General features: G+C 36.0%; 2 protein-coding genes across 2 annotated transcripts; both read right to left on the bottom strand.

Moving 5' to 3' along the window:
* Positions 1–37,507: 37,507 nt before the first annotated feature.
* On the bottom strand, positions 37,508–39,176 carry CXCL10 (C-X-C motif chemokine ligand 10). Its single transcript, XM_044681168.1, has 4 exons — positions 39,029–39,176; positions 38,428–38,554; positions 37,919–38,008; positions 37,508–37,571 (listed from the first exon to the last, which is right to left on the bottom strand). Exons 1-4 carry the CDS (start codon positions 39,174–39,176, stop codon positions 37,508–37,510), a joined length of 429 nt encoding a protein of 142 aa, XP_044537103.1.
* A 9,812-nt stretch (positions 39,177–48,988) lies between these two features.
* Positions 48,989–51,113, bottom strand: CXCL11 (C-X-C motif chemokine ligand 11). Its single transcript, XM_044682406.1, has 4 exons — positions 51,053–51,113; positions 49,490–49,616; positions 49,326–49,398; positions 48,989–49,226 (listed from the first exon to the last, which is right to left on the bottom strand). Exons 1-4 carry the CDS (start codon positions 51,111–51,113, stop codon positions 49,203–49,205), a joined length of 285 nt encoding a protein of 94 aa, XP_044538341.1. The 3' UTR covers positions 48,989–49,202.
* Positions 51,114–72,089: the final 20,976 nt, after the last annotated feature.

The raw sequence follows: 72,089 nt of genomic DNA, 5'->3' as shown, positions 1-72,089 counted from the left end.
CTTTCCAGTTCACATGAAATTCCGCCAGTTCATCATTCCTTTTAGCACCATAGTATTCCATCACCATTAGATACCACAGTTTGTTTAGCCATTCCTCAATCGAAGGGCATCTCCTCATTTTCCAATTTTTTTGCCACCACAAAGAGCGAAACTATAAATATTTTTGTACAAGTATTTTTCCTTGTCATCTCTTTGGGGTACAAACCCAGCAGTGGTATGACTGGATCAAAGGATAGGCATTCTTTTAAAGCCCTTTGGGCATAGTTCCAAATTGCCTTCCAGAATGGTTGGATTAATTCACAACTCCACCAGCAGTGTATTAGTGTCCCAATTTTGCCACATCCCCTCAACATTTATCACTTTCTTTTGCTGCCATATTGGCCAATGGCAGTCCCTATTAAACATCCCCCAAGGCATCAGTTTATTCATGTCCACTGCCGCCAAGGGGACTCTGTTATCTCAAAGTTGGAGCCCTAAATTTAGCCCTGAGTCCTACTTGGCTAGAAGCAGGATCTGTTGATAGGAATCAGCATGTCTCTCTGTGTAGCAGAAGTTCTTAACTTGTGTATGTGTGTGTTTGTGTGTGTATATTGGGTCCAGTATTATGTTAGTAGGGGCAGCTGGGTGGCTCAGTGGATTGAGAGCCAGGCCTAGAGACTGGAGGTCCTAGGTTCAAGTCCGGCCTCAGACACTTCCAGCTGTGTGACCTTGGGCAAGTCACTTGACCCCTATCGCCCATCCTTACCACTCCTGGACTAAGGACGGTCCCTAGCCCAGATGAAAAAGGAGGAGGGTTGGGCGTGGGGCTAGCAACCCCACCCTGTAAAAACTACATCTGCTAAAGAAACTGCAACCTAAAGTAGGGGCAGCTGGGCTAGCTCAGTGGATTGAGAGCCAGGCCTAGAGACGAAAGGTCCTAGGTTCAAGTCCGGGCTCAGACACTTCCCAGCTGGGTGACCCTGAGCGACCCATTGCCTACTGGTTGTGGCCCTATGCTCCTAGAATGGAGTCCCAGGATAAAAAAAAAATTTATGTTAGTAGAGCTTTAATAGACAGCTTTCTGTGGGGAAAAAAATTATTGTTGTATAGTTGATTAGTCATGTCTGATTCTTCATGACCCCTGAGAGTCACAACCCCCTCAGAGGACTTTAAGTCCTCTCCATCACTCTGTCCACTGTTTCACCTAGCTGCCTCAGGGGAAACAAATAAATACATTACTGTTGTTGAATGCTTTCAGTCCTGTGGACTTTTCATGACCTCATTTGGGATTTTCTTGGCAGATACTGGAATGATTTGCCATTTCCTTCTCCAGCTCATTTTATAGATGAGGAAACTGAGGCAAACAGGATTAAGTGACTTGCCCAGGGTCACACAGTAGTTGTCTGAGGTCAGATTTTTTTTTTAGTCTTCTGACTTAAAGACCTGAGACTATCCACTGCACACACATAGCTGCCCCTCTCCATCTCTGTTTCTTGGTCTCTCTATACATACGTAAATGTTTGACTTAGTTTTATGTTTAATCTGTATTATTAACATTGTTCTTCACTACTTCCTTAAGTCTAAATAATCATAAAAACAAATCAAGTCCTGATTTGTAGTGTTTATTGGCTTCTGAGACATAAATAAACCCTGGTTGGAGCTGTCTCCAACACATTTGTAGAATGGTGAGGTCTGTACATCCCTTTTCAAAATTTTCTTTAAAATATAAATAGTAAGAAATGCTAGAATTCAGCTAGATTTTAAGGAAAATAAAGATAATTTTTTCCATCTAAGTTCATGTAGCCCCTGACTTCAAGTTAAGAGCCCCTGCCAGAAATAATGTAAGCTGATACAATAGTGTTGTATTCCTCCCATTGCTAAGCACAAATAGATAGAAATTGTCGATTCATTCAATTTGGTTTTAAAAAATCAATTGGAAAGCATTCCTGCCAGAAGAGTAGCTTATACAACATGTACGTTTAAAAAGGGTAGAGAGTTAAGAGAAAATGAGAGAATGGAGGACTCTGGGAAAACTGACAAGGGAGAAACCAGTAACTGATTGGAGAAGGAAAGATACATTAAGGCAGTAGATCAGATCAGATCCTTGGAGTAAGATAAGGAATCTGAAAATCAAGACTGAAATCAGCATTACATTCTAGTTATGATGGAAGAAGAGGAGGCAGTGACTTGGTGCAAATGATTTGAAGAAGAAATAAAATGTTATGGTGAGGGAACAGTTTGCCTGGAATATAGAGTGCATGAAGGAAAGTAATGTGAATAAATCTGGAAAAGTAGCCTTAGAGGCAGATCCTGAAGGGTTATAAGAGAGAGTCTGCATTTTGTTCAGATGCAAGTTGCTGTCACTAGAGCTTCTTGAACACATTAATGATGTGGTCAGACTCATGCTTTTGTAATATCCACAGCTATGTGGAGGATAGATTGAAGAGGGGAGATTCCTTTCCTACTAATTCCCTAATATGTAAGTTATTCCATCCCCCAGGATATAGGAGAATACTCGAGGGATAGAGAAAGGTAAAATGAAATAGACATAGTTTGATAGGTATGGCATTGAATAAGTAAATTAATTTAGGTAGGATTGTCATTTTTATTATATTAGCTTGAACTACCCATGAGTAATTATTGTTTTTTCCAATTGTTTAGATATAATTTTATTTGTGTGAAAAGTGTTTTGTAGTTGTGTTTCTATAATTCCTGTGTTTGTCTTGACAGATAGATTCCCAAATATTTTTTATTTTTTAGTAGCTAGAAAGAGTTAATTAGTCATGAGGAAAACCAAGAGACTCTCATTTTCTCACCAAAGTCCTGAGCCAGGTTTCATTATTTCTTTTCTAAATTAAAAAACAAATCAGTGATAACATCTTATTTTTATCCAACAGCTTCTCACAAGAACCAAAAAAACTCTATTATAAAGTACTTTCATTACAACTTGAATTATTGTTAAATTATTAATAGAATAAAGAGGGACATATCCTTATGTTTTGGCCAGTATGGTCATAACATTTTTGTATTTCAACTGAGTTTTTGTTGCCTTAAAGTACAATGCAAGTATTAGTTGTCATTATTTCTCTTTTGGCTCTGCTTTCTTCACTTTTGCATTACTTCGTACCAGTCTTTCCCATGTTTCCTTGAATTGTTCGTTGTCATCATTCCTTGCCATTATAGTCATTTTGATCACAGTTTCAGAAATGATAAAATACAAGGTTGGAAGGGACCTCAGAGGCTACTAAGACAAGTTACTAGCTCTGTGACCCTCGGCAAGTCACTTAACTCCCACTGCCTAGCCCTTACTGCTCTTCTGCCTTGGAACCAATACATAGTATTGATTCTGAGACAGAAAGTAAAGGTTGAAAAAGAAAATGAAGGCGAAACAACTTCTTGTTCAAAGTTCTGGTTTGACTACTTGGCTACATGGTGCTAGAAAGTTGCTTTACTTCTCTGAGATAAAAGTTTTCCTTATTCATAATAGTTTTACCTCTTTAATTCTATCTAATAAGCATTGATTGAGCAGATTAAGATCATATCGCTTTTCTCATCATGTACTCAAGTTCACTAAACCCACTAGATTTTTTCAATTTGAACTAGTCTAGCCAATTTGGACTTTTAAAAGTTTTAAAAACTCCAACATAAGGCATTACATATATCTTGATTACCCTTCTTCTGACTCGATTCGGCCCATTGCTGTCACCTGTCAAGATCTTTTTTTCAATCCCAATTAATTACTTGAAGTATCAAATTATTTGATCTCCTTGCAGTCCAAGGGGATTTCCAAAGTCTTTTCCAGCACTACTATTCAAAAGTGTTGATTCTTTAGGAGTTCAGCTTTCCTAATGAACCAGTTCTCTCAACCTTACACTGCTACTGGAAAAATCATAGCTTTAACTTTTGTTAGCAAAGTGCTGTTTCTGCTTTTTAATATTCTTTCAAGGTTTGTCATAACTTTACTTCCAAAGTTCAAGAGACTTTTGATTTCACAGCTACAGTCACCATCTGCAGTGATCTTTGAGCCCCAGAATAACAATAAGCATGACAATCTAAGTGAAATGGGTAAATATTTACAAAAATATAAATTGCCTAGATGAATAAAATGTAAAATAGAATACTTAAATAATCCCATCTCAGAAAAAGAAACTGAATAAACCATCAATGAACTCCCCCAGGAAAAAATCCCCAGGGCTAGATGGATTCATAAGTGAATTCTATCAAAGATTTAAAGAATGACTAATCTCAATGCTATGCAAACTATATGACAAAATAAGCAAAGGAGTCTTACCAAATTCTTTTTATGACACAAACTTATACCCAAGCCAAGAAGACCAAAAACAGAGAAAGAAAATTATAGACCAATCTCCTTAATAAACATAGATGCATAAATCTTAAATTAAATACTAGCAAAGAGACTACAGCAATATATTACAAGGATTTATGGTTTAACATTAGGAAAACCATCCACATAATTGACCATATCAGTAACCAAACAGAAATCACGTAATCATCTCAATAGATGCAGAAAAGGCCTTTGACAAAATACAACACCCATTCCTGTTGAAAATATTAGAAAGCATAGGAATAAAAGAGCCTTCCCTCGAAATAATAAGTAATATCTATTTAAAACCATCAGCAAGTATCATTTGCAATGGGGACAAATTGGCTGCCTTTCCAGTAAGATCAGGAGTGAGGCAAGGATGCCCATTGTCACTACTATTAATATTACGTACAAGAAATGTTAGCAGTAACAATTGGAGAAGAAAAAGAAATTGAAGGGATTAAAGTAGGCATGAGGAGACTATCACTCTTTTTTTATTTTAAACATTTATTAATATTTATATTTTAGAAAAGTTAACATGGTTACATGATTTATACTCTTACTTTCCCCTTCACCTCCCAACCTCCCCCCTTCCCTGATCAATATGCATTTCCACTGGTTTTAACATGTGTCATTAATCAAGACCTATTTCCAAATTGTTGGTAGTTGCATTGGTGTGGTACTTTCGATCCCCAATCATGTCCTCATCAACCCATGTATTCAAGCAGTTGATTTTCTTCTGTGTTTCCTCTCCTGCTGTTCTTCCTCTGAATGCGGGTAGCTTTCTTTTCCATAAATCCCTCAGAATTGTCCTGGGTCATTGCATTGCTGCTAGTACAGAAGTCCATTACATTCTATTTTACCACAGTATATCAGTCTCTGTGTACAGTGTTCGTCTGGCTCTGCTCCTTTCACTCTGCATCAATTCCTGGAGGTCTTTCCAGTTCACATGGAATTCCTCCAGTTTATTATTCCTTTTAGCACAATAGTATTCCATCACCAGCATATACCACAATTTGTTCAGCCATTCCCCAATTGAAGGGAATGCCCTCATTTTCCAGTTTTTTGCCACCACAAAAAGCGCAGATATAAATATTTTCGTGCAAGTCTGTTTATCTATGATCTCTTTGGAGGTACAACCCCAACAATGACATGGCTGGATCAAAGGGCAGGCACTCTTTTAGAGCCCTTTGAGCATAGATCCAAATTGCCATCCAGAATGGTTGGATCATTTCACAGGTCTACCAGCAATGCATTAATGTCCCAATTTTGCCACATCCCCCCCCCAATTTTGCTCTCCCCTTCTTTCATTTTAGCCATTCTGCTAGGTGTAAGGTGATACCTCAGAGTTGTTTTGATTTGCATTTCTCTAATTATTAGAGATTTAGAACACTTTCTCATGTACTTATTGATAGTTTTGATTTCTTTATCTGAAAATTGCCTATTCATGTCTCTTGCCCATTTATCAATTGGGGAATGGCTTGATTTTTTATACAATTGATTTAACTCCTTATATATTTGAGTATTTAGACCATTGTCAGAGTTTTTTGTTATAAAGATTTTTTCCCAGTTTGTTGTTTCCCTTTTGATCTTGGCTACATTGTTTTGGTTTATACAAAAGCTTTTTAGTTTTATATAATCAAAACAATTTATTTTACATTTTGTAATTTTCTCTAACTCTTGCTTGGTTTTAAAATCTTTCCTTTCCCAGAGATCTGACAAGTATACTATTCTGTGTTCACTTAACTTATTTATAGTTTCCCTCTTTTTATTCAAGTCATTCACCCATTCTGAATTTACCTTGGTGTAGGGTGTGAGATGTTGATCTAAACCTAATCTCTCCCATATTGTTTTCCAAATTTCCCAGCAGTTTTTGTCAAATAGTGGATTTTTGTCCCCAAAGTTGGGCTCTTTGGGTTTATCATATACTGTCTTGCTGACGTTACTTACTCCAAGTCTATTCCACTGATCCTCCCTTCTGTCTCTTAGCCAGTACCATATTGTTTTGATGACTGCTGCTTTATAGTACAGTTTAATATCTGGTACTTCTAGGCCCCCTTCCTTCACATTTTTTTTCATTATTTCCCTTGATATTCTTGATCTTTTGTTATTCCAAATGAACTTTGTTATAGTTTTCCCTAATTCAGTGAAAAAGTTTTTTAGTAGTTTGATAGGTATGGCACTAAATAGGTAAATTAATTTGGGTAGAATGGTCATTTTTATTATTTTAGCTCGTCCTACCCATGAGCACTCAATGTTTTTCCAATTGTTTAGATCTAGTTTTAATCGTTTGGAAAGTGTTTTGTAGTTGTTTTCATATAATTCCTGTGTTTGTTTTGGTAGATAGATTCCTAAGTATTTTATATTATCTAGGGTGATTTTAAATGGTGTTTCTCTTTCTACCTCTTGCTGCTGTGATGTGTTGGAAATATATAGAAATGCTGATGATTTATGTGCATTTATTTTGTATCCTGAAACTTTGTTAAAGTTGTTGATTATTTGTACAAGCTTTTTAGTTGATTCTCTAGGATTTTTTAAGTAGACCATCATATCATCTGCAAAGAGTGATAGCTTAGTCTCCTAATTGCCTATTTTAATACCCTCAATTTCTTTTTCTTCTCTAATTGCTACTGCTAGTGTTTCTAGTACAATGTTAAATAATAGAGGAGATAATGGGCATCCTTGTTTCACTCCTGATCTTATTGGAAAGGCTTCTAATTTATCCCCATTGCATATGATGCTTGTTGATGGTTTTAGGTATATACTGTTTATTATTTTTAGGAAAAGTGCTTCTATTCCTATACTTTTCAGTGTTTTCAATAGGAATGGGTGCTGTATTTTGTCAAAGGCTTTTTCAGCATCTATTGAGATAATCATGTGATTTTTGTTTGTTAGTTTGTTGATATGGTCAATTATGTGAATGGTTTTCCTAATGTTGAACCATCCTTGCATTCCTGGTATAAATCCCACCTCATCATGGTGGATGATCCTCTTGATCACTTGCTGGAGTCTCTTTGCTAGTATTCTATTTAGGATTTTTGCATCTATGTTCATTAGGGAGATTGGTCTGTAGTTTTCTTTCCGTTTTTGATCTACCTGGCTTTGGAATCAGTACCATATTTGTGTCATAAAAAGAATTTGGTAGGACTCCTTCTTTGCTTATTATATCAAATAATTTATGTAGTATTGGGATTAGTTGTTCTTTGAATGTCTGATAGAATTCACTTGTGAATCCATCAGGCCCTGGCAATTTTTTCTTAGGGAGTTCTTTGATGGCTTGTTCAATTTCTTTTTCTGATATGGGATTATTTAGGTATTCTATTTCTTCTGCTGTTAATCTAGGCAATTTATATTTTTGTAAATATTCATCCATATCTCTTAGATTGCTATATTTATTGCCATATAATTGGGCGAAATAGTTTTTAATGATTGCCTTAATTTCCCCTTCATTAGAGGTGAGGTCTCCCTTTTCATCTTTGATACTGTCAATTTGGTTTTCTTCTTTCCTTTTTTTTTATTAGATTGACCAGTACTTTGTCTATTTTATCTGTTTTTTCAAAATACCAGCTTCTAGTCTTATTTATTAATTCAATAGTTCTCTTTCGATTTTATTAAGTTCTCCCTTGATTTTTAGTATTTCTAATTTAGTTTTCATCTGGGGATTTTTAATTTGCTTGCTTTCTAATTTTTTTTTAATTTTTTTTTAAACCCTTGTACTTCGGTGTATTGTCTCATAGGTGGAAGATTGGTAAGGGTGGGCAATGGGGGTCAAGTGACTTGCCCAGGGTCACACAGCTGGGAAGTGGCTGAGGCCAGGTTTGAACCTAGGACCTCCTGTCTCTAGGCCTGACTCTCACTCCACTGAGCTACCCAGCTGTCCCCGCTTTCTAATTTTTTAAGTTGCATACCCAATTCGTTAATCTCTGCCCTACCTAGTTTGTTAATATATGCACTCAAGGATATAAGATTCCCCCTGAGTACTGCCTTGGCTGCATCCCACAGTTTGGTAGGATGTCTCATCATTGTCATTCTCTTCAATGAAATTGTTGATTGTTTCTATGATTTCTTCTTTGACTAGCTGGTTTTGGAGAATCATATTATTTGATTTCCAATTAGTTTTTGATTTGCCTGTCTAGGTGCCCTTACTAATTATTATTTTTATTGCATTATGATCTGAGAAGGTTATATTTATTATTTCTGCTCTTTTGCATTTGTTTGCAATGTTTCTATGCCCTATTACATGGTCAATCTTTGTGAATGTACCATGTGCAGCTGAAAAGAAGGTGTATTCCTTTTTGTCCCTATTTATTTTCTTTTAGTATGGAGTCCAAATTTCTATTAATTTCTGGTTTTTCAGGAAGACCAATGATTTTTAGATTGTCTCTTCTAGACCGGTTTTCTTGATCTATCAGTTTCTCATTGAGATATTTCATGTTTTCCTTCTATTTTATCTGTCTTTTGACTTTGTTTTATTTGTTCTTGCTGTCTTGATAGATCATTGGCTTCTACTTGCCCAATTCTTGTCTTTAGAGACTGGTTTTCTGCTATAAGCTTTATATTTTCCTTTTCAGTTTGATCTGACCTGTTTTCCAGCTGTTTGATTTTGGTCTCCAATTTGCTTATTAATTTTTTTGATTTGGGGGCATCTTTTTCTAATTGCCCAATTCTAGCCTTTAGAGACTGGTTTTCGGCTACAATCTTTTGGTTTTCCTTTTCAATCTGGTCATTTCTGGTCTTTGATTTACTTGCCTCACTTTCCAATTGTGAAATTCTGCCTTTCAAACTGTTATTTTCTTGCCAGATCTCTTCCATCTTTCTCATGATCTCAGATCTGAACTCTTCAAGACCTTGTGACCCATTTTCATTGTTTTGGGAAGGTTTGGATTGTTTGTTCTGGAACAAGCCTCCTGGTGGTCTCCTTGCTCGTTCTTCTGCCTGAAGCTCCTTTAACAGTCTCAGGGAGCTGCTTCCGCTGTCAAGCACCTCTCTGCACTGGGTCCCCACTTACGGTCCTCTCCTGCACTCAGAATCAGCCCCTTCATCTGCGCCCTAGTCCTCGCTTTAATCTGTGCCTCAGCACATGCCTGTGTCAGCCCCTTCGCCTGCGCCTGGGTCAGGGTCTGCGCTCAGGGTCTGCGCTCAGAGTCTGCGAGTTCCTCAGCCTCCTTGCGTGTCCCAAGTCTTGCTGCTCCCAGGAACAAGCCCTGGTGAGCTGCCAATGACCCAATGGGTGCCCCAAACCTGCTCCGACTCCTGTGTGCTGGCTTTGGCGGTGTAGGTGGTGTGGGGTGGGGGAGGGGTTTGCTCTGCTCGTGTTTTCGTGGGAGCTGTTTCACCCCTTTATAGCATGGAAATGCCCCGTTTCCACATACATGCGATGCTGCGTCCTGTTGTGGGGTCCCTTCTTTCCTCTGGATTTGTTTTTATGTCTTTTTGAGGAGTCCTATATGCGTGGGTTAGGAGAAGTCAAGCAGCTGCTTTTTACTTTGCCGCCATCTTAACCCGGAACTCCTCTTATGACTATCACTCTTGACAATTGATATAATGATATACTTAGAGAATCCTAGAAAATCAACTAAAAAGCTAGTGGAAATAATAATTAGCAAAGTTGCAGGATACAAAATAAACCCACATAAATCATGAGCATTTCTATATATTTCCAACAAAACTCAGCAGCAAGAGTTAGAAATAGAAACTCCATTTAAAATCATTCTAGAACAGCATTGGCAAACCTTTTTGAGATCACGTGCCCAAACTGCAACTTCAAGCTACCTGTGATCCCCTCACATTACTCCAAACAGTGGAGGGAGGTAATGTTAACATTAAGCTGCTGGGCAGAGGGGGCATGGGAAAATTCCCTTAGGTGCTGTGGAAAGTGGGAATTGAGCAGTCCCCTCTGGCATGCTGGGGTACACATGCCATGCCTTCACCAACATAGTTCTACACTATATAAAATATTTGGGAATCTATCTGCCAAGACAAACACAGGAATTATATGAACAACAACTACAAACACTTTTCACATAAATAAAACTGGATATAAACAATTGGAAAAAACATTAATTGCTTATGGGTAGGCTGAGCTAATATAATAAAAATGACAGTTGTATCTAAATTAATTTACTTATTCAATGCCATACCTATCAAACTACCAAAAAACTTTTATAGAACTAGAAAACATAATAGTAAAATTCATCTGGAAGAATAAGAGATCAAGAATATCAAGGGAACTAATGGGAAAAAAATGTGATGGATGGTGTCCAAGCAATACCAGATCTTAAACTGTATTATATAAAGCAGCAATCATCAAAATGATCTGGTACTGGCTAAGAGATAGAAGGATGGATCAATGGAATACACTAGGGGTAAATGACCTCAGCAGTCTAGTGTTTGATAAATCCAAAGATCCCAGCTTTTGGGATAAGAACTCACTATCTGACAAAAACTGCTGGGAAAATTGGAAAAGAGTATGGCAAAAATTAGGTTTAGAATCTAAATATTGATCTAAACTTTAGATCAATATCTCATACCCTATACCAAAATAAGTTCAAAAAATGCATATGATTTAAACATAAAGAGTTATAGAAGTAAATTAGGTCGACATAGAATAGTATAACTGTCAGACCTATGGAGAAGAGAAGAATTTAAGACCAAACAAGAGGCAGAGAACATTAATTGATGTAAAATAAATAATGTTGATTATATTAAATTAAAACAATGTACAAACAAAAGCAATGCCACCAAGGTGAGAAGGGAAGCAACAAACTGGGGGAGGGGGGAATTTGTAATGAATTTCTTTGATAAAGGTCTAATTTCTCAAATATATAAAGAACTAAGTCAAATTTGTAAGAAACCAAGTCATTCTGCAATTGACAAATGGTCAAGGGATATGATTAGGCAGTTTTCAGGTGGAAAAAATTAAAACTAACAATAATCATATGAAAAAATGTTCTAAATCCTGATTAGCGAAATGCAAATCAAAACAACTCTAAGATACCATCTTATACCTCTTGGATTGACCAATATGACAGCAAAAGAAAATAATAAATGTTGGAGGGGATGGGGCAAAATTGGGACACTAAAGCATTGTTGGTGGAGTTGTGGATCAATCCAACTATCCTAGGAGGCAATTTGGAATTATGCCCAAATGGCTTTAAAAGAATACATTCCCTTTGATGCAGCAATACAACTACTAGGTTTATATCCCAAAGAGATAAAAAGAATGGGGATGGACACGTTTGTATAAAAATATTTGTAGCTGCACTTTTTGTAGTGGCAAAAAATTGGAAAATGAGGGGATGTCCCTCGATTGGAGAATGGCTGAACAAATTGTGGTATATGATGGCAAGGAATGATGAACTGCTTGATTTCTTTAAGAACTGAAAAGACCTACATGAATTGATACAGAATGAAATAAGCAGAACCAGGAGAACATTATACACAACATTGTTTGATGATCAAATGTGATAGATTTTGCTACTAATAGCAATGCAATGAACCAGGAAAATTCTGAGGGAGAAAAAAATGCTATCTACAGCTAGAGAAAGAACCGTTGGAGTAGAAATGCAAAAGAAATATGATTTATCACTTGTTTATATGGGTACAGAATTTGAGGTTTTCCTTCTAAAAGATTATTACAAAAATGATATGGAAATATGTTTTGAGTGACAATACATGTATAACACAGTGGAATTGTTTGTCAACTCTGGGAGTATTGAGAATGTGAAAAGGAAGGGAGACAACATGAATCATGTAACCATGGGAAAAATTTTTTTTTTAAAAAGAAGATTCTTCTTTACTTTCTGCCACCAAAGTTGGTATTGCCTGCAGATCTGAGATTGTTGATATTTCCCCTTGCAATCTTAATTCCAACTTTGGATTCATCCATCCTAGCATTCAACATGATGTACTTTTGCATATAAGTTAAATAAATAAAGTGACAATATACAGCTTTGCCATACTGTTTTTCCAATCTTAAACCAATCAGTTTGTACTCTAATTATTGCTTCTTTATCCTGCATACAATTTCCTCAGGAGACTAGTAAAATGATTGTACTCCCATCTCTTTGAGGATTTGCCACACAATTTGTTGTGATATACAGGGTCAAAGGTTTTCATGTAGTCAGTGAAGCAGAAGATGTTTTGCTGAAACTCTCCTGAGAATTTGAATTTCTCCATAATTAAACAGATGTTGGTAATTTGATCTGTAGTTATTCTACCTCTTTGAAAACCAGCCTGCATTTCCGGTAATTCTCAGTCCACATATTGCTGAAACCTAGCTTGCAGAATCTGAAGCATAACCTTGCTGGTGTGTGAAATGAATGCAATTGTTCAGTAATTTTGACATTCTTTGGCATTGCTTTTCATTAAGGATTGGAACATAAACTGATCTTTTCCAATCCAGTGACCACTGTTGATTTTTCCAAATTTGCTGTCATATTTAGTGCAATACTTTAACAGCACCATATGTTGGGATTTTGAACAGTTCAGTAGGAATTCTACCACTTACCCCAGCCTTATTGTTAACAATGCTTTCCCTAAGGTCCACTTGACTTCATTCTCTAGAATGTGTAGCTTGTAAGAAAACTCTCTTACAAAGGTAAATCAGAAAGGGAAACCCTGGGATATTTCTGAGGTTAGCCAAAAGTGTTAATTAACTAACCCTCAGAGCACACTAACTGACTCCGCAGGGATCCAATGGCTTTTCTCTTCTGGCTCCCTTCACCCTTACAAACGATTATCTGGCTGCATTTATTTTAACTAAAGTTGGTTTATTAACAAATCTTTAAAGGAAAGGATTAGGATAGAGGGAAGTTAGGATTTGGGTTTTCAGTCTCTGTCAGAGTTTGAGCTGAGCTCGGGCCTCACAGGTTTATGGAAGTTTCCTTTCTTCTAATCTGTACTATGCTAGCTTTTATAAGTTCAAAGTCTTTAGCAAGTAGACAGTGAGAGGAAAAAGATCTCTGACCTTCAGAGCTGGCTTGGCTTGTCTTCTTGGGCTAATGCCCCCCAAAACAGGTGTTACAGGTCAAGTAGCCCTTTCAAATCCTTTTAGTCGATGTTACAATCCACAGGAATCCAGGAAGAGATACAGTTGGGAAAACCCCAGGAATAGAGAGAGTTTCTATCCCCAGAGGCCAAGAGACCACCTTCTAGGCCCGAGGTCCAGGAAAGAGTCCTCCAGAGAGAGCAACTGTCATTCTCCTTTAGTCTTTCTCCCCTCCCCTTCCAACTGCCTTCCTTGTCAGTTTCCTTGCTCCAACCTTCTAGACCCTGTCTGTGCAATTTCCCCACAATATCGTCCCCTTTCACGCAATGAGCTAACCAGCTCAGTGACATGAACTATTTTACTTACCCTTATTTATCCTATGCTATTTGCTAAACTAACACCCCAAAATAATAAAAAGCTTTATCTACACTATGTTATTCTAGATTCCTAACTATCTACCCTTAGCTAAGACATTTTCTAGGAAAGGTTTGGGTTAGGAATTGGGGTTTACAAAATGAACACAGACATAATAACTATTTTTGCAATACAATAACATAATAAAAATCAATAATCACTAATATTTCTATCTTCTAGCTATGCAATCTAATACTAATAAAACAATTTCCTATTTTCTGTCATTATGCAAAACTAATTTAACTATAATATTTCCATTAACACAATTTCCAGCTAATGCTATGTGTAAATGGAATTAACTCTAGCCCATTCATAGTCAAAAATCTACTCATCCTAGGCATAGAAATTACGTCACCCTCACCTTGCTTAGTGAGGAGGGGAGACAAGTTACCCACACATGACAACAAGTAACAAATCAAGAATAAGGGACTGCCCTTTGGGCAGTCCAAATCAATGTAGAGACTGCCATTTGTCCATTTGAATTAGAGGTGGACCCACGGGAAGTGACCAAAGACAGTATCTCTTTAAGTAAGTTAGTTACTTCCTGTGGAGGCAGTTCCCGCTTTGAACTTGGTGCTGAAGGATCTCCTGAGACCACAGAACACTTACACTCTGTATTGTCACGTGGGTAAGTTAGGCTGACTTCCTTGGCCTGACTGGGCCGCTTCCAAACTCTGCCTATCTGGTTGCTGGGCCTTGTGGCTTGCAGCTTCATTTATTTAGCCTTTTAACCTTCTCTCTCTTCCAGGCCTGGCCTCTCCCTTTCTCTTTATTCTTATACTTTTACCTTCCTGATTGTAAATAAACTTATCTCAACCATATGCTGACTTGGGTCTGATTTAATTATGGAATCAATCTGAACTGTTGATTCCTGGCGGCCACGTTTTAAATACATATATCTATAAAATACCTAAATTTTCCCTCTTACAGCTATCACATATAACTTTCTTTAAAGATAGCTATTCTTTTACTCTAGTTTCAAATCTTATGGTTGCCCTATGTGCTAATCTAAACTATGTATTTAGTAACTCTTAAACTAGTTGCTAAACTGTTTCTCTAAGTTATACTAACTTCCCTATCTATTCTGTACATTCTTTGTTTTATACACCATGTACAAGGTATGAAACAGTATTTACAAACCCTTTAACTACTATATGTAAACCTGTTACATGTATTTTTATATATGTACAATTTTTTTACATCATTTATATACACTGTACAACAATTATGTTATTTCTTATACTCTGGTGTTAATCAAGCAGAAAAAATGTTTAGCTTTTCTGTTTGTATAAGACTTTATGCATTGTAACTAAATATTTACACATTTTGCATTTCTTTTCAGTCATGGACTCTCGTTTATTTACACAAAGTCAACAAATAGTTTTGAATTGTGTATGTGTTCTTTTGTATGTACTGTTGCATGAATACTTACATCTTTCTTCTTGACTCCTCTTCATTGTTGCCTGATAGTTCTCTTCATTTCTTCCAATCTATGTGTGTGTTGCATGTTTTTCCCTAATGTGTGAAGTTAATTTTTATTTTTATGCTATCATCATACTATCTTAAGTAATTGTACGGTTTATCATCTGTCCACTTCTTATATATACAAATTTACAAAGTTCAGACAGATTTTACTGTCTCTGTCATCAGTTCAAAGTTTTTTCTTCCGTCGTCTTGCTGCTTTTATTCTTTCTTGTCTTTTCCTCTGGGCTGGGTTTTTCTTAGTTTCTTTCGTTGTTTCCTCCCCTTTGTACGTATTTTTTGATAGTTGTCTATACTTGACTGTAGTCTGTACTTGCCTGATGATCTTTTCTTTTCTTGGAGTTGATTTCTGGAACTATGAGTTATTAGGACTTGTTTCTACTGTTTCTAATTGATGTTCATTCTCCGCACTTTGTTTATCACTTTAAGTTTGACTGTGATTTCATTTGTGGTGTAAGGCTTGTAAAGTTTTGTGTGGGAACAATGGATCCATGAATTCTTTTCTGCTACCTTGATTGATGTCGGAATAGTTAATAAAACTTAAAATGGACCAACCCACTTTGTGTCTGTAGCTGACTTTTTGCTAAAATTTCTTAAATTTACTTTATCTCTTGGTTTGATATTATGTAATGAATAATCCAAAGGTGTAGCTTGTTGGATCATACCCATTTTATGTAGTTCTTTTATTTTTGTTCACAAGGCTTGTATGTATGATGCCAAAATACAATCTCCTCCTAGCATAGAGATATAGGCTTGTTTATAACATTTCCCTTGCCAGATTGGATGACCATACAGCATCTCGAATGGAGAGAGATTTAAGTCTATACTCACGTGTTTTCAGATGGAATAGTGCTATGGGTAAAATCTTGGTCCATTTCAAGTGAATCTCTGAAAAGAGTTTGCTGAAGATTGTCTTAACCTCTCTGTTCAGTCTCTCCATTTGACCTGCACTATGGAAACTAGCTTTTATCCCCAGGTTTTGATATATTTGATTCAGTATAGACTCTGAGAAATGAGAGCCTCTGTCAGATCCTATCCTGGAAGGAATTCCAAATCTAGGAATGATCCCTTTTAACAGCACTTTAATCATGAATGCTGCTGAGTTTTTCTTGGACTGGAAAAACTTCTGGCCATCTGGTCAGTCTGTCCACTATAACTAGGCAGTACTTAAACCCTTTGTCTCTAGACATGTTGATGAAATCCATTTGTATGCACTCAAATGGTGTGTAAGCTAAAGGTAGACTTCCCAAACCTTTGTTTTTGTACTCTCCCGGATTGAATTTCATACAAGTTTTACACTTTTAACAGACTTTAATTGCATATGAGGATATTCCCGGTGCAAGCCAAATTCATCAGACTATATCTATCACTCCTTGGGTCCCATAGTGTCCCTTGCTATATATGCTTTTGCATACATGGTAAAATAGTTTTCTAGGCAAGATAGGTTTGCCTGTCTCTAAAAACCATATGCCTTCTATTTCTTTGGCTCCAAAGTTCTATTTCTATGACTGAATTTCACTGTCCTCGTAGACTTTGTGTAAATTTTCATCCTCTAAGACAGAAAAGTTCAACACATGTACTGGGCCCATTCTCACAGCATATTTGGTGGTGATATCGGCCCTATGGTTTCCTACTGATACAGGATCTTTCCCCAACAAATGAGATTTGCAGTGGACCACTACCACTTCCTTAGGCAATTGTATGGCTTCAAGAAGTTGCATTATTAGGCTTGCATTGGCTATCTATTTCCCTCCACTTTTAATGTATCCTCTATGCTTCCATATCTCTCCAGTGGCATGTATTATTGAAAATCCATACTTGGAATCTGTAAAGATATTCACCTTTTTATCTTTTCCAGTGTGCAGTGCCTTTATCAATGCCACCAATTCTTCCCCTTGAGTGCTTATGTCTTTTGGCAGAGATCCATACCATAGTGTTTCTGACTAACTACTGTTGCTCCCAAAAATCGTTCACCTTGATACATAAAACTGGATACATCTGCGGAAATCTCCATGTCTGGGCTTATCAGTGGTGTATCTTTTAAGTCCATTCTGGTCTTTTTCCACTAAGGATATAGTTTGTTCACAGTCATGAATTGGTTCTCCATTGATTGGCAAATCAGGAAGTAGAGGTGCTGGGTTAAAAATGTTGCAATGTTTCAATATGATGTTCTTATTGCTTAATAATACAGTTTCATACTGTGACAATCTTTGGTGAGTGAAAGCTTGTGAGTTACATTTTTTCAATATTGCTTATGTCTGGTGAGTAGAGTGAACACTAAGTTTGGATCCCAGGATTAAATCTGTAGATTTTTGAATCACTAATGCTGTGGCTGCCACTGTTCGGAGACATGGGATCATGCCTCTGGCAACTGTGTCTAATGTTGAGCTATAGTATGCCACGGGTCTAAAACTGGGTCCTAGGCTTTGCATTAAAACTGCAGAAGCTACCCCTTATGCTTTATGTACAAATAGATGAAAATCTTTGTCATAATCAGGAATTCCAAGTGCTGGTGCTGTTATTATGGATTATTTGAGTTTGGCTACTGCTTCGTGATGTTCAGCTATGAGTCTTAAAGGCTATGTGACTTCTTTTCTAGTTGAGACACTTGGTTATTTGGCTGTAACCAGATAGCCATTGTCTACATTAGTGATTCCCAAAGGGGGCATTACCACCCCCTGGTGGGTGCTGCAGCGATCCAGGGGGATGGTGATGGCCACAAGTGCATTTATCTTTCCTATTAATTGCTATTAAACTTTTTTAAAAATTAATTTCCAGGGGGCTAAGTAATATTTTTTCTGGAAAGGAGGTGGTAGGACAAAAAAGTTTGGGAACCACTGGTCTACATAAATCTGTTACTCCAAGAATTGCTCAAAGTTCCTTTTTTGTTTTTGGCACACTGAGCTTTTGGATATCAGCCACTCTTTTCTTTGAGATTTTTCTTGTTCCTGTTTCTAAAATGAATCCTAAGTATTCCACCTTAGGCATACACCATTGCAGTTTAGCTCTTGATACTTTGTGACCTCTTTTGTGAAGCACTATTAGGAATTTTGTACTGTCTTTAAGGCAAGCTTTCGAATTCAGACTGGCAACTAGGATGTCATCCACGAAGTGTACAATCTTACTTTCTTTAAATACTATGTATTTTAAATCTTGTTTTAAGATTTGGCAGAACAAATTTCCACTTTCATAGAAACCTTGGAGCAGACGGGACCAACAGAACTGATTTCCATTCCAAGTAAAAGCGAAGATCTTTTGGCTTTCCTTGTCAATGCGTATTGAAAAGTAGGCACTACACAGATCTATCACAGTATAATATTTTGAATTGCTTGGAATTTCAGCCAGGATACTAGATGGACTGGGGATGACCAGGTGGCAATTGATGATGAAGTTATTTATTGTCTTAAATCTTGTACAAATCTCCACTGCATATTGCCTTTCTCATCTAATTTTGGTTTCTTTATAGGCATTATGGGTGTGTTGTACTCTGAAATTACTGGTACCAAGATTTTCTGCTGGATCAGACTGTCTGTGATTGGGGTAATTGCATCTATTGTTTCCTTGCTTAATTTGTATTGGAGTATTTAGGAGGTGTTCCTTCCTTCACTTTAACTTTTACTGGTATTGCTGATTTTAAAATCCCTACATCTGTTGAATGTTTTGCCCATACTTCTTGTGGAACTTCTTTGGGGATTTCAAAGATTGCATTTGAGTCATGATCTTTTTTTTCCCACTTGCCCCAGGAAAAGCATTGGATATGTTTCAATGCTTCTTCGGGCAAATGTAGGGAAATCTTTCCAGATGTGTCACATTGTATCATAGCTCCTATTTTACATAAAAAGTCTCTCCCTAGGAGATTTGATGGACATCCAGGTATTAATAGGAATGTGTGTTCTGTAATTGAGGGCCCTAAAGTTACCATTTTTGATTTTAGTTTTGGTACTCTTTCTGTTTTTCCTGTGGCTCCCATAACTTTTACAGAACCTACGATTTTACTTTCCTCAGGTGATGTTTTTAACACTGAGTGTGTAGCACCTGTGTCAATTAATGATGAATATATTTCTTTTCCCACTTTTATCATTACACGTGGCTCAGTAGTGTTCGGTTCTTGAAATACTGGAATCATTGGTGCTTGTAATTCTATTTTCCCCAAATCCTATTCTTGGTCCAGTGTTTGTATGTAAGAATTATTGACAGCCACAGATTCTTGATTTGAGAATTCACTTTGTAATCCATCTGCTTTTTGTATTAGAATTTCTTGAGCATGAAGATTTAAGGATGTTGTGATAATGTCTTTGTTATTTAAAGATTCTATATGTGTTGGCTTAAATTCTTCCACATTAGGATTTAATTTAGATTGTTGTAATATATCAGTGGAATTTCCCTTTTTTGTATCATCACTTTTGTTTGTCTCTTCAGGAGGTCTGCTCATATGAATTTCTGGAGATATTGCTTGGTCCCACCCATTGGTCTTTTGTATTATTACTTTTGATTTGTTTGTTTGTTGCTTTAATTCCCTATGCTTAGTTTGTGAATTGTAGTTTCTTTCCTCTAATAAGTTGTTTTTGGTTTGTGCTGAGAATGCTTTTAAGTATTATTGTTAGAAACTGTTTCTTTGTCTTCTTGGTTTGCTAAATCATTTTTTATTAGCAAGTTTATTACAAGTGTACTCTTTATTGTTACAATAGCTCCATTTCCTTCTCCCCTTATGTCTATTCATTATTTTATAAACCTTACTCCACATTTCCTCAACATCTTTCAGTAATTGTATTTTGTCATTATCCTCTTTCTTAGTTTGGTGTTTTGTTTTTGCACCTAATTCTATGTCATTGCAGTTTTTCCCCAAGTCATTTTCCCCATTTCCTTTCCCATCTTTGCTTTTTGCATTCACCCCTTACATCTGGCATCATAATTGGCTTTGTTAGGCAGCACCCAAGACTCTGTTGGATCAATTTTTCCATGGTTCCTAAATTTGGGGCTTGCAATGAATTCTTATAATTACAATGGCAACATTTTGTATTTGTTTGTGCATTGTTGTTGCTATACTTTGTTTTGCTTTTCCAGGACACCTTTTTGTTGTTAACTTGTACTAATTGTGCCTTTAAATAACAGTCATGAACTACGTGTCCCAATTTTCTGCATAGGAAACATTTGGGTACATTTCTCCTTTGATTGTTTTTTGTGTAATTTCTTGTGGGTCTGTATGTTTTCGGAGAAGCTAGATTTTTTATTTCCTCAATTTTTTTTGTTTAATTGTGCTATTTGCCTCCTTGAGCTTGGTTTTAAGCTTTTTTATTATTTCTTCCTTTTCATTTAAGATTTCTTTATGACCTGTAAATATGTAAGTTGCAGTTTTTCTTAAATCTTCCAGACTTGGTGATTCCCAGTCCGGGCATTAAAGTTTAAAACATGATCTAATAGGTGTGTTACTGCCTTTCACAAATTGTCTCCTTATGTGTTGGAGATTTTGTTCATTTAAATTTTCAAAGCCAAGCATGTCCTCTGCTACTTCTATCACTTTATTGAGGAACTTTGATGGATGTTCCCCACTCTCCTGCCTCAAGTTCTCAAATTGTCCCCAAGTATCTGTTCTTTTTGAAAAATTTTTCATTGCCTCTAATAAATCTTCTCTGGCCGTTCTTAGATAACGTAGATTTGCATTATTAGATAACTCTAAGTCTGTTCCTTCCTATGGCCATGATGTTAAATTTGGATTGTTGCTAGTCTCCTCAATGAATTGTGGCTTTTCTCTTTTTGAAAATAATTCAGAGAGAAGAATTTCAGCATTCTGAAAATTTGAGCCGTAAAGCCCAATTGCTCTTTTGAATTCTTTCAAACATTTTACAGGTTCGTAAAACCATGAAGGCATCCTTTTCTTCAGACTTTCCAAGTCTGCAGCTGTAAACGGTTTATGTGCTTTGATATGGACTATACCAGCATTTGCTTGTAGGCTTATGTGGTCTCTTATTGACAGTACTGGTATTCCTCCTTCAGCCTCATCTGTCTTTTCTTGCTCAGTTACATTGTTATATTTAGTTGTGTCTTGCTGTGTATTAATATCTTTGCCATTTTGTTTTTCCTCAGTTGCCTAACCATTTGTCTGAGTTGTTAACTCCTCCCTCATTGCTAGCATCATCACTGAGATTTTATTGTCCTTTGATTTCTTTCCACAGATGAGATGAGCACATTTTTTCAGGGCATAGTATAATTGAATTAAGGAGAATACATATGTGGGTACAAAGGAAATGAAATGGTCTAAACAATAAAGTAATCTTTAGCCATTTGCAGCTTTCATAGATATTACACAGAAAATAAATATAATCTGGAATCATTTCAAAAAATAAGGTGTAAACCATATAAAAGAAATGTCCCATCAAGGCTAGATAACTCATGGTTAAGAATAATCTGTTTGCCACCTTGTATTTTGAAAAGGCTTTTGTAAAGGAAAAAAAAATGTCTTTATGTCTGGCCCGTTAAGAGCTTCCCTGCCCTTTCAGAATGAGTGGCTTCTTATTGGCTGTCATGTTGCTAGACAGATTAGCTGTACTGATTGGAACTGCTTTCAAGATGGTTACCTTCTACAGTCACACAGGCTTTTTAAAAGTATGTAGGCCCAACTTCCCTGAGACCTCCCACTTTTTTTTTCCCCAAATTAGCTCATAAGGACAATAGTGATAGTGTAAGAGAAAAGAGAAGAGGTTTTATTCTAGAGATGTTATTAAGTTGAATCAACAGGATCTGGCAACTGAATGGAATCAGGTGGTGAGAGAATTAGAAGTTGAAGATGACATCTAGGTTTTGAGCTTGGGTGATGAACAGATGGTGATGCCCTTAACAATAATAGGAAAATTAGGAAGAGGAAGAGACGGGGACAGGAGTGGGGGGAAGCAGGCAGAAGATAATGAGTTTGTTTTTGGATGTGTTGTGTTTTAGATATCTGTGAAATAATCCAATTTGAGATATCTGTTGAATAAATGGAGATTTTGAGCCTTGGACTGCATCCCCCATAAGTCCCTTAGTATTTCCCAAAATTCCCTTTAATCTCTCCTGCACCTCCACATTTGCATGGTCACATTATTTTTTTATAAATTCTATAGTTCCTCCCTCTTGCTCTCTTTTGCTCTGGTGAGCAGGCTGGGTTAGTTTAGCACCTTTTCACTCTAGTATGTTAGTTTACTATTAATAAAACTTTATAAAAATATAACATTTAGTTCTTAGCATATGAATTTTAATCTCTACACTGTCCAATAAGTAGATTGGAAACATGAGACTGAAAGCCAGAACAAAGGTTAGTGCAGTTTAAATAGATCTGAGAATCAAGAAGAAGAGGGTGGCTGACTGTGTCAAAGACTGCAGAGAGGTCTAGAAGGATTAAGAAAAGGCCATTAGATTTGAAACTCATTAGTAACTTTAGAGAGAGCAGTTTTCTTTGAATGATGTAGTTGGAAGACAGATTGCAGGGAAAAGAGAGAGAGGAAAGGAGTTATGGAAACACTGATGGTCTTCTCAAGTAGTTTAGCCATGAAAATGAGGAGATAAAATAGTGGGGATAGACAGATCAAGTTGAGGGGGGTGGCATTTGAGGATAAAGGAGATGTGGACATGTTTTTAGGCAGCAGAGAATCTACTGGAGAAGATGGGATAGATAGGGATCACTTGGTCATATAGAGGGGTTGACCATGGCAAGAAGGTGAGACATGGCTAGGGGAGATAGTAGGGGAAGGCATCTGAATGATAATGAGGAAGGGAGAATAAAGAGCTAGAATTATCTGGCTCTTTTTCCAACAGCTCCTTCAAATATGATCTTTTATCTTTTTTGCTAGCTTGATACATATGAGATAGTACCTTGAGTTTGTTTTAATTTTAATTTCTCAGATTTATGCCTTAAAGATAGGCTTAGTTGAAAACAAGTGACTAATACCAAATACTGGAGTAAGCTATTCTTCCCCCTGCTCCCCCAGTTTTAATTTTTATTTTTTCAATTACATGTAGAAGCAATTTTTAACACTTATCTGACATTTTTCCATCTAGATTCTCTTCCTTCTTTCCCATTTCCTCTCCCTGAGATAGTAAATACTCCAATATAGGTCATATCAGTTCTGTCATGTAATACATATTTCCATATTGCTTATGCCATGAAAGACACATAATACAAATACCAGAAAAAAATCATTGAAGGAACTAAAGAGAAAATGGTATGCTTTGATCTGCCTTCAGACTCTGACAGTTCCTTCAGTGGCTGTAAATGGCATTTTTCATCATAAGTCTCTTCAAATTATCTTGGAACCTTGCACTGCTGATAACAGTTCAGTCCTCATCACTCATTATTGTACCAAATTTCTGTTACTGTATACAGTGCTCTCCTGCTTCTATTCATTTCACTTTTCATCAGTTCCTATAAGCCTTTTCAGGTTTTTCTGAACTGATCATTGTTTCTTATGGCAAAGTAATATTCCATTACAACCCTATATAAGTTTGTTCAGCCATTCCCTAATTGATGGACATTTGGGAGGGGGCTATTCCTAATTCTATCCAGAGGTGATGGATTTTTGAATATTTTTTCAAAGAGTTATTGATCATTTTTGCTTTTTTCTCCTTGGAAAATTATCCATATTCTTTGCCCAGTTGTCATTTTGTAAATGGCTTATATATTTGTGCTCATTTTCTATGTCAAAAATTTATTGGAGATATGTAATGAAAAGATGTTTTTCTATTCGATCTTTTCTCTTAATCCTAACTGCATTGATTTGATTTGATTTGTGCTAAATAAAACTTTTAATTATTTTACTTCAAAGATTGCCTATTTTATGTTTTTAATCTCTTCTATCTTGTTACAAACTTTCCTGTTATGCATAAAGGAAAGAAATGTTCTGTTATCTTCTAATTTTTTGTGGAATAAAATATAAGATATTGAGTTAAACTCATTTTTAAGAGGTTGATTACTAGTTTTCCCATAATTCTGTTGAATTAAGGATTCCCTTTTTTAAAATTCCTATACTTTTACATGTTTTTAGGATAAATTATTGTTATATCTTATTGAAGGATTTTTCTGTCTTCATTGATATGTTGTGATAATTGTGATTTCTTAAAAATATTGTTTGACATTATAGTTATAAAGGATATGACTCCAATATGGAGCCAGTTGGACTAAGCAGTCCTAATGATCTTAAGTAGATAAACAATGACAAACATACTCACACGCGTACAAAATCTCAATATAATTCCCCAACGTGAGGGGAAAATTCCAAAAATTAGTTATTTGACAAAGACAAAAAAAACCCTTTCTACCAGTAAACTCCCATTTTTTGCCATTAAAGGAGAAAATTGGATTAAAAAAACTACATTTATTTTAGGAATTAATACATGTGTGTACATAAGCAATTTTCAAAATTTTGCTAGAAAAATCTACTATATATTTACACACACATATGTTAACAAACTTCTGTCAGTGGCTTCTTTCTGCACATAGAAATTTCAGATATCTTTAATTTTGCATTACCATTCTTGGCATCCCATGGTAGTGAATGTCAAGGAAAGAACAAGGATAATAAAAAAATAACAAGGGACTTAGTTATAATTAGTTAAGCTTAGTGCTGTTATAGGCCTTAACCTGTGGAAACAATAACTAAAGCTTTGTAGTTGTGTATTTGTACTTTTTCAGTTTGTACAAGTGAAACTATTTTGTTGCTGAAAATAAAACAAAGCAAAATGAGAAATAGCCTGTTTTTTTCCATCGTCCTGATTTATTCTGACCCTGTGTCAGACATGTAAATGCTTGAAGCTCTTGATTGGAATGGAGCTTCTGACAATTCAAAATGACTGAAGCCAGTTCTCATTTCTAGGGTCCCTGATTACCTACTCAAACCTTCACCCAATTTCTAATCCTTATTAGGAAACTCTTCCACATGAATCTAGTATCAATAAACAGTCCAGGAGCAAATTTGTCTGATAAGGTCTATTTTCTCAAATATGTAGGAAAATGAGTAAAATTTCTAAAAATAAGAGCCTTTCCCCAATTGATAAATGATCAAAGGATAGCAGCAGAGAGTTTTCAGAAGAAGAAATTAAAGCAATCTGTAGTCATATAAAAATGCTCTAAATCACTATTAATTAGAGAAATACAAATTAAAATAACTCTGAGGTACCTCCTTAAACCTATCAGACTGGCTAAGGTGATAGAAAAGGAAAATAGCAAATTTTTTGAAGCAATATGGAAAAATTGGACACTGACGCATTGTTGGTGGAGTTGAAATTGGGGCACTTTAGTTATTCTGTTTCCAATTTTGTTAATCTGGGTCTTATATTCTTATATATAGTCATCTATTTAATTTAAAATTTGCAATTTTATTGCTATAATCATGTATAATGGTTTCTGGTTATTTTCTTTCCTTTTTGTATGCTATTAATCTCCCTTTCTCATTTTTTTTTATTTTGGTTACTTAGTTTTCCTTTATAGAAAAATTAGATTAGCTACTGATTGGTAGATTTTGTTGTTTTTATTCATTTGTTGTTCAGTTCTTTTTCAGTCATGTCTGACACTTTAATACCTCATTTCAGGTTTTCTTGGCAAAGATACTGTAGTTCACCAATTCCTTCTCCGGCTCATTTTTACAGATGGGAAAACTGAGGCAAAAAAAGTTAAATATCTTGCCCAAGGTCAAACAGCTATTAAGTGTCAGAGGTTATATTTGAACTCACATTTTCCATCTCCAGGTTCAGTCCTCTATCCACTGCTCCACATAGTTGCCTCAGTATATTTTACTGGTTTTAAAAAGCACCTCATCTAGTTTCAGTCATCAGAACAATAGTTTGGGGGATTTTTCTTTAGATTTATTTATCTTTTGTTTGATCTGTAAATTTCCTTTGTTGTACTATTATTTTCTTGGCTTTTTAGTTATTTTAGATGCATGCTCAATTCATTGATCTTTGGGAAAGGAAGAATAAGGCAGTAGATAGAACACTGACTGGCTCGGGAATCAGAGAACTATGGGTTCAAATTCCACTTCTGACACTATCTGTGTAACATTAGGCAAGCCAGTTAATATCCCTGGGCCTCAGTCTTCTTATATGTAAGACAAGGGGATGGAATTAGAGGAAATTCCTTAGGAGAAGGGTCTGAATGTTAGGCTACCGGGAGAGGGTTGGCAGTCCATGGGTGAATGGAGCAGGTGGCCAGATGCTAGGAAAAGTTGGGAGAGGAATCATCCTTTAACCACACAAACACACACACACATACACTTACACACTGGATACTTTCCTCATAACTACCTTATGAAGTAGGTTGTGTCAGTATCTTTATCCCTATGTTATAGAGGAGAAAACTGAGACTCAGAGAGATGAAACACCTTATTCATAGCAGTTGAGCCAGGATTTGAGCCCAGGCTGCCTTTTGGGCTGCTAACGAGTATGTATGCATAATTGTATACCCATACATGCAAATGCACATGTAAATATAAATTTATATCTGTGTGTATTTCTTTTGGACATGGATAATGTGGAAATCTATTTTGCTTTGACTATCCAAATAACAGCATTTTGATGTGTTTTTTTTTTTCCATTCTCAGTTGAGGGTGGAATGGTGTGTTATAGCAGGGAGACAGGGTGATTTTTGCTGAATGAAGAAAAAAGAATTATAAAAGAGATATGAGAAGACCTCAGGAGTGGGAAGTTTACTAGTGTAAATTTTTTTTGTTATATTGATCAGTTATTGCTAATTATTTTTCTTTTTGTTATGACTTTTAAAATTATTATTATGTAGAATGGCTCTCAGGGAAGGGTTGGGAGAGGGATAGTGTTGAGAATTATAATAATATGAAAAAGAAAACATCAATAAACATATTTTTAAAAACTTGCCATGCAGGTCAAACCATCCCTGTCAGCTTGCTCATCTCATTTTAAAACTTGATGGAATAGCCCAAAACCATGAACCCAAGAGCCTTGGGGTCATTAGAGCTTCCTAAGCCACCAGACTTGCTTTTAATCCAGCCCTTGCAACTATTGTTAAAGGCAAAAATGACTGTGGATAATTGGCCCACCTTTATTACCATAAGCAACTATTGCTGACTAACTGCCATTAATATGGCAAGAGCCCTCCCAAACCTCTCTGGCCGTTTCCATTTTTCCCAGCCATCATACAGGGAGGGAGCTGCTGTAGAGAAGCTACTACTTCTGCTCACTGCTACTAACTGCTACTCACCTGGCAGACAAGTCACACTATAGCCTAAGCAGAAGGAACCCTGAGGAAGGGTCAGGAGGCAGCATGTGTTAGGCAAACCACCACCACCTCCCCTAAGATTCTGAAGGAGACAGCCCAGGAGCCTTAGAAATAACAGTGCTTGACACTGCTTGGTTTATACCCTAAAGGGATAATAAGGAAAAAGACTTGTACAAAAAATAGCCACACTCTTTGTGGTGGCAAAAAATTGGAAAATGGGGGGGGGGCAGCTGGTAGCTCAGTAGATTGAGAGCCAGGCCTAGAGACAGGAGGTTCTGGGTTCAAATTTGGCCTCAGACACTTCCCAGCTCTGTGACCCTGGGCAAGTCACTTGACCCCCATTGCCTACCCTTACCACTCTTCTGCCTTGGAGCAGTATTGACTTTAAGACTGAAGGTAAGGGTTAAAAAAAATTTTTTTTTAATTGGAAAATGAGGGAATGTCCTTTGATTGGGGAATGACTGAACAAATTGTGGTATCTGTTGGTGATGGAATACTATTGTGCTCAAAGGAATAATGAACTGGAGGAATTCCATGTGAACTGGAATGACCTCCAGGAATTGATGCAGAATGAAAGGAGCAGAGCAGAAGAACATTGTACAGAGACTGAAGCACTGTGGTAAAACCAAATGTAATGGACTTCTCTATTAGCAGCAATGATCCAGAGCAAGGCTGAGGGACTTATGAGAAAGAAAACTAGCCACATTCAGAGGAAGAACTGTGTGAGGAGAACACAGAAGAAAAACAACTGCTTGAACACATGGGCTGATGGGGATATTATTGGGGATGAAGACACTAAACGATAACTCTAGCCCAACTATCAATAATATGAAATTAGGTCTTAATCAATGATACACATAAAACCCAGTGAAATTGTGAGTCGGCTAAGGAGGGTTAGGGGGGTTTGGAGGAGAGGGAAAGAACATAAAACATGTAACTATGGGAAAATATTCAAAATAAAATTTTTTTTAAAATAGAAATAAAAAGAAATAGCAGTGCTTGAACCAGGAGAACATTATACACAGAAACAGTAATATTGTACAACATTCATCTGTGAAAAACATGGCTCCTCTCTGCAATGCAGTGATCTGGGACAATCCTGAAAGGCTTATGATGGGGAAGTGCTATCCACCTCCAGAGAAAGAACTGTTGATGTCAAATGGATGTGGATCAAACATAGTATCTTTCATATCAATGTATTATGGTTTTATTTGGGGATTTTGGTTATGTATGAATGTGCTCTTAACAACAGTGACCAATATGGAAGTGTGTTTTGCATGATCATAAAAACAAAATAAAAAAAGGAAAATAGCAATGCTTCCAACCCAGTGGCTGCAGCCACTATCCTGGAAACAATTTCAGGGCAGATGCAGCCTGGTCACCCTTGCAGGGCTACAGCCACAGCCACCACCACTAAAGACCTAGGAAATAAAGTTCTTGCTACAAAAATCCTTGCTACTGCAAATGGATCAACAGCAGAAACTGTAGGAAATGATATTAAAGAGGCATATCCCTTGTTTGCTGCAGCTCACTAAGGTCCCTGGAGCCTTTCAATTTGACTTGTAGCTGAAACTGTCAGCGCGTTGTCTCTCCCATTAGAATGTAAGCTCAAGGATTGTTCATTCTATTTGTAATCCCTAATGCTTAGCAGCACTTTTTGCATAGTAAGCACTTAATAAATACTTAGTTCATTCAAGTAGAACTAAACAATCAAAAAAGAGTAACAATATATGTAATCTATTTTGTGAAAATAGTTCTTTCCTGATTAATTCTTCCCACTTCAAGAAGTTTTGACTGAAAGAAGTAGTGATATTAGTCAGATATTCAGATGTACATTTCCCCAAATCTCTGAGTTTCCTTTTCCTTGGAGAGATTTGAAGGTACCTTTTGTTATAATAGATAGGAAAGGAATGATGAGCCATGGCCTCCTACTATCAGCAAGCTATTGAAAATAGGCAATTTCTGCTATAGGAGTTATCAGTGATAGCAAGGGGGTTGGTGGGGTAGTGGTGGTGGGCAATAGTGCATCCACTTAGGAGATCTGAGACCCAGAAGTAGAATAGAGTCACAGGCTCCTTACCAGGACTATCCAGTCAGGTCTTGTAGCAGAGATGGATATTAGAGTCCTTGAAACTAGTAGCTTTTGAGGTCCTTAGCACCAGTGAGATAGGACAAATTCCTAACAATCTTTTTTTGCTCCCATTTTGTATATGTCCCTGGCCTCCCATAAAAGGGCTCCAGACATGTAATTTCTTCCCCCAGTCCTTTAATCACCTGAAGGAAGTTGGGAAGGTAAAAATGGGAAGAGGTAACCCTTTCAATAAATAGCTAGAGACTTTTCCTGTCATTTAGAGAGAGCAATAAAAAAGAGAAATATGAAAGAAATCATAAGGGACTTAATGACATTAAACTCCTTACATTTTTATCTGGAAAATGGAATACTATTGTGCTATAAAAAATGATGAGTCCGATGGTTTCATAAAAACCTGCAAAGAGTGAGCAGAAGTTGGAGAATATTGTACAGTAATATTGCAAAAATGATCAGCTGTGAAAGATTTAGCTGCTCTGATCAGTACAATGATCCAAGACATTACAAAGAACCCATGAAAAATGCCATCCACTTCTAGAGAAAGAACTAACTCTGAATGAAAATTGAAGCATACTTTTTAAGATTTTATTTTTATTGTTTTGTTTGTTTTCCTTTGCAAAATGGCTAATAAAGAATTATATTCTACATGACTTAACATATGTAATCAAAATCAAATTTCTCACCTTGTCAAGGATGGAGGAGGGGCTGTAGAGAGGGAGAGAATTTGAAGCTCAAAAAATTTTTAAATGATTGTCAAAAAAAATTTTTATGGGCACTAAGGTGGCCCAGTGGATAGAGAGCTAGTCTTAGAGCTGAGACCTTTTCAAATGTGGCCTCAGACACTTTATAGCAGCATGACCATGGGCAAGTCACTTAACCCCAGCTGCCTTATCACTTCAGCCAGAAGTTAAGGGTATAAAAAAAGCTTTTTACATGTAATTGGAAATATTTAATGAAATAAAATGGAAAACCTCTATATTATCTCTTGTGATCTGTTTCTCTTGTTTAGGCCCTCATCAACAGACACCTGAACTATTTTAAGAGTATTCCCCAAGGAGGCAGCTGGGTAGCTCAGTGGATTGAGAGTCAGGCCTAGAGACGGGAGGTCCTAGGTTCAAATCCGGCCTCAGACACTTCCCAGCTGTGTGACCCTGGACAAATCACTTGACCCCCATTGCCCACCGTTACCACTCTTCCACCAAGAAGCCAACACACAGAAATTAAGGGTTTAAAAAAAAAAGTATTCCCCAAGGCAGCTGGGGGCCTCAGTGGATTGAGAGCCAGGCCTAGAGATGGGAGGTCCTAGTTCAAATGTGGCCTCAGACACTTCCTAACTGTGTGACCCTGGGCAAGTCATTTAACCCCCATTGCCTAGCCCTTACCACTCTTCTACCTTGGAGCCAATACACAATATTGACTCCAAGATGGAAGGTAAGGGTTTAAATAATAATAATAATAATAATTATTATTATTATTATGGCCCAATATTGTATTCATATGTGAGAGATTCTTAAATACAATTTCTAATGTGTTCTCCAAAAAGTCAAAAAAATATAGGTTTTATGATATTCATAACATTGAATAAAGATGTAGGAGTAGCTGTTTAAAACAACACAGATAAATCGTTCATATGACAACAAGGAAAAGGAAGTGCTCTCTATAACAATAAGACAACAAAAAGAGATTGAAGGAATAGCTATAGGTAAAGAAGAAATAAAATGATTACTTTCTGCAAATATCAAGAAGCCTAAAGAATCAACAGTGCCAACTCTCAAATTATACTACAAAGCAAATTTGTAGTACCATTTATAAATTGAAGAAATAACTGTAGAGAAGAAATAAAATGATTGCTTTTTGTAGACAATACCAAGAACCCAAACTAATCAACAGTGCCATTCTAATTCAAGCTTCTGTCTCCATATTATGGGAACTGATCTTTATTCCTCACTGTGCCCAGCATTACACTTCCTCCTTTCCCAGGGACTCCTTTGCTAAAATAGTTTCACCATAATTCTTAACTGTCCAATGTGAGAACCTCTTCTTCAAACTCATCCTTCTTGATCAATCTGTATCATCGAGCACTGATGACATCTCTCTAACCCCCATGCTTTCTTTTCTCTGGGCTTTCCTAGTTCTCTGAATCACTTTTGCTGAGTATGCAGATCCATGTTCTGCATGTTATGTATGGATATATCCTAGTGTTGTTCTGGGTTATTTTCTCTCTATAGTCATTGTCAAAGGCTCATCTGTCATCTCCAGGCGCGTGACTCCAAGAACTACACAACTCTGAACTCCAATACCATATTACTAGAATATTTCCTACTATATGTCCCATTGACTTTTTAAGCTAAACAGGTCCAAAACAGAACTCATAATATTTTTCCTCATATACTTTTTTCTTCTCCATTTCTCTCAAGGATACCACCATTCTTCCAGTCATCCAGGTTGTCAACCTAAGAAGAATACTCATTTTTCCCTTTCTCTAACCCTTTATATCTAATCAGCTTACAAGCCTTGTTGACTCTATCTAACATCCCTTGCAACTTGCTCCTTTTTTCCATTCACATAAACAATGACCCTGACAAAGAACAGAAATCCACTTTTTCTTACTGCTATCCCACACTCCTTTTGAGAAAGAAAGAAAGAAAACTAAAACCTCCAGTATAAACATGTATAGCCAAACAAAAGAAATTCCAGCATTGGCCATGTCCAAAAAGATGTTTCAGTCTGTACTCTGAGTCTATCACTTTCATGTCGGGAGTTGAGTAGCACATTTCATTATGAGTCATCTAGAATCATAGTTCATCATTGCATTTATCATAGTTTAGTCTTTTAAATTTTTAAACACTTTACCTCACATCATTTCATACACATCTTTCCAGATTTCTCTGAAAATACTCTTCACCAACAACATAATAGTATTCAATCACATTTATATACCACAACTTAGTCATTAGTCATTCCAAAAGATGAGCACCCTTCAGTTTCCAGTTCTTTGCAACTTCAAAAAGAGATTGCTCTAAATGCTTGTACTTCCTTGGAGTTCGTTTTGCTTGGGACTAACCTGTCCCTTAATCTGCTCTCTTTTATTTCTGTCTCTCCTTCCTTGTTTTTCCTCTTGAGTGAGATGCATTTCTTGACCTAAGTGTATGAATATATTCTTCCCTTCTTTGGTTGGTTTAGAGGAGAGGAATGCTCAGGTGTCACCTGCCTCACTCACCCTTTTATCTTTATATAAATTACTTGAGTACTTTGATAATGAGATGATTTTCCCCATACTTCTCTCTCTCTCCACCCCCAGTTTATTTTTCCATTCTTTTTTTAATAACAAGAAGAGTGATAAGGGCTAGGCAATTAAGATTAAGTCACTTGCCCAGGGTCACACAGCTAGGAAGTGTCTGATGCCAGATTTTAATCCAGGACCTCTTATCTCTAGTCCTGGCTCTGTCCACTGAGCCACCTAGCTAGCTTCTTTTAAGATTATCAAAGCATAAAACACCCATCTTTATCTATTTTGACTCTCTCTATGCATTTATACAGTGCTTTAAAGTTTGTAAAGCATTTTACTAATGTTAATTCATTTAATCTTCACCACAACTTTGTGAGACAGATGCTATTATCATCATCTTACAGATGAAAAACCTGAGATACAAAAAGATTGTGTCTTGCCTAGAGTTACACAGCTAGCAAGTATCTAGAGTTATATTTGAATTCAGGTTTTACTGACTCAAGTTCTATCCACTGTGCCATCTAGCTGTTGATAGTGTTTTGAGGGGACATGAGTATCATCTCCTTATATTAGAATATAAATAGTTTATCTTTGTTTAATCCTTTCTATGGTTTGCTCATGTCAACTTTTTTATGTTTTTCTTAACTCTTGTGTTTTAACTTCAAAGTTTCTATAAAACTCTGGTTTTGTTTCTTTCTTTCTCTCTGGCTACTTGCAGTATTTTTGTTTGAGCTGGAAACTGGATTTTGGCTTTGATATTTTTGAGGGTTTTGTTTTGGAGGTTTCTTTCAGGCCATGACCAATAAATCCTTTCTGTTTTCACTTTGCTCTCCAGTTCTTAGAGGTCTGGGCAGGTTTAAGATTTCCTGAAATATGATATCTCTTTGATGACTCTTTTTTTTGTCATGACTTTTAGTGAGTGCAACGATTTTTAAGTATTTTTCTCTTAGATCATTTTCCAGGTCAGTTGTTTCTACTTTGATATACTTTACATTTTCTTCTATTTTTTCACTTTTTTTAATATTTCTTCTTTCAAGGAGTCATTAACTTCTCTTTATCCATTCTAATTTTTATGGGGTTTGTTGTTTCAGTAATGTTTTCTACTTCTTGTGCCAGTCTATTAATTCCTTTACAGTTCTTTCTGTAGTTCTCATTTCTTTTTCAATTTCTCTTCCAGCATCTTACTTTTATTTAACTCTTTTAAAAACCTTGCTTCATTTCTCCCAGGAATTATTTTTGGACTTCTGCATTTCTGCCAAACTGTCCTATTTGGAGTGCCTTCCTGAGTACATTCGGGGCAGCTGGATGGTGCAGTGGAAGAGCTGAGGCCTGGAGTCAGGAAGACTCCTTTTCTTGAGTTTAAATCTGGCCTCAGGCACTGGGTGACCCTGGGCAAGGTCCTGCTCCAGTATCTTTGCCAAAAAAAAAACAAAACAAAAAACTCCAAATGGGGTCATAAGGAGATGGGCACAACTGAAAACAATTTAACAGCAATAATAACAACGTGCAGGACATTGCATCTGCTCTCTTCATGATTTCGTCCAGGTTCTTTAGATCCACCCTGCAATCCCTCCTCACTTCTGTCTCAGCTCAAGTGCCACAGCCCCTTCTGATTCCTGCCCTTTCTTCCCATGCCAGTAATCATTTTGCATTAACTTTATACATATTTTATATTTACTTATCTGTGTTCATATTTCCCCCAGCAGAATGGAAGCTCCTTAAAGACAGGGAATGTTTCATTTTTGTGGTTTTAGCTTTAGTACCTTGAGCAATAGTTGGCTTTTCAATTGACAATGAATAAATAGTTTGTTGTTGAGTTGTTTCAGTTGTGTCAGAAACTGAGGCAAACATGGTAACATGACTCGCCCAGGGTCACACAATTAGTAAATGTCTAAGGCTATATTGGAACTTAGGTATTCCTGACTCCAGACTCACTAACCATCTAGCTTTCCCTGTTGCTCCATGCTGAATTTTTAAGTTCTATACACTGATGAAATCATATGCCCATATTCTTTCTGTTCTACCACCCTCCCCCATTGTACATATTTCATTTTATTGGTAATAGCCAAGTGAGATGTGCACTCTGATTAGACTCTTACTACATTACATTACTATATTAAAGACAATAGAAACGATGGAGGTTACAGACTATTAAAACATGATAGGAACTCCCCAGCAACTTTAATGTTATCATTTTCAGAGAAATATGATTATTAATGTCCTGTGTTATAATTATAGGATAGAGCATATTGAATTCCCAAATAATTTTTAAATATCCCTATCAGATATTCTATAACACATTATGCCTCTTTCAAATAATTTTTCTTTCAAATAATTAATCTTTTAAGCAATAGATAAACTTTTTTTTAAATTTTTTTTATTTTAAACCCTTAACTTCTGTGTATTGACTTATAGGTGGAAGAGTGGTAAGGGTAGGCAATGGGGGTCAAGTGACCTGCCCAGGGTCACCCAGCTGGGAAGTGTCTGAGGCCAGATTTGAACCTAGGACCTCCCGTCTCTAGGCCTGGCTCTCAATCCACTGAGCTACCCAGCTGCCCCTAGATAAACTTTTTTTAAAGCAGGATGAGGTTTAATTTCTTGTTTTCTTTTAGAATGAAGAGAAAAAGGAAGGATTTTTGGTGTGCTATACATCAAAATAATTTCCTATTTAGGCATTTCTTATTATGAAATATCTGTGAAGAAAACAGTGCTTCTTTGAGAGCCTGTTGAAAGGAGCATTTTTTTTTTTAAATTAAGAAGTTGGTCACCAATTTTCTAAATTATTTCCCTGGCAAAGTGTCATTGCATTTGTAAAGAAAATTGTACCACCATGTAATTAGGGAAGAGAGCCCTGGTGGAGGGATCTATGATAGGAACTTGGGTCCAGTGGTCTTTAGAAAAAACCCTAAAACCTCTCATCATTCCTTTGAGGACATCCAGCTAATTTATGATAGGCCAGAAATGATACCCTACTCCTTTTGCCTCTTTCCTCCATTATCCCGACTTCTCCAACTCCAAAGTGTAAAAGCAAAGAGTTACTTTCCCAGATTCTGGTATAAATTGGCAAAAACAACAACAACAACAACAACAACAACAACAAAACCATTTGTATATGAATAAAGCTGCAACTTCAAATGACTCTCAGTTCTTTCCTTGTGGTTATAATTTTTATTTATATTTTTTTGTCCCTGCCCAATCAGAAAGCTTATTTTCATGTTGGAAGGACAAATGTGTTTTTATTTTTTAAAATATACCACTTATTTTACATTATTATCTCAGAGCCAAAACACTCACCTTGGGATTTACTTTTTCCTATTATTCATTTTTAATTGGTAGTTACATTAAGTGAACTGAAATCTAAGAGAATATCTATAAATTTGGGAATAGATGATCAAATATATGAACATATGAAATATACTTGTGCTATAAGAAATGATGAAAGGGATAGTATCAGAAAAGCCTGGGAATACTCGTATGAATAGATGCAAAGTGAGATGAGCAGGACTAGGAAAATAATTTATACAATATAACATATGTAACACAATAATAAAACATGAGAGAAAAAGAATTTTCAAAGACTTAAGAAACTCTGAATATCCAGGATTCCAGAGAAGCAGAGAACTGACAAATCAAACTGCACAATAAGACATATTTTGGACACAGCCTTTCTGAGAATGTGTTTTGCTTGAGTATAAGTATTTGCTCTAAGAAGTTTTCATTTTTTTCCTGCTGGTAGGAAAAAAGGGGAGTTGAGAATATGGTAGCAGAAAAATAAAAGAAAAAATACAGTAAAAAAACATCCTGTTTTCTCATGATCATTACAAGGAAAGAGAAAAAGAAAAGCATGAAAGAATCAACACAGACCTGCTGAAGAAGTACATTTTGAATTTATTATATATTTGTAAAAAGCATGTATATGATAGTCACAGATTAATATATAGTCCACTCTGTTTTATCATGAATATAAAAATACTCATTTATTTGTTCAAAACAAAAATAAATAAATAAAAGTGTCCATATCAGAAAAGAAAAAGTAGAAATACATAGTAACTAAACAGGCTTTTTATCTCTATACAAAAGCAGTTTGTCTGCCTAGCACATCATGAAGTCTTGCTATCCATTTATTTTTAACAGTTTAACAGTGAAGACATGTTGGGGGTCTAGACAAGTCTCTGGTAGAGATTGGGAAAAATCTCAGAGTTTGTGAGATGGTTCTAGAAGAGAAGGATCACATGAGTGCTACATAGCCTTCAAATCAGATTCAGAACTAGAAGAAATTTAATAAGTTATTTAGTACAACTCTTTGATGAAAGTTGATGAAACTGAGTGCCGGTGAGTACCAGAATAATTTTCTTAGGGTTATGCAAAGGGCACAAGGGACAGAGCCAGGATTTTCTTGACAGCATCTTCTTACTGAATAACCAATTTATATTTTAAATAACCATTTGGTCCTAGTGGCTGTGACTATTCATCTGAGCAACTAAGTAGTACAGAGATAGCGTGTTGGACTTGAAGAGAGGAAGACCAGAGTTCAAATTCTACTTCAAGCACTTACTAGTTGTGTGACCCTGGACAAGTCACTTAATCTCTCTCAGCCTCAATATCTTCATTTGTGTAACAATATCAATAACAATAATAGCACCTGTCTCACAAGGTTATTGTGAGAATCAAATGAAATAACATGTAAAGCACTTTGTAAACTTTAAAGCACTATGTAAATGCTAAACATTATTAATTTATACAGCAGCTCTTATTGCTTGAAGTTCATTGAGGAGAAGAGGCATATCCTAGTCCATCCTCTTAGGAGCAGTAGGGTGATCTCTACTTCTGATTTTAGAAGTTTCTGTGGACCTGTAAACAAGGAGTAAAAATGTAAGATGTTTTGTTTTGTAATTTATTTAGCTTTTGCTCTAGATCTTGTTGGGATTGAATCCCAGGATAGAAAAGAAAGGTCGAAAACCAAGGTGAAAACCTTGATGAATCCACCCATTTATGGGCCCTTCCAGGTTGTGAGTAAATTTGTTGTGCATTAAGGTTATCAGAATCTGATTTTTACTGAGTGGCTTCCCTAGATAGAATTAACCAGGACATTGTCTATAAATGTCACCTCATCCACCAAAGATAGATGAGAATCCCTTGTGGAAGAAGCAATCCAATGGGCTAAAGTTTAATTCAGCTATAAAGCATGGCAAACTTACCTTTTCTTGTTAATTAATTTGATTAAATTTTGTATTTGCTTGGAGTCAGGGTTCAGACATCTTTGCTCCCGAGTTCTCTTTATTGTAGCACTACAATGAGCAAAATCACAGTGAAGAATTTTAACTACGTGAATTATATTCAGTGATAATGAAGTTTATCTTTCTACAAGGATAATGAAACTGTAGATTTATTGATCTTTTCTGTAATTATTCAGTAATAAGATCTCACATTTTTATAACACTTTTAGATTTACAAAGCACTTTCTATACAGCAGTCTTGTGAGGTGAGGAACCAATATAATTGTCTCATGGGCCAAAATAACTGGCATACCTGTTATCCATCAGGTAGTGACTATACAAGCTAGAATTGGAAACCCAGTCTTCTGAATATAGGACCCGTGTTCATTCCTTTGAACCATATTTCCCCCCAAAATTTTTGATGTTTGATTAAAACTGTGATGACCATGGAAAAACTCTATCTATTAGCAAGTGGGTAGGGTTTTACTCACATGATCTCAGTACGTGGACATGAAGAACTTTGGGGAATGACTTCAAGTTTTTCTAAGAATTTCACATGAGGGACAGCATCATGAGACTTGATACATCGACAGCGTATATTTCTTGAGAGTGGGGATCCTTAGAAAAAGAAATTGGTACAGCAGCGACTATTAATAGGAAGCTTTCAGCAGAATGCTGCCACTTAGACACTGGGTCATAGAATGAACTTATTTTTGCCATTTAACGCATATTGAGTTTCTCTAAACAGAAGTCAGGTTGTTTGGAAAGTTTGAGTATATTTTAAATTTCACAAGTACTCATGAATTTGGAGATGGTTTGATTGAAAAAAAAAAAGACTGCCAACAAAATAGCACTGAGTTAATTATACCACCCTAGTAATTAGTTTGCTTTGGGAGATTTTCTCATGGGCTTTGACAAATTGATTTAAATCATCTCTCCAGAGGCTTTAAACATGATTCTGGGTGCAATTTTCATACATAGGCAGATAGGAAAACTTTAAGGCATTTCAATCCTGTATGAACATATAAATACACACACATATTCAATTCTATTGCTATTTTCAAGGTAAAATATGTCACTGTGCCTTCTTACCTTGAACCCTGGGCAGAATAATTAAGATCCAGCAAAGCAGGAACGTTGTGCGAAGGACAGTGCTTTGTTTCATGGTGATGAGATTGGATGGATGTTCCTCTTTATTCTCAGCGTGCTCAGAGAGGCTGAAGAATTTCTGAAAGGCCATGTGCATAGGAAACAGTATTTATAGGCTTTTTTCCCCTCTTAACTCTGTTTGATCCGGTTAATAGTTAACACAGTGTACACAGATTTACTCCTGGGGAAGTCCCAGATTGCAGAACTGAGAGTATTTTTATCAGTGCTGTTTCCTTTTCAAGGAATTCCCCCCTCCTTTTTTTCCAACAAAAAGAATGTTAAGTTTCTCTTTTATTTTCACTATGTATGACAGTTGAGTTTATTTCAGTAGCCAGGTCAGAAATTTAGGCCAAAACAAATCATAAAGTCAGAAGAATGTCAAAGAAATGATTAAATTATCAAAGACACAAAGAGGCAGGCTATTCATCCATTCAATAAATACTGATTAACTGCCTACTGCCACTAAGATGCTAAGCCAGGTCCTGAAGGGGTAGGGAAGACAAGCAGATCATGGGCTTTCCACCACAAAGACTTTTGGAGTCATCCTGCAAAAGCATTCAGGAGGTTTAAGGACTGTCACATAGACATGGTGTCAAGTGTCTATGAGTCTGTGACTCTGTATTTAAGACTGGAAACTGGCTGATAGAGTCAAGAATAGGAAGAAAGATTGATAAACTATATCTGTGAAAATTTGCCGAACTCTTTTTGACTCCTGGAGATTATAAAAGACCTAATTCTTGTCCTCTTTTTTCTCACTGGTTCTCAAGAGAATTGTACAGCTTTGTCTCCTGATATAGGTCTTGTCTTAGCTTCTTCATGGTACTCTTTAGTTTTGATAAATCTTTATATTGTCTGGTGTTCTTTACAGATGGTTTTGGGGGGGGGTTCCAGATTTTGTTGGAAACTTTCAAATTTCCTGCTTTTCCAGAAATTGTAAAGTCTAAATTTAACACCTTTGGTCATGTTCGGTCTTCTGGCCAAAGAAACCAAGTTGTGATGAGCAGAGATTTATCAGGTGCAATTATGCTCCATCCAAAATGGAGTTAGGGGTGATTTTTAATATATTTTCACTTATACTTCGGTTCATAGCTGTATGTAGGACATTTCATTGGGATGTGTGACCAGGAAATTTCATTTCTTAAAGTGAATTTTGATTACTTAATCCTAGAGGACATTTTTGTTCATCAAACTATAGAAATAAACTTGTTACTTTTACTTAAGTTAATAACAAACTTTACTTTAAAAATATAAAATTCATAAAGATCTCCTTTCAATCAAATTTTTCCTTTGAAATAGGGAAATCAATAAGCATTTACATGGGAAAAAAGAGAAAGATCTGATTAAAAAGAGATCTTTATGAAATCTGTATTTTTTAAAAAATGTATCCCAAAAGTCTTAGTGCAGTTTTAAGCTTTAAAACATACACACACACACACACACACACACACACACACACACACACACACACCCCTTACTTTCCATCGTGGAATCAATACCATGTGTGTATTGGTTCTAAGACAAAAGAGTGGTAAGGACTAGCCAATGGGGGTTAAATGACTTGCCCAGGGTCACACAGGTAGGAAGTGTCTGAAGCCAGATTTTAACCCAGGACCTCCCATTGCTGGACCTGGCTCCCAATCCACTGAGCCACCCTGCTGCCCCCTAGTTTTAAGCTCTACTAGCTTTTACTGTATGCTTGGCTAAGTGAGCCTGAGATAGGATTTTAAGTCCCTGGTTGTTTCTTCTGCTTTGGCAGTTATGATTTTGTAGGCACTAATATATATGACAATTATTGAGATATAATTGAAGAATGAAACAAAGATATCACCACACCTTTAAACAACTTTGATCAATCCCTTTATAAAAAGGCAGAGTATAATTAGTGCCTATGAGAGTATAAAGTCCTGTAATAGAACATGTGAAGGAAAACTTTTCAGAAGTAGAAGGATATCCCTAGGAGGTGGCACGTCCACTGCCATTGATATCTTCAAACAAAAGACTAATTACTATTTGTTGGAAATGTTGAAGAGGGAGCGTACAGCAATTGGAGAATTGCTGAACAAACTGGTATCTGATGGTGAAGGAATACTACTGTGCTGAAAGAAATAATGAACTGGAGGAATTCCATGTGAACTGGAACGACCTCCAGGGATTGATGCAGAGTGAAAGAAGCAGAGCCAGAAGAACATTGTACACAGAGACTGATACACTGTGGCACAATCAAACATAACAGACTTCTCTACTAGCAGCAATGCAAGGATCCAGGACAGTCCAGAGGAACTTAGAAGAAAGAACACTATCCCCATCCAGAGAAAGAACTGTGGGAGCAGAAATGCAGAAGAAAAACATCGATCATGTGATTCAGTGGGAATACAATTAGGGTTAGAGTGTTAAAAGATCACTCTATTGCAATTATGAATAACATGGAAATAGGTTTTGAACAATGATTTGAAAAATATTCTAAATTTTAAAAAAAGAAACATTGAAGAGAAGAATCCTACTTAGGAATAGGTTGGAGTGGACCTCTGGGATTTTTTACAACCCTGGAATTCTTTGATTCCGAGGTGGCTTCTGGCAGTCATTGAGGAGATATAATTTGAACTGGACTTCTAAGGATGAGTAAGATTTAGACAGGAAGAGAGAGGAGCATTTTAGACTTGGGATTAAAAGGTCTTCTTAGGCTGTTCAGTTAATGGAGCCATTAGAGGAAAAGAATAGAGAAATATTTCACTGGGTCTCAGATGAATTTTCCCATTATACAGTTAGGAAGTGCTTCAAGAAATGGCTCCAGACTGTCCTGTTGTGCAACACTTTATCTCAGTGCAAAGGATGCTTCTTTGGTATGGTCATTTGGTTGCTATGCTCCCTAAAAGAGCATTTCAACCTAGAGCTGGAAAAGTTTGATATAATGATCCCAGGTAGTTCCCTAGCTATTTACACATTGATGCAATTTTTCCATCTCTCTCAGTGGGAAGGAGAAATTTCATTAAGCTCCTCAAATCTGGATACCGGAAAGAAGTCCAGATGAAAAGTACAAGGATGCTTGGATTCTCATTGGCCTCTGGGAGGAGTGATATATACCTCAAATTTTCCTGGAACACTTTGTTTTGATCTTTTCTTTGCCTGAATTAAGTTCTACCTTATATAATAAAAAATTTTTCCCATACTCCAAAATCAGATTGAATGGAGGGACAAACCATTTTTGATTTTGTATCACCAATGCCTATGTGACACGGTGTGTCGGGTACTTAGTACACAATTACAGAATTGAATTAAAGTTGTTGAATTAGTATAGTAGGTTAAGTTAGAGGGAGACAAATTTATTGCTATAAGGACAAAACTTTTGTAACAATGTCTTTCAACAATAGGGCAGGCTATTTTGTGACCCAGGAGACTATCTGTTGCTGAAGACGATCAAGTAGACACTGGTAACCATCTTCCATGACCTTTTGGACAGAAGGGTTTGGTTATTTTGAGCTGATCTGTCATTTGTCTTTTGGGGGGGGGGTTCAAAGTTTCCATTTGTTTTTGTGCAATATAGCTTATTGGGATGTGAACGGGGTATCTGGTTTTTAATTCACAATTTGTTTTGGTTCAGCTTTACCTTTATTTTATGAAAATGTCAAAGGGTGCTAAAGAAACAGTCATGATTTCTTAGAAATCACAATAGCCTTTCTGCCTAATGGGAATACCAATATTGTGGCAGTTTATAAGCAAAGTTATGTAATCATATCTGTACTTCATGGACTCAGGATTTCCAGGAACTAATTGCTGTGCTTTGTAACTTATATGAAAGTGAAACTATAATCTTGATTTTGCCCTGATTGCTCAAGTTCTGTTTTTGTCCAATAAATCAAGATGCAGTTTTGTGGCAGACAAAGCAGGTAAGTTAACATCAGCATTTCAAAAATGAAATTGTATGAATGGACAATTTATGTTCTAAAGAAAACATTAATCTTTACATAATAGTTTTCCTCTGTTGGCTGCCAAAAAGTATAAGATGTCAATAGCAATTATTTTAAAGTGGTATATTAACTCATCTCCACTATACAAGTGTATTATATTTTACAGCCAAGAACATATGTGCAAAATACAATTTTTATTTTCCTAGTGATTCTCTTAACTAAAATTTTAGACCTGTGTACTTAATTCTCTTTTTTTAAGCACAGAATACAAGAAAAGGAAAGCAATTGCTGTATTGTCATGAATACTCTATGAAAACACAGAGCTTAACAGAATAATAATAACATTATTCAATGGAATGATATAAGGGTTTCTAGAATCCAAAAAAATCCCTATCTAAAATTCAGACTCCGTAGTGTTGAACAAAAAAAAAAAGGTTTAACTTAGTCTTTCTTAAAAAATCAAATGTTAATTAACACTTTTGCTTCTTTTACTTGCAAATCTATATTCTCACTTCTTTCATGCTTTGTTAAGGCCTAATCTGGCATTTCTAATTGCCTTTTTTTAATTTTTTTTATTTTTTAACTTTTTTTTTAAGCCCTTAATTTCTGTGTATTGACTTATAGGTGGAAGAGTGGTAAGGGTAGGCAATGGGGGTCAAGTGACTTGCCCAGGGTCACACAGCTGGGAAGTGTCTGAGGCCGGATTTGAACCTAGGACCTCCAGTCTCTAGGCATGGCTCTCAATCCACTGAGCTACCCAGCTGCCCCCATCTAATTGCCTTTTATACATATTCATTTGATTATCTTACTAGCACATAGATCTTACAAATTCAAAACTGAATTTATTATCTCTAACATACTTTGGCAGAAGAACTTGGATACAAGTTTAAGGTTGGCAAAACATTGGAGTGAAAGTGTTAAGAATACTGTTAGAAGGATAGATCTGCATCTTTGAAGAGAGGCTAAAGAGAGAAAAAGAATTTCTATTTGTCTTCATAGAGTTGATGATTGAAACTGTGGGAATTAATAAGATGGCCAAAGAGCCTTAGATTTGAAATTCAATGTCTTGCTTTCACATTTTGCCTCTGCTTGCATGACCTTGAGCAAGTAAGCTTACATTAGTTCTTAACTTCCTCACCTATGAAATTTCCAGAAAGGGCTTTACTCCCTAAGTGACCTCTTATGCCACCAGCTCTCTTTCTCTTCAGAGCCCACATTGATCCTCTTCTCTTCTATTTACTTTAATTCTTATATTTCAAAACTATTAATAACAGTCCAAAAATGAAAGCATGTAAATATCCAGGAAAGACTGCAGATGACCTTTCCAGTACTCGAATTACCTATCATCTCTTCATCCTTCTCTTGTCCCTTCAACATATGTATGCATCTTCTCTTGGTCATTGTCTCCTTTTTCTGCATTATGCCATCCACTCCCATATGGCTTTCATCTTTGTTATCTCTGTGGATCTGACTGCCAGATTTCTATTTCTACTTCCAACTGCTCCTCAGAATTCTAATCCTGTATTTCCACTTATTTGCTTTATGTCTCTTATCTCCATATCTTGTCAGCACTTCAAAGTCAGTATTTCCGAGTTCATTCTCTTGGAAATTATATCTAGAACTTGTCCTTCTCCCTCACTTCTCCATCCTGTAGATGATACTATCACTCCTGGTGGCACAGGCTAAAATATGTGGAGTCATTTTTTACTCTTTCCCCTGCCCTTATCTCAGTTGCCGGTGCAATCAAGTGTCATTGTGACTCATCCATCCTTTTTACCCTCATCCAACCATTCTTATCTTCTTTCACCTAGATTATTTTGTAATCACTTAATAATAGGTCTTCCTGCCTCTAGCAGGATTTTTGGGCTGCAACTGGCCACAGAGGGAGTGGCACAAAATTTGGCATTTTGGTTCTAAAGCTGAAAGAGAAGGTACTTTCAGTGCTTAAGGTGGGAGCTAGCAGCACCTCCACAAAGCCTTTCTTAACTTCTTCTGAACAAATTGATTCATCTCTTTCTGCCTTAAGTAGAGCCTTTGCCTGTCCTTCATAGCACTTTGCTTGGGACTCTTTTGCATTTATCTTATTCTTCTTTCAGTTAAAAAAATTTTGAATGTACTTGCCTTTATCATTAGAATTTAAATTCCTTGAGAGCCTCTTATGTGTTATAGAGGGCTTTAAAAGCCAAACAAAGTATTTTATATTGGATCCTGAAGGCAACAGGAAACCCCTGGAGTTAATTGAATAGGGTAGTGACGTGGTTAGAATTGTATCTTAGGAAGATCAAAGTGGAAAATAAACTAGAAGGAATGGACTTGATATAAGACGACCATCCAGCAAACTATTGCAGTGATCCAGGCATGAGGTGATAGGGTCTTCACTAGGATTGTGGTATTGTCAGAGGAGAGCATGTGCAAGAAGTCTTATAAAGGTTGAAACATAAGAGTCGACAACAGATTAGATTTGAAGAATTGAAGATGAAAACTAGGTTTCAAGCCATGGTGACAGGGAGGACAGTGGTACTTTCCACAGTAATAAGGAATTTAGAAAGTTAGGAAAAGGGGAAAATTTGGAGGGAAAGATAATAAGTTCAGTTTTGGTCACATCAAGTATAAGATGTCTAGTAGGCTGTTAGAGATGTGAGGCTGAATATCAGTAAAGAGCTTAGGGTGAGCCAGATATATCTCAGAATCACTTGCATAGTTGAATAAGCAAAATAATATAGAAGAAGGGCCATTAGATCTGGTAATTAAAAGATCCTTCCTAACTTTGGAGAGAGCTATTTCATTTGATTCATGAGGTCAGAGGCCAGACTATAGAGAATTAAGAAGGAAAAGGAAATAGGAGCACAAAATGGGCCACCTTGTCAAGGGATTTAGCCAGAGAAGAGAAAAGGAATAATAGGACAATAGTTAGCAGGGATGGGAGGATTAAAGTGAGGGGTTTTGAGCATGGTGAGACAGGCAATAGGGAAGCAACAAGAAGACAGGAAGAAGTTTGAAGATACATGAGAGTGGGATTGCTAGAAGGGACAATCTGCTGTGGAGAAGATGAGAGAATAAGATCATATACATATAGAGAGGTTTACCTTTTCATGTGAAAAAGAGGTAAAGGAGGAAAGAGCAGCAATAGGCATCTTAATGAGATGAGATTGAGGAGAGAAGAGGAAACTCTCAGGGGATGGCCTCTGTTTTTTTCAGGGAAATATGAAGTAAAATTCTCAGCTGAGAACAGTTGGGTAGGGGAGCCACAACAGATTTGAGGTGGGATGGAAGTTTGAAAGACCCATTTTGTAAATAGGGAAGTGAGTCAGAGTAAAAGGATTTCCTCATCATAGTGAGGAATCAGCTATAACATTATTATGTTAATAAATGTGCAATAAAGCTAGATATCATCCTTAATTTTTTCATGATTTTCTCCTCCATTCAGCAAGGCATGAGTAGGAACAAAGGCATCAAATGGTAGTAACAGTATAGTGTTGAGGCTTGGCAAAGCCTATTCACTAGAATAAATGAGCAAGAGACTCAAGAGGAGAAGACAAAAGTGTGAGATTGAACTGGTTGATCAAAGAGTCCAGATGAGAAAGGAAAGAAGTCAGTGTAGGATGATGGCCTGAGAAAGAACCAAGGAATAGGGGAATTGGAATGTCATGAGGAAGGGTGAAGAATATGTAGATTCATATGATTTCAAAGTTCATGAACATAGAAGTGATACATTTGTGAGTAATGGCAAGATCAAGAATATGTGGTGTATGGGGAATAGGTCACAGGAAAGTGAAAGCCCAGGAGATTCAGGTGTTTGTGGAAATACCCCTGGGGCAGAAGTTGGGGAAAGAGAGTAACACTGTGAGCCCAGCAGTGAACTCATTGAGAAAAGAAGGAATGTTTTGAGGTCCAAAGACCACAGTTTGTACAATAAATATGAATTCTAAGAATTCAAAAGAAAGAGAGGTTTCTGAGTACAGCAACAGTAGAGAGAGCCTGAAAGTAAGTGGTATTGGGAATTAGGAAGTATTCTGACTTTCCAACTGTGAAAATTTAATACTAGCCTGTACCCCTTTCTTTGGTAGTCCAAAACAACCTTCGTATTTTAAAGGGAGAATGGTTTAATATTAAAATTGAAGCTACAACTTTTCTGCTTCTCCCACCCTCTGGTTGAATAAGATTGGAGACAAAACCTTTTGTATATCGATGTAAACAAGCCTCTTAAGCTAGAGAGGTAAAGAAAAGTAGAATTGCATACTTTGCAGCCATTCTAAAGGACTCCAGATTTCTGGGGTCCAGAAGAGCCTTGTTGCTTGCCCTGAATGAGGTAGGAGTCCTCTTATCAAAGGGACTTTGGAAAGAGACTTCTTGAAGAGCATAAATTAGAGTACCAGGAAGAAGAGGAGAAGGGGCCTTTTTCCTGTGAATCCAGAGTGTAGGTGGCTGACTACAGGTGGCCAGTACCCTTTTTTTTCCCTCTGGCCCACTTTTAAAATTATTTAATAAATAATTATAAATTAAGATACAATCTCCAGAGAATTTTAATCATAACAGCCCTGCCTAGTGAGTGCAGGGTGGGTGGGGTGGGAGTCACAAGTGCTACAAAGGATGGCTAGAGATGCAGAGTAATTCCAAGAGGGACCCAGATTCCAGTAAGTGCAAGAAGGAGTGGGGAAGGAAATGTTGAAGGTGAAATTCAGTTTGTTATCTATGGAGCAGGCTTTCCAGAAGATCCACTGGAAGAGGTGGTTAGCTTTACGGAAAAATTGGTGGGGATGGACAAGCACAAGGTCTTTAAATATTTCATAGATAATAATACAAAGCTTAGCCTGCCTTTCTCATTCCCACTTTATGACTAGCCTACTTTCTTTCCTAATCAGACATGTCACAGATAATGTCTTATGCAATAATCTTTGTGCATGTCATAATCGATAATATGTTGCGGTGAGCCATACTTTATATTACTTTGTTGTCAGTCAGTACATGTGTCATTAACTCTAAGGTGAACTTCTTTCGGTAATCCTAAGTGTTTAGGAATGTGTGCAGTTATTTCTGTTAAGTTTCTATAATTGATCATAGAAAATTAGGTTAGGGTATCTTCAATTTTATCATTAAGATAATTGAGATGTAACGAGGCTAAGAGACAAGTAAACATTTTTCTCAGGTAAAAACCAGTGAAAATACAAAGACGATTGCTTAAAACAGATTTATTTTCCAATACTTCTTGAGAATATTAAGGTATTTCTCATCTTAAACACGTATTTCATAGTGCTGTTTATCATTTCCAAAAGTAGAAAAAACATAAAATACACAATGAGAACAGTTTCTGAAAGTGTACATTTCAGTGAAAAAGTATGCAGGGGGCAGCTGGGTAGCTCAGTAGATTGAGAGCCAGACCTAGAGAGGGGAGGTCCTAGGTTCAAATCCGGCCTCAGACACTTCCCAGCTGTGTGACCCTGGACAAGTCACTTGACCCCCATTGCCTACCCTTACCACTCTTCCACCTATAAGTCAATACACAGAAGTTAAGGGTTTAAAATAAAAAAAAAATAAAAAAAAATATGAGAACATGTTCCATTGAGTCAAGGCCAGAGCTGTCACTTAAAGTTGGAATATCTTGGTCCTTCTCCTTTTCCCCCAGTTGCTAATTTCCTTTTACATTATCCATTAACAAACTGATTCTTTATTGTAACTTAATGCTATGAAGAATAAAAATTCTTCCTTCACTGACTATAAAGTACATATTTTTAATCCAAAAGATAACCAGGTTTTATATATATATATATATATATATATGTATATATATATATATATATAATCATTCATTATTCAGGTAATTTCCTATATGTTTCTAAATTTAGATCTATCATATTTTGACTAATACTAATATTATTAATAATATGTTTGATGTCTCTGCTGCAACTCCTGATGGCAACATGAAACACTAACGAGAGCAATCAGATAGTCAATGGAGAAAAGAAAGTAGATTTTCACCTACATGGTCAGCACACTGACTGTAGACAACATATCTCCTTGGTGGTTCTTGGGCTATGGATGGAGGTTGAAATGGAGAAAAAGGTTGTCTACAGGATGGATTGTAGGATCATAGCTCTGGAGCTGGAAAGCACTGGAAAACTATGGAGACCAGTGTCCCATCATTTGTAGTGTGAGTAGTGAGTGATTTAGTAATCAGGAAAGGAACCGTTTTGAGGTGCTTTCTGAGCTTCCTTTTAAGAATTCTTTTTTGTAGCTCTCTGTAAAACAAACAAAAAGAGTTATGTATTCATGTTATCCTTCTTTCCAAAGTGACTAAGTATTTGACAAAAAGTAGAAACAATATCCTCACAACCTACCTTCAGGATAAGCTTTGCTTGCTTGGATTCTGGATTCAAGCATGTTTGGCCCCTACCTTCTTTCAGAGTGATGCTGTTAACGGAAAATCAAAAAGAGCCTCTATCAAATTTCAGAAATTAACTGAGTGATTGCAATTGTCTTTATCATCATGCCAGTTACTTACATAATTTCCATTTTGTTACAGCTACCACTTGGGAAAAATATTGAAATCTCTTTAATGTTTGCTCTATACACCGAGTTCACTGTAGAACTTCTACAAAGGCACCATCCCCCTCTGAACATTGAGAAACCTGGAAGAGACATAATTTATTAATTACTAATACCAATTATGATACTATATATCCATAAGTATATTTCATTAATTTTCCTTATTACTCTTATGTTAATATGTAAACTATTTTTCATTGGTGAAAGGAAAACCATTTATGCAGCACAATAGTTGTATATTTTGAAAGAATGACTTCAGTCAGATTAAGACAATTTTAAATTTTAAACTTTAGCAAAACATTAAGGGGGCAGCTGGTAGCTCAGTGGATTGAGAGCCAGGCCTAGAGACGGGAGGTCCTAGGTTCAAGTCTGGCCTCAGACACTTCCCAGCTGTGTGACCCTGGGCAAGTCACTTGACCCCCATTGCCTATTGACTCCAAGATGGAAGGTAAGGGCTTAAAACAAACAAACGAACAAACGAACGAACGAACGAATGAATGAATGAATAAATAAATAAATGAAAACCTACACATATTAAAAAAAAACAAAACGTTAAGGAAAAATTTTGACAGAATAGTATAGTATAGTGCCCTGTATTATGGTAGGATGCAATCTATTTCCTTTTAAGAATTAATATGCTTGCCCAACAAATTAGCAAAGAAGATAAAAGGTGGGGATAATCTGTGTTGGAGAGAAGATGGAAAGACAAACACACTAATGTGTTATTGGTCAATTAGCAAATTAGTGCAACCATTCTGGAAAGCACTATATACTTAAGAATATTTATAGCAGCACTTTTTTGTGATCACAAACTGGCAAAGTAGGAATGACAAAACAAATTGTGGTTATATGGATGTAATGGAATATGGCCATGCTGTAAGAAATAAATATGCTGTATACAGAGAAGTCTGGAATAATTTCCATGAACTGATGTGATGCGAAGTAGGCAGAACCAGCAAAACAATATACACGACTGTGGCAATATAAATGGGAAGAACAAATATCACATCATAATAAAAAATGAATATTGCAAAAAATGCATAGAACAAGAAATTTTTAAAATCAAAAAGTTCAAAGTTTGGCTCTGTAATTTACTAAATGCTTAATCTAGAAGAGGCTGCATGGTAGTTTCATTAAAAAATTTTCTTCTCAGCTTTTCAGTTAGAGGATCTGGATTCACATTCTGCCTCTTCCTACCTTTTTATGATCAAAAGTGTTATCTAAATTAAAACTTGTTGAATTAGAACAACTGTTGCTGGCACTTGCCTGATTCAATAAGAAATGAAAGAGGTTTTGTCAGTGACAATTGCTTTCTAAAGCCATAGATGCTTCTAGCACTTTGTGCCAAAGATATAGTGGTTTTTAATACTTATTACAAAAAGGGACAGATTTTGAACAATTACTTTAGAATAAAAGAAGAGGAAAGAGCTTGAGATTTGAATCAACTAAAATGGAGAGTTAAAGAGTCCAAGAAGGAAATAATCCTGAGCCTAACAAGTAAAAAAAAGTTCTACTATACCGTGAACAGAAGTAGAATAGAGGAGTACTGCTAAAAGTATAGCCAGAACCTTCAGACTCATGTTTGTTGTTGCTGCTGGATCCTAGAAATGGTGGACAAGGAAAATGGTTTTGAACTTTTATATACATACCTATGTTACAGCATGTGGCAGTGGGAATTTCCATTGAGTCATTCCCCTTTTGGATTTAGCTTCCATTTTTTAATTCCTGTAAATGATTTATTTTACAAGATATGCTTTTGTTCTTATTTTGCTAAATTTAATATAAATGTTTTTTTATTCTGAGAAATTTAAATTTAAATAAATTTAAATTTATTTCAACATTTATTTCACCAAAATATCATCTTGGAATTTTTATTGTTAGAATTTTTTGTTTATTTTTGTTGGGGTTACCATTATTTTTTAAGAGCATTTTTTCTCTCCTATTTGAACGAAATCTGTAAAATACCTTCTTTAGGTCCCAATCCAATCCAATTCAAGTGTTTATTCTGCCCATACTATGTACCAAGAACCCTGTGAGGTGCTGCCCCTTAAGGGGTTTTACAGCCTGTTGGAGAGAGCACAGGTAAGTGAATATAAGATGCACTGTGTGGCTTGCAGTGTTGGGAGTGGTAGCTGCTACTCTGTTGAGCTATAGGTTTGTTGGGCTCACTCATTCCTCCCCCCACTCCTTTTCACACATTCTCTTAAAGTCCTCCTTTCAGGCGTGTCAAAATTCTTTAGGTCCAGAAAAGTATTTTTTCCAGAAAAGTAGTTTTCCTTTTAAGCCTGATATAGGAAGATAGTGGGAAGGGGAACTCTTCTGACAGCACAGGTGTCACTGCCCCTCTGCCAAAAATGCTCACCAGTTTTATGAAGGGTCTGATTCCAACTTTTGCCCCTGTTCTGGAAACTTGAAAACTGTAAATTGATCATTCTTTTCTTACAGCTCAAGCCTCTCTTAACTAAAGTATTTCCCTGGTGAACTACAAGCTGGTTGTAAAATTGATTTCTCCCTTTTGACTGATCTCCTTTGAATACTACTCCCGGTTTCTTGCTTCTTCTAAGCATTTGCCTGAGAATTCAGTTGGAGCAAATATATCTCTTTATCATCTCTGATAATCTGATGACAGTTTAGTTGATAAGGAAATAAGGACAGGACAAGGGAAATGTCTTTTACTTCATGCTTCCAGCTCTGGCTCCAGGAGCATGGAGTTTATTATATATATTTCAAGACTCATTTCACACAAAAGAACCCCCTCCCCGAAACTTTGCAGATGCACAGAAGTTACAACACAAAACATTGGCTTCAGAATAGACCAAGGCCAAGGCTGAATTTTGACTAGGTTCTTATCAGAAAGCCAAGTTGGGGAGTATCTTGGCCTTAGCTATAACAGGCAGCAGCATTCCTTGCTGTGTTAACAATGTTAATCCTTTAAATTCAGTTTTGATAGGAACTTAAAGCTTTTCAGTAAGGCCATAATACTTTTCAAGAAGAAATCACAAGGATCACAAAAGGGGTCAAAAGAGGAGTCTCAGATTTTTATCTATTCTCTTATTGGCTTCCCACAATGGTTAGCCACATTTATTTTACTTAAAGGATAAAAGGAAACTGAAAGCAAACTGACTTTATAAGTGGAGATTCTGGGAAGTCACACTTTGCCGGAGTAAGAGAAGTGGCCTCAGTAAAAGAAGAGAATAAGATTGCCCAGGCATGGCTCACAGTGCTCACCTATGCCGGTGTCTCAGTACCCTGGCTCAGCTGCTGTTGGTGGAGCTTTGTTCTCTATGATTTCTGCTGTTGATTGCATTTGTGGGGCAGACTCTCCTTTCTTTCTCTCCTGTTCTCCTGCTCTCTGCAGTCTGTGGCACTCCTGGCCTTCTCTCTTCGGATGGGACTGGCCAACTTTCCTGGAGTCTGGTCCTGTAGTTTGTTCTCCAGAGGCCTGAGAATGGATGAATGATTCAGGATTTCTGTCTAAACAGTTGTCAGGGGCCCTTTTCCATTGCCCCATCTCCTTTGCAATACCAAGGCAGCACTACATTCAGAAACTTAATAGCCTTTTCCAAAATTGGCCATATTTCCTTTGACATTTGATACATCACAGCGTCAAAATAAGCACCAGCACTTATCAGAACAAAGTGGTCATATTGGGATACCCGATGAACAGCAAATTTATAACAATTATATAAACAATAGATATGGCAATGTGCAGAACATCATTTGACAAACTACTCCAGGAACTACAGGTCTGATCAAAGCCATGTCATAGCAGCAAATGAATATCTATAGGACCCAAGGAAATATGCAGAAGAGCAAAGCAGTTCCATCTTTTGGCCTACAAGACAACAAGCATGCTTAACCTCAGTGTGTGTGCAAATAAACAACAAAACTGTGCATAACTGACATGTAGCAATAGTATACATCATGACTAGCACAGAAACAATCATGAAAAAAAGTGATCAGACAGAAACATTCTCAGAATTTGTAAGTACTTACATATGCCAGGGAGCATATGCAGCTTTTCTGACCTCTTTGGTTCTCCTCCTACCTCTCTGACTTCTCCAGAGTTAGTGGGGGCTCTGTAGGACTCAGTCCCAGACTCTCTTCTCCCTTTATACTATTTCTCTTCATGATTTCATTAGCTCCCATGAATTAAAAGACCATCTTTATGCTGATGATCCTCCAATCTGCTTATCTAGCCTTAACTAATTTGATGACCTACAATGGTGATGGCAAACCTATGACATGTGTCACGCTTAGCCGAGAAATATGGGGCCACTTACAGAGAAGGATGGGGTCACATGCTGAGGATGAAACATTTGCTGTAGTGCAGTGTAGACATTCTGTGCACTGTAGATGACAATTCTACCTATATTCATTTACCTATTTTGGTTTATTAAATACAGTTATATATTACAATTATATATTTTTGTTATTTAAACTATAAATATCGTGAAATTATGGTTTTTTTCTCGAAGTGACACACTCCCTGAGTTATGCTCATTTTTTTGGTGAATTTTGACACACCAAGCTCAAAAGTTTGCCCATCGCTGACCTACAATCTCTCTCTCTAGTTACCTATTGGATATCATGACCTGAATGCCTTGTAGATGTCTTAAACTCAACATGTCTACAACTGAACTAACTTCCCTGATGAGAGCATAACTATCCTGGAAGTCACCCCGGCTCAACCTAGAAGTCATCCTAAATTCCACACTTTCTCTCACCTGCTCTGTCCAATCTGTCAGTGGTGCCTATTGATTTTATCTTCATTACATCTCTTGAACATGTCCTCCTCTCTGCTCTAATGATGCCACCATCCTAGTGTAGGCCCTCATCACCTCATACCTGAAGTACTGTAATAGATTGCTGGTGAGTTTCCCTGCCACAAGTTCTCCATACTCCAGTCCACTCTCCACACAGCTTCAAAGTGATCTTCCTAAAGCTCAGGTCTGATCATGCCACTCTTCTCCCTGTACTCAGCCAGGATCAAATATAAAAACCTCCATCTGGTGTTCAAAAGCCCTTCATAACCTGGCTTCCTCAGCACCTTACACCTCACTTCTCCACACATATACCACAGCATCAAATGACACTGACCTCATGGCTGTTTCTTGAACAAGACACTCCATCTCTCAACTTACAGCCTTTTCATGGTGGTCCCCTATTCCCAGAATGCTCTTCTTCCCCTTTTCTATCTCCTAGTTTCTGGCAAGTTCCAACTAAAATCCCACCTTCTATGGGATGCCTTTCCCAATCCCCCTTAATTCTAGGGTCTTTTCTCTGTTGATTAATACAAATGTATCCTGAATATATCTTACTCAATAAAAAAAATCAGTAAACTTTTATTAAGTTCCTGCTATGAAGAACTAGAAACTAAAGGAATGTCCCTCAATTGGGGGAATTGCTGAACAAATTGTGGCATATGATGGTGATGGAATAATATTGTGCTATAAGGAATGATGAACAGGATGATTCAGATGATGCAGAATGAAATAAGCCCAAACAGGAAATCACTGTACACAGTAACTGCAATATTGTGGAATGATCAGATGTGATAGACTTTGCTACTAAAAGCAATACAATGATGCAGGACAATTCAATGCAGATAAAAATATATGATTTATCACTTGTTTATTTGGGTATGTGTTCTGGAATTTTGGTTTTGTAAGATTATTTGCTTACAAAAATGAATAATATGGAAATATGTTTTATGTGATAATACATGTATGACCCAGATTAAATTGCCTGTCAGCTCCAGGAGAGGGGGAGGGAAGAAGGGAAGGAGATAATATGGATCATATGATTTTGGAAAGCTCCTGCTATGTGTGCTAAGTACAAAGGATCCAAATTTTTAAAAGAAAGTAAATTCCACATCACAAGGAACTTACAAACTAACAAGGGAAGACACTACTCAAAAGAAAGCTGAATAGAGAGAAGAAGAGTACCAAAGAGTACTGAGTACAGGAACCTGATGTTTGAGGAGTGTCAAAGCTGAAGCAATCTCAGTAAGAATGAGCTCATCTTGGGAGAAGCATGACATTCAAATTGGGACCAAACAGAGCAGATAGTGGAAAATGAACTTGATATTATTTGGACACAGTTGTCTACCTATTGCCTTTCCTATTAGATGGCATACTCCTTGAGAGCAGGGACTGTCTTTGGCCTTTCTTTTTATCTTCAGTGCCTGATTAGTGATTGAGTGACACTGGTTAGCCATCCCTTACATGGATAAACACATCTGGCTCCGTGTTTAACTTTCTTCTGTTTCTCCTGTAACACCCAAAGTTCAACTCTGATCATTAATCAAGTAAACCTATCTCTAGTTTGGGGTTAATATTACAGAACAATAATTACTATTTAGTTTCTTCCCTGGTCACTTTCCTCAAAGACTTGAAAGGGCTTTCTCTCAGTCAGTAAAAATTGACCAAGGGATTGTTATGTTTTGGGCATTTTACTAAGCACTGAGGATATAATGAAAGCTATTGCAGTCCTTTCTCAACAAAAGTGCATTTCCCTTTTCAGCCAGTATCACTTCAGAGAAAGAGGAAGACAAGAAACTAAACTAGACAAAAATTCCTCTTTGTTCAGACTTTGGTTTCTACTCTTAATCCATTTCTGTAATGAAGGCCTTTTGGCTTCAACCTGTAACCCACTTTTCTGGAGGGCAAATCTGGGAATCATCTTTAGACTAAAGAAGTACTTTTAATATTGCTAGAGAACAAGAAATGAATATTTTAAGTTTATTTCCCCTCTCAATATCAAAGGATAGTTCCATATCATTGGTGTCTTTACAACTATATTGTTATGCAAGAAAGGTATTGCCTTTAGATTCTGCTTTTTCTCCCATGTCAGCCTGGTTGTTGGGTTTCTTCCAGTGCACCAATATTTTATTTAAAATATCACTTTCTGATTAAAGCCTAGTTTAGACATTCTTTTCGGAATTGGCAGGTGGTCTTTTTTGTTTAGAACAGCGATTCCCAAAGTGGTGGGTACTGCAGCGATCCAGGGGAGCAGTGATGGCCACAGGTGCATTTATCTTTCCTATTAATTGCTATTAAAATTTTTAAAAATTAATTTCCAGGGGGCTAAATAATATTTTTTCTGGAAAGGGGGTGGTAGGCCAAAACAGTTTGGGAACCACTGGATTAGAATCTGCTTAGGCAAGAGTCCATCAGAATCTACCTGCTCATCAAAAAGACCAACTAACTATGATTGCAATGGATTGTCTTTCTAGGGCCCTTGTCAATCTCTGGGGTTCTCTTGTAAGAAACAAGTTGCCCAGTTTAATGCAAGTAGGTATGAGTAACTTTCCATTGATCTGCTAGCTTATTTGTCCCATAATCTCCAAAATTTCTTAACACCATATCTCTTTGTTGAAGATTTTTAACAACAGCCTCAGACATCATACTGTCATTTGCTTTTTTCAGAGTTCTTGACGTGAAGTGGTAAGTCGTCTTTCATCTTATCTCAGAGGCAAGAATTAAACCGTTTGTGAATATCTAAAGTCTATATCCTTTCTAAAGCACAAGTTATTAGATAAGACCAACTCTTATTCAAATATCAACAGGCACCAGAGGGTTGGGTTTGGAGTAATACAGTGCACCCAGAAAGTTGCATCATTCCATGTAAGCTATTTAAATATTTCCACAGTCACTTCTGACAATTATAAAATGTTAAAGGTTTCTCAAGAAAAGTCAAACAAGATGATTGCTAAGTAATCTTTAGAACGGTGATGGCAAATCTTTTAGAGATGGAGTGCCAGGCCACCACCCCCAGCCCAGTCCCAAGACCAAGTGCCATGCCCATGCCCCACCCAGCAGTATGCCCCACCTCTCCTTACCCCACACAGGAGAGGGAAAAAGCACTCCCACTGGGCTGCTGGACAGAGGGGTGGATGAGGTGAAAAAATGTCGTTAGACATGCTGGAGAGGAGGAAGGGAGCAGATCTGGCTGAGTCCCTTTACCTTCTAGTAACGAACTCTGGGGGTGGAGGGTAAAGAAGGAGGGTGGCTGAGAACCCACAGAGAGCACTCTGCAATCTTTGGCACCCGTGCCACAGGTTGGTCATCACTGCTATAGAATAATAACTTACACAATGCTTCTTTTCTAATCAAGTGTAGAGGTTATGATCTGCATGTGTTTTGACTAAACCCAAATTAGTTAATGGGCAAATGTTTGACAATCTTGTTGAGTTAAATAACTGTCAAGAGTATTTTCTGAGCACAACATTGGTGTCATGGCCTTTAATAACAAATATTCCCTTAATAGAAATACAGTGCTTTCAAATTAGCTCTCTTGTTTATAGATATCTACCACTCAAAAAAAAAAATAACAGATATGTTCCATCTTCAAACATGAATTTGCAAAAATAGGCATATACATAAAAAGGCTTAAATTAGAAGCTATTCAAGTTATTGCTGAGTACAAAAGTTCTTAACTTCTGGACTTCGTCTAAAGTGAGGTTAATTGACTCTACTTTTTGGTGTTCTTGGTAATCTTTATTATAATATGTGAAGATGCCAGAGATCTGGGGGTCTATCCATTAATTCCAAAGCTGTCACATTTTCCCCTTAATAATTGTTTTGTTTTAATTCTGACTCTGCTAAATGTTATGTACAACAATTAAAAGGAGAGAGTTTTTTATATTGTAAGGCACTAGAACTGACCCCTAAAGATACAAAATTGCTACAATATACAAAGTTAAGATGCTATGAAGTAGCATCAGTTTTGACCATTAGAGCCCATTTTAAATCAGCTTTTCCAAATCTGATTTACATATGTAAGTTAATACATTATGGTTATATCTATATCCTCTCTGGTTTATAATTGAAACTGACCCAAAATTATAGTTTTCAAAGAAACTCAGAGCTACCTTAGGACCTCAGTGGTATTCTAATTCAACACCTGCCTTAGGAAAAAATACCCTCTATGCCATTTAGAATAAGTAATCATTCTACCTCCAGCTGAAGATGCATAGTGAAGGTGAATTTGCTCTGTCAGGCATTTTTTAATACTTTTTAGAAAAGCCTTATTGGTAGAAAGTTACTTTCTCTCTTCATATTAAGGAGAAATCTGCTTCTCTTTAACTTTTACCTATTGTTCCTAGCTCTCCCCTTTGAAAAATACACAGTGGGTGACAGATTCAGCATCAAAAAGATGTCAACAGACTAGAATTGTTGGCCAAATCTAACATAATGACTTTTAACAAGAACAAATTTAACAGAAATAAATGGAAATTCTTCAGAGGCAGTTTTACAAATACAGGATGGAAGAGATTATTTCATTGTTTATCCTCATCTTTAATGCCTAATACAGTACCTGGCACATAATAGGTAATTAATAAATACTTTTTTATCAAATAAAAAAGACTTGCAGAAGTTTTTGTGAAAAAAATTTAGTAGCCTAAAAATTCAATATGACAGTGTAATTTAGAAATACTTTTAAAAAGCAATTTTTGACTGCCTTATTAGAAGCAGAAAGTTCTGAACAAGGAAAATGACACTTTTGATTTTTTTCCCAGATTACATGTTGATTCAATTTTAATCATCATTCTCTGACATTTTGTGATGCATGATTTTTCTCTTCTTCCCACCCTCTCCAAGACAACTGACAATATGATACAGGTTGTAATGTGTTATCATCCAATACATATTTCCATGTTCATTATGTTGTGAAAGAAGACACAATGCTTACTCTAGGGGAAAATTGATGAGGGAAATAAAGTAAAGAATGGTATGTTTCAATCTGCACTCATATTCTGTCAGTTCCTTCTATGGTGGTATATAATCTTTTTTGTCATGAGTCCCTTGGAGTTGCCTGTTTCTGTGCGATGCTGATAATAGTCAAGTTGTTCACAGTTTATCATTGAACATTATTGCTGTTACTATATACAACATTCTCTTGGTTCTGGTCACTTTATGTTGCAGAGTTTCATAGAAGTTTTTTGTGATTATCTTGTTCATCATTTCTCAAATCACTTAGTATTCCATAACAATCATATGCCACAATTTGTTGTCATTCCCCTATTGATATACATCCCTTCAGTTTCCAGTTCTTTGCTAACACACACGCACATACACACACACACACAAAGCTACTATAAATGTTTTGATATAAGTATGTCCTTCTCCTTTATCTCTGCTCTCTTTGGGATACAGATCAAGCAGTGGTATTGCTGGATCAAAGGGTATACAACAATTTGATGACCCTTTGGGCATGATTCCAAATCGCTCTCCAGAATTGTTGTATCACTATTGAACTAATAAATAAGACTAGGAACTAGTACTTTTGAAAAACAAGTGAAATATATAACATACTGGTTAATCTAATTTAAAAAAGAAGATCAAATTAAGAGTATCAAAGATGAAAAGGATGATCTCACCTGTAATGAAGAAGAAACTAAGGAAATTATTAAGAACTATTTTCCCCAACTATATGACAATAAATATTACAATCTAGGTAAAATTGGTGAATATCTACAAAAATATAAATAATCTCATCTCAGAAAAAGAAATTGAACAAGCCACCTAGGAACTTCCTAAGAAAAAATCCCCAGGGCCAGATGGTTTCACAAGTAAATTTTATCGAACATTTAAAGAACAACCAATCCCAAAACTATACAAATTATTTGACAAAATAAGCAAAGAAGGAGTTTTAATAAATTCTTTTTATGACACAAATATGGTACTGATTCCAAAGCCAGGCAGACCAAAAACAGAGAAAGAAAACTACAGAACAATCTCCTTAATGAACATAGATGCAAAAATCTTAAATAAAATACTAGCAAAAAGACTACAGCAAGTTATCACAAGGATTTTTCACTTTGACCAGGTGGAATTTATACCACGAATGCAAAGATGATTTAATATTGATATTAATATTATTATGTTAATATTGTTAATTATTATTACTTATATAATAATTAGTAATTAATAGTAATTATCTATTTTGCTTATTGGTTTAATAATGTTTGTTAATGATAATTAATATCATGTTAATAATATTAATTATTGACAATATCAATAATCAAACCAACAGAAATCACATAATTATCTCAATAGATGCAGAAAAAGCCTTTGACAAAATACAACACCCATTCCTATTGAAAGCACTAGAAAGTATAGGAAAAGAAGGGCCCTTCCTCAAAATAATAAACAGTATATATTTAAAACTATCAGCAAGTATCAATCTGCAGTGGGAACAAGTTAGAAGCCTTCCCAGTAAGATCAGGAGTGAAGCAAGGATGCCCATTATCACCTCTTTTATTTAATATTGTTCTAGAAATGCTAGTGGTAGCGATTAGAGAAGAAAAAGAAATTGAAGGGATTAAATGAAGAAACTATACTATCACTCTTTGCAGATGATATGATGGTATACTTAAAGAATCTTAGAAAATCCGAATGATTGTATCTATTCTCAGTTCTACCAACAGTGTACTTGTATCTCAATTTTTCCACATTCTTTCCAACATTTATCATTTTCCTTTTTTGTCATATCAGCTAATCTGAGAGGTTTGAGGTGATCCTTTGGAGTTCTTTTAATTTACACTCCTCTAATAGTGATTTGGAGCATTTTTTCAGGTGATTATAGATAACTTTAATTTCTTCATTGGAGAATGGCCTATTCATATCTTTTGACCATTTGTCAATTGGGGAATGCTTTGTATTCTTTTTTAAAATAAAAATTTATTTTTCCTCCTATTACATGTAAAAACAATTTCTTAATATTAATATTTTTAAGTTTTGAGTTCCAAATTCTCTCTTTTCTTCTGATCCTCTCTCACTCTCTCCATGCCCTCCTTTCTCCCTAGGATGGCAAGCAATGTGGTGTATATTTTATATTGTGTTTTCAAGTAAAACATTTTTCCATATCAGCCATTTTGTGGAAAAGATCTCAAAAAAAGAAGAAAGAGAATAAAATATAATGTATTTCAATCTGCATTCAAACTCCATCAGTTCTTTCTCAAAAGACAGATGACACTTTTCATCATGAGTCTCTGAGAGGAGGTGAGCTGTTTGCTCACTGTGGCAGAACTGCTTTAGGACCTCTGGTTGGGGAAACTGAGGTCAGTCGCAGACTATTGCTTGAGTAGGGGGACCAGGGATTATACCTAACCCTGGATTATAAAAATTAGAACTAAGTAGGGCCCAGGAAATAACAAACATAAAAATTTGTGAAACTGAGGCACTATGCCCCAACACCCTAGGAACCGTGGAATTCCAGTATAAAGCTAATAATTAAGTCTATTGGTCTGGGTGCTAAAATTAAAAGAAAAATTGAGTGAGCAAAGGAGAAAGATCCCAATTATTGATAGCTGTTATAGGGACAGAGAAGACCTGGGTTCAAACTCAGAAGACAGTGAAGTAAAAACACCTACTTTTAAAACAGCAAAGAAAAACAATAAATGCTCAAAAAGAAGTTTTAGGACATCTTTAAAAAGACCTTAAAAACCAAATGAGAACAGTTGAGGAAAAAATTATGAAAGAAAGATCACCCAAATAGAAAAAAAGATCCAGAAACTCACAGAAGAAAATAATACTTAAGAACTAGAATTGGACAAGGAAAAGCTAATGACTTCCTGAAACAAGAAATAATAAAACAAAATCAAAAGAATGTAATAATAGAAGAAAATATGAAACATCTGATCACAAAAACAACCGACCTGAAAAATCAAGGAAAGTCAATATAAAAATAATTGGTCTCCCAGAAAGTGATGATAAAAAGTTTAGAAAAACATACTCCAAGAAATCATTAAGGTAAATTAAGAGAAAAGAGGGCAAGGGGATAAGAGGAGGGAGGGATAACTAGAAGGGAATAATATATGCCAAGAAATAGGGAGGTAAGATAAGGAGATAAAGGGGGGGACTCAGTACAAGATAAGAGAGGGATTTTTAAAATAAAATTCATATAAAGAAATAGAAGGGTATGGTTGAGGAGATAAGGAAGGTACTTTTGGAAAGGTGAATAGCATAAGAACTAAAAAGAAAGTGGGAAGGAACAAGTGAGGTACCATTAGAAAGGTGGGCCAATTTAGAAGTAGGAGGCGAAGAGAGAATAAGGAGAGGCTTCTGAGAATTCGAGAGGTAATGGACAGAAGAAATGAGAGGAGGATACAGCAAAAAGAGAAGAAAAGGACTGCAGAAAAACAGAATGGAGGGAAATTGTAAGAAATTAAATTTAGGGTTTGACTAAATATGAAAATTCTAAGGTAATACTGTGGTTGCTGATTTAAAATATTATAGCTTAAGTCAAAATTACTTTTAGTGGCATTTATTTACAAAGAATATTCAAAGAATATTTAGTGTGAAATTCCTTCCCTCCTCCAACCTCTTACCCACATTGAGATGGTAAGCAATCTCATATAAATTTTACATGTGCAATCATGTAAAACATTTTTTTCCACTTAATCCTTTTGTAGAAGAAAACCAAAATAGAAAAAAAAAATTAAGAAAGTGAAAATAGTTTGCTTTGGTTCGGACTCAGACTGAGCTCTTTTTTCTGGAAGTAGATGGCAAATAGATATCATGAGCCATTTTGGGATAGTTTGGGGTAATTGTATTGCTGAAAATAGCTATTACATTGTTCATTGCAAAATATTTCTGCCACTATATGATGTTCTCCTGGTCCTACTTATTTCACTCTGCTTCAGTTTATGTCTTTCCAGGTTTTGCTGAGCTCCTCCTGCTTGACATTTCTTATAGCACAAGAGTATTACATCACAATCATATATTATAACTTAGCCATTCCCCAGTTGATGAGTATCCCCTCACTTTCCAGATTTTTATCCCCCTAAAAACAGCTGCTTTAAATATTCTTGTATATACGGGTCCTTACCACTCCCCCCACCACTTTAAAATCTCTTCGGGATACAAACTTAGCAGTGGTTTTGCTGGGTCAAAGAATATGTACTGTTTTATAGCCATAGGTCCAAATTGATCTCCTGAATGATAGAATCAGTTCACAACTCCCCCAAACAGTGCATTCATGTCTCTGCTTTCCCATATCTCCTCCAAGTTTTGTCATTTTCCTTTTCTGTCATAATAGCCAGTTTGATAGGTGTGGGGTAGTACCTCAGAGTGGTGAATTTACATTTCTCTAATAGTATTTAGAACATTTTTTTGCATGACTATTGTAATGATTAGAATGAGTGGTCACCAAAAATTGTAATTAACTCTTAAGTCACAAGACTGTTAATAGGTAGATTTATTAATAAGAAAAAGAAAATAAGAAAGAAATACAGAAAGGAGGTGAAGAATTTCCTAGCCTAATAATCCAGAGCTAACAACGCAGTGTCTGTCTCCGAATCTCAGCCTCAGAAAATAATTCCCCCCCAGCTTCCTGCTGGGTCTCATCTTATAAATCCTTACTACATCCACTAGCTCTCTTAAATCACTCCCCAGGAACCATTCTCAGTCCCACAATTAGCCTGGTACCACCCAGGGGGGCAGTACCTGTGGGATCAATTTCATGATTGCTGATTTGATCCAAATTCAAAACAAATGATAAGGGAAATCAAAATCTCTTGATTGATTAAATCAAAATATGAGTTCCCTTCTCATACTATAGAGAGCTTTAATTACTTTGTCTGAGAACTGCCTGTTCATGTCCTTTGACCATTTATCAATTGGGAAATGACTTGTATTCTTATATATTCAACTCCTTTTTCTATGTATTTGAGAAATGAGGCATTTATAGAGACTCGTAAAAAAAATTTTCACCATTATGATTACTGTGTATTACTTTCTATCCTATTTCCCCATTTAGTTTCTGACTACCATCTCCCTCAATTTGACTTCTTTTTTCCATCAGCCCTTCACCTCCTTCTCTTATCCTTTTCCCCTCCTATTTTCCTGCCTGGTAAGATAGCTTTCTAATACTCAACTGATTGTGCATGTTCTTCCCTCATTGAGCCAATTCTGATGAGAGTAAGGTTCACATGCTCTCCTCCCCACCTCCAATATCTTCCCCCTTTACAGAGAATGCTCTTTCATGCCTCTTTTATGTGCAATTACCCCATTCTATTTTCCCTTCCCCCTCCTCCCAGTGCATTCTTCTTTCTCATGCCTTAATTTTATTTTATTTTTTCTCATTTTTATGTTTTATATTCAACTCATACCCTTGACATCCATCTATACATATTCCTTCTAACTGTCCTAATAATGTAAAAAAACTCTCTTATTCCAACTGCCTTCGTTGTCAATCAAATCTTCTCCCAACATTCCAAACTATCTCTGTGCAGTTTCCCCTACAATAATGACAAAGTTCTTTAATACAAGATTGCTATATAATATAATACAAATGCTACGAGAATCATTTCCCCATGTAGGGATGTTCACAGTATTGTATGTCTTTTTGATTTATCTTTCCTGTTTACCTTCTTATGATTCTCTTGAGTCTTATATTTCAGAGTCAAGTTTTCCATTTGACTCTAGTCTTTTCATCAGATATGTTTGAAATTCTTCTGTTTCATTAAATACCCATTTTTCCCCTATTCATTTTTGCTGGATAAGTGATTCATTCTTAAAGTCTTAGCTCCTTTGCCCTCTGGAATATCATATTCCAGGCCTCTGATCCTTTAATGTAGAAGCTGGTAAGATTAGTGTTATCTTAACTGTGGCTCCGCAATATTTGAAATGTTTCTTTTGGGCTGCTTGCAATACTTTCTCCTTGAACTGGGAGTTTTGGAATTTGGCTATAATATTCATGGAAGTTATCCTTTTAGGATCAATGATTAGGAGGTGATGATTGGATTCTTTCCATTTCTATTTTGTCCTCTGGTTCTAGAATATCAGGTTAGTTTTCTTTGATGATTTCTCTTGAAAGGTAATGTCCAAGTTCTTTTTTTGATCATGGCTTTCAAATAGTTTAACAATTCTTTAAGTATTTCTCCTGAATTTATTTTGCAGGCCAGTGTAGTTTTTCCCATGAGACATGAGACATTTCACATTTTCTTCTATTTTTCATCATTTTAACTTTGTTTTATTATTTCTTGATTTCTCATTAGCTTCCATTTTTGCATAATGCAAAAATTTTAAGGCATGATTTCCTTGAGTAGGCTTTTGTTTCCTCAGTGAATTTTTATAACTCTTTTTCCAAAGAACCAATTCTGTCTGTCAAGAAGTTTTTCTCTTCATTGCATTTTTGTGAATCTCTTTCAATTTTGGCCATTCTGCTTTTTAAGAAGTTTTTCTCTCCTTTGGATTTTTGTGCCTTTTTCCTATTAGTCTATTCTGGTTTTTAAGATATATGTTTCTTCAGTATTTTTTGTGCCTCCTTTCCTAAGCTGTTTACTCTTTTTTCAGGATTTTCCTGTATCACTTTCATTTATTGTTGCTATGAAAACTGGACAACAGTATGGCAGAAACTAGGCATAGACCAATATCTAACACCCTATTCCAAGATAAAGTTAAAATGGGCTTATGATTTAAGACATAAATGGGGATACCATAAATAAATTAGGGGAGCATAGAATAGTTTACCTGTCAGTTCTATGGAGAAGGGAAGAATATATGACCAAACAAGAGATAGAGAACTTTACAAAATGCAAAAATTTTGATTATATTAAATTTTAAAACTTTTGTATAAACAAAAATCAATGTAACCAAGATTAGAAGAGAAACAACAAAGTGAGAAGAAATTTTTACATCAAATTTCTCTGATAAAGGTCTCATTTTGCAAATATATAGAGAACTAAGTCAAATTTGTAAAAATGCAAACAATTCCCCAATTGACAAATGGTCAAAGCTATTAATGATCACATAAAAATGTTCTAAATCACTCTTGATTAGAGAAATTACAATATGACAATAAAAGAAAATTATAATATTGGAGGAAATGTGGCAAAATTGGGACATTAAAGCATTGTTGGCGGAGTTGTGAACTGATCCAATCATTCTGGAGGGCAATTTGGAATTATACCCAAAGGACTATAAAATTGTGCATACCCTTTGAACCAGTAATGTCATTACCTAGGTCTGTATCTCAAAGAGGTCCGAAAAAAGGCCATGGTTCCACATATACAGAAATATTTATAGCAACTTTTTTTGTGGTGACAAAAAAATTGCAAATTGAGAAAATATTCATCGATTGGAGAATGACGGTACAAATTGTGATATATAATGGTGATGTCATACTATTATGCTATAAGAAATGATGAGCAGAATGATTTCAGAAAAAGCTGGAAAGACCTATATGAACTGATGCAGAGTGAAATAAGCAGAACCAGGAGAACATTATACAAAATAACAGCATTATTGTATGATGATCCAGAAAAGATTTAATTACTCTCAGCAATACAGTGATCCAGGATAATTCTGAAGGACTTATAACAAAGAATGCTATCCGTCTCCAGAAAAAGAACTGTTGGAGTAAGAAAGGAGATGAAAGCATACTATTTTTCATTTAGTTTATTTGTGTTTTCATTTTAGGGTTTTGGTTTTATTTGAATAATCTCTTACATTAATGACAAATGTAGAAATAAGTTTTACATGATAATATATGTATAACCTATGTCAAATTGCTTACCATCTCCACAAGAGGGAAGGGAAGAGAAAAAAGGAGACAATTGGGATCTTAGAATTTTGGATAACATATGTTGAAAATGATTACATGCAATTGGCAAAATAAAATGTAAAAAAAATGAAAATTAATTAAGTAAAAAGGGAAGTTGAATTAAAAATAACATAAAATCTAGCATTATTTGTGATGGAAAAACTCTAGAAGCTTTTTTAGTGAAATAAATAGGAATCTAGAAAATACATGAATATTATGAGAAAGTGCTTAGAGAGAAGTGCTCCTTTCAAAATTATATTTGAGTTGAGTGTTAAAATAACCTTTTGCAAATTTATATGCTACAATAAATTCTCAGAAATCTATAGCATTTATTTAGCAATAGCAAAAATTAAGAGGAAATGATAGAAAGAAAATTCCCTCAAAGAAACTACAAAATTCAAAAAATTTCTAGGAGTCAATCTATCAAAAAATACACTTATGACATGGGTACAATTATAAAACACTTTAAAGAAGTAAATGACAAATGATATGAAAATATGCATTGTTCATGGTTGGTATATGCCAATTTAATAAACATAATACTATTCTGATCTTTCTTTTGGAAACACCTTTAATTATTATTTTTTAACACTGTGTTTATTAGAAAAATCACATTACATAGCTATTTGATTCTCTTATGATATGCTTTCAAGTGAACTTGTAACATATGTCTGTGTCTTTTATCAAGAGAAAAAGTAAAATAAAATAATCATTTTACAGTAGACAACTCACTCTGGAAACTATCTATTACTCTAATAATATGTTCCTTACGAAAACAATTCTTTTTTTATAAATATGTAACAAATTATAATAAATATGCTCGTCCAAGATAAACAAATTCTCACATTATCTATATCCAAAAATCTACATCTCATTCTTTTTTCTTCCTCTCTCAAACCCTTTCCCCCTCCTTCAAGAAGGCAAGTAATAGGATATAGGATAAACATAGGTTATCATATGATACATATTTATCTGTTCATCATATTGTTAAACAAGAGATATATTGCTTATGCTAGAGAAAAGTTCATAAAGGAAACAAAGTAAAGAATGGTATGTTTCAATCTGCATTCAGACTCCATATGTTTCTTGAATGCCAGTGGATAGATATCCTTTTTCATCATGAGTCATTTGGAATTGTCCTGGATAAATCTTGTAGATTTAATACTGTACCAATTAACCTACCCAAGGTTTGATTTTATGGACCAAGGCAAATTAACATTTATTAGAGGATCAGAAAGCCTAGAATATTAAGGGAAATAAAAGTAATAATTATGGAAGTTATTTGATACTGAATTTAAAAAAACAGAAAAATAGATCAATGAAAAAGATTAGATAAGCAAGTATCAAAAATAGTTGAACTCAGTAACTTAGTGTTCAGGAAACCTATGAAAACAAATTACTTAAGAAAAGAATTTTCCTGGGTTTAAATATGGCCTCAGACACTTCCCAGCTGTGTGGCCCTGGGCAAGTTACTTAACCCCCATTGCCTAGCCCTTACAACTCTTTTGTCTTGGAGCCAATACACAGTATTGAGTCCAAGACGGAAGGTAAGGGTTTAAAAAACAGAAAGAAAAGAATTGCCCTAGTTGAAAAAAGCTGTTGGAAAAGTAGAAAACCTTGTACACAAAAACAAAAATGAAAAAAAAATATTCACATTACCATCTTAAAATATATCTGTAAGTTCCAAGTAAATAAATACTCTACTTGAATTTTTAAAAACTCATAAAAAATCTTGGTGAAAAATGGATAAAGATACTTTTCATAGAGCAAAATTACTAACCATATAGAGGATAATTGGGGAAATTACAAAAGATAAAGCTAAATTGATTACATGAAACTAAAATGATTTTACACTAATAAAATCAATGCACATAGAAGAAGGTAAGTCAGTTGGGGAAAACAGTCTTTGATAAGATCTGCTATTCAAGCTACGTAAGGAATTAATGCAAATATATAAGATTGAAAGCCATTACATAGTTATAGGATTTGAACAAACAGTTTGTATGGCCATAGAATTAGAGCTGGAAGGAACCTTAGAAACTATCTCAAAAGTTTTCAAAAGAATTGCTTATTATTAACAACAATCTGAAAATCCAAATCACTAATATAAAATAAATGAAAATCAAAAATTGGAGATTGAATGTTACTTCCAACAAAATTTCAATAATGGCAAAAAAATAGAAACAGTCAATGTTGGAGCAACTGTGGAAAGTTACTGCTAATAACACTGTTGGTGGAGCTGTGAATTAGTCTAAACCTTCTGGAAAGAAGTTTGAGATTATGTTTTGTAAAAGTAACTAACACATTCATACCCTTCTGATTAGATATTGTACTGCTAAGACTCAAGGAAGTCAAAATCAGAAAGTTCCATATAATCAAAATATTCATAGTAGTACTTTTTTATAGCAAAGAATTGGAAATTCAACATTGAGAAATGACTAAACAGATTACAGCACTACATTATTTACTGATGGAATGTCTTCCTTTAAGACAGTGATGGCAAACCATGGCACAAGTGCCAAAGATAGCACTGAGAGAGCTCTGTGTGGGCATAAGGCTGCCCTCCCTCCCCTTCAGAGACTGTCACTAGAAAGACAGAGAGACTCGGCAGAGTTGCTCCCCCTTCCCCTCTCCATTATGTCTGATGACATTTTTTTCACACACCCCCATCCCTCTGCCCAGCAGCCCAATGGGAGCACAGTGGGTAAGATAGGTAGCTCACAGGTGGCAGAGCTGGAGGGGAGTGGAGCTCTCAGGCCACTCCCCGACCCCTCTTTACACTTGCTGAGGACATTCCTCACTTCCTCCACCACTTCATCCAGCAGCCCAATAGGAACACTTTTTCCCTCCCTGTCTGGGGTAAGGGGGTGAGGAGTACCTGGCAGATGGTGAGGAGGTCTCTAAAAAGTTCACCATCACTACTTTAAGATATAACAGCTCAAGCAAACCAAGCTGCATGGCAATCCTGTTTGAAGTCCTCTTCTTCAAGGAACATGCTGTTGAAGAAATTTCTGACTGATATCTGAATGATTTGAATTCAGGAACTCTTATGAACTTTCATGGAAAGATCATTCTCCAAAACTCTGACCTGTCCTATGAAAAGGAGACAAAAAAGCAAAAGAAGAGCATTAACACCGTTTAATCAGAAATTCTCTTTCCAGGTTTATCGTAGTAAATGCTTGCTTCTGCAAATTGCTATTTCCTGCTTCTAATCTAAAAGGTTATTTTACAATCACACCAACCTTTTAGGTATGAATTTTTTTTAAATTTAAGAACTTTTTTTAAACAGAAAGTCGTAGAATTAAAATAAAACAAAACCCTCAAAAATGAGAGACCCATAAATGTTCAGTGACTCTTCAAAGGTCATATAGCTAGTTAATAAATAAGCCTGGATTAAGACAATAACCTGAGTAGCTTACTTAAGGTTCAGTACACTATCTACTGTATATGTCATTGGTAAGACATTGTCTTTTAAGTGTTATTTTTTCTTTTGAACTTATCATTACTTTATTTGATAAGTATTGATACTTTAAAAAAACAACAACCAAAGTCTTTGTTTTCATCCTGAAATAAACAGTAGAATTTTATGGCCAAGATGAATCAGTGAAAAGTGATTTAGAAGGCTTACTTTGTATATATACTTTGTAAACAGGCATACTTTGGAGATATTGCAAGTTTGACTCCAGACCATGGCAATAAAGAGAGTCAATAAAGCGAGTCACACACATTTTTTGGTTTCCCAGTGCAAAGAAAAGTTATCTTTATACTATGCTGAAGTCTACTGTGTAGCATTTTTAGATCTAAAAAAAAAAGCAGTGTCTTAATTTTAAAATACTGCTAAAAAATGCTAAACATCATCTGAGGCTTCAGCAAAGCAAAATCTTTTTGCTGGTGGATGGTCTTGCTTCAGTGTGGATGGCTCCTGACTAATCAGGGTCATGCTTGTTCAAGGCTGGGGTAGCTATTGCAATTTCTTAAAACATTAAAAAGCAACAATGAAGTATGCCTCGTTCACGCTTCCTTTCATTTGAACATTTGGAAGTCATTATATGGTTATTAACTGGTCTAATTTCAATATTGTTGTGTCTTAGGGTATAGGGAGGCCTGAGAAGAAGTAGAAAGATGGGAGGAGCAGCCAGTGGATGGAACAGTCAGTACACACATTTATCTAGGTCACCACTTTATATGGATGTGGGTCAGAGGGTCCCAAAACAATTACGATAGTAACATTAAAGATCATTTGATCACAGATCACTATAACATAAAATAATAATGGAAAAAGTTAGAAGTAATTATGAGAATTACCAAAATGTGTTGGAGAGAAGTAGTTGCCACAAACCTTCAATTTGTTTAAAAAAAAAAAAAAAGAAGCTCAGTTAAGTGAAGTATAATCAAATGAAGTATAAGCACATACAGATGAAAGGAAAAGAGGTGAATCTGAAATCATCTTGTTTTGCTTCTATTTTGTTTCTTTTGCAGAAGGAAAATTTTACGACATTCAGAGTATTACAAGTAATATAACCTTAATTAATGGATTAACATGTCTACCTAAACTTGCCTAGTCAGTATATCTTCAGAAGCATTAAATAGGCAGCCTTATACACTGAAGAAATAAATGTTATACATTTATGAACTCACAAAGCTTTGAAAAAGTCACATAACCCTATAAATACAAAAATGAGAACAGTATCATTGAACTCTTTACCATAAAATAAAATAAGTGGCCCCCTATAAAAATTCACTTCCAGGACCCAACAAAAATGGAGGGCACATTCAATTGCAATTATTCAGCAAATAAAAGGCTCAGATACAGAGATCCTATTGATTTGCCAGGGGCAGGATGGGGGATGGAGTAAAGCAGAGAGAAGAAGAGACAATTCTTGCCTGCAATAGAAATTTAGCTAATTTTATTTTTGGCCCATTTCTTATATTCATAATTGTCTTTTCTACTAAAACCATTTTCTTTCATATCCATTTGCTAATTACAAGTAAAAGAAACCAAG

Source organism: Gracilinanus agilis, chromosome 6, assembly GCF_016433145.1.
Source record: "Gracilinanus agilis isolate LMUSP501 chromosome 6, AgileGrace, whole genome shotgun sequence".
Classification (NCBI taxonomy): Eukaryota; Metazoa; Chordata; class Mammalia; order Didelphimorphia; family Didelphidae; genus Gracilinanus; species Gracilinanus agilis.
This window is presented reverse-complemented; position numbering and strand designations above follow the sequence as displayed.

Bases quoted from the DNA above. Each gene is read 5' to 3' on its own strand.
- CXCL10 (XM_044681168.1), bottom strand. From the start codon at position 39,176: ATGGCCTTTCAGAAATTCTTCAGCCTCTCTGAGCACGCTGAGAATAAA. The intron at 38,555-39,028 runs GTAAGAAGGCAC...TCTTTTTCTAAG, and splicing joins TATTCTGCCCAGGGTTCAAG to GATCCCCACTCTCAAGAAAT. The intron at 37,572-37,918 runs GTAAGTTTGCCA...CCTTGTTTACAG, and splicing joins AAATTAATTAACAAGAAAAG to GTCCACAGAAACTTCTAAAA.
- CXCL11 (XM_044682406.1), bottom strand. From the start codon at position 51,113: ATGAGTCTGAAGGTTCTGGCTATACTTTTAGCAGTACTCCTCTATTCT. The intron at 49,617-51,052 runs GTATAGTAGAAC...TGTCTCTTCCAG, and splicing joins CTATTCTACTTCTGTTCACG to GTTTCTCAATGTTCAGAGGG. The intron at 49,227-49,325 runs GTAGGTTGTGAG...TTTGTTTTACAG, and splicing joins AAGCAAAGCTTATCCTGAAG to AGAGCTACAAAAAAGAATTC.